Here is a 72089-nt window from a genome sequence, read left to right as displayed (position 1 = left end):
AGGTGAGGTTAGTAGGTTGATCAATTTCATTTTATGCTTCATTTCGGCTATTCGGACCATTTGATTTCAGCCCAAATACATTGCCTTAATTTATCTCGCCATTTCAGTTTGCCATATATTGTGCCCTGATCCATCCCCACCGGCGGTGCCCTCTGTATTGGTTATATTTTTTCTATTTTTTTTCCCCTTGCATTAGTGTAGACATATTTTTCCTCCGTTGGTTGAAATCAAATCTTTCAGCATTATATTGACTTCATCGTGTGGCAGTCTAGTTAAGTACGATAGTTCATATGTTAACTTTCTTCGATAAAACCCAAGTTATGGTGACCCTATAGTATGAGATATTCTGGGCTACTTAGTATGTGTAGATAGATTATCATTTCCAACTTCATGAAATCTATAGCTAACATGAATATAAGTGGCAAATAAAGAAACAAATCAGTTGAATTGATTCAAAACACTAACCACATAGCCATCATATGTACATTTATGAGTGTCAAAAGTAACTGTTATGTTCCCATTGGGATCTAGAGGGTGATAGTAGTATGCAAAAACAAAGAAAGAGTCAACCAATTTGTGAAAAAAAAAATAATAAGTGAAGTAACAAAAGGAAAAGTATATGTATAAATGATTTATTATATACTTGACATGGCGACTAATAATAATGTCAACTTCAAAGCCAAAGGCGACATGGGAGAGAAGATCAACCCCATTTTCTATAATATGCATAATTGATTGTTCTATAATATGAAATTTCTGCTATGTTTGTATAGGTTGATGGACGCAACTAATATGATATATTGTTACATTTTTGTGGGAGGCAAACTTGTCCAAAAAAATGATGGGCAATGGGAATACGTGGGTGGAAGAAGCAAAGGTATTCACATATATAAAGGAATGCCATTTGAAGAATTCACCAAAAAAATCTTAGAGAAATTCGACATCTCCTTTGATGCGATGAAGATGCACTACACCCTCAAGTTCAACCCCAGAGTCATCCAAGATTTAGAAGATGAGGATGACTTGGATAAGGTGGTTTCCCACAGTGATGACTTTGCAAATGTATACCTAGTAGACTTACCCTGTGTGGAAGCCATTGAAGCAAATATACCGAATACAGAATTGGCAATTGGGTAATGGACGTTAACATGAATGTCTATTTAAAATATTGTGAATATCACTTTTACGCATCACGTAGTTTAACTATGTTAATGTATGTAAATGCAGAGGTCCACCTGCTCTGTTTCCTTCCTCTAATGCATCATGCGATGCAATTCCTAATACTATGATGCTATCAAGAGGTTTTGTGTCGCGTTGTGCAGATAGTGAGTGCACCCCTTTGGAATCAATTTGTTTTCGTGAGGCAATATTAGGGTCGGGACATACATTTAAAAATACAGAGGAGTTTTGCAATGCAATTTACCAGATGTCATTAGGTGGAAGGTTTGAATACAAGTACAAGAAAAATTCTCTTACGCATATGTCTGTAAAGTGTTCGATTGAGGGTTGTCCTTGGAAGATAACAGCTCACGCTGTAGAGGGAAATGTCATCTTGCGAGTTCATACTTACCAAGTGAATCATAATCATATAGCTCAGGATGAGTGTTCATCTAAGGTCAAGGTTTCTTCAAAGAGAGGCACGGTTGTTGTTGAAGATGTGTTTAGAACCACTCCAGACTATCTTCCCCGTCAAATTTGTAAGGATTTTGAACGTGATCATGGAGTTCAATTGACATATAACCAAGCATGGCACCTTAAAGAGAAGGCAAAAGAGCGCATATATGGAGCTCCACGTGAGTCCTACACGTTTGTCCCTTGGTTATGCCATAGGCTAAGGGAAATCAACCCTGGCACAATTGCGGAGTACACTTCCGACGAAGGTCACTTCATGCAATTATTCATTGCCCATGCATTTTCAATTCAAGGGTTCATCAAGGGGTGTCGACCAGTATTGGCTATTGATTCTTGCCATCTAAGCGGACCATACAAGGGAGCTCTTTTGTTCGCCATTGCATATGATGCAGATGATGGAATGTTCCCTCTTGCCCTTGGTGTCGTCAGTTTAGAAAATTATGAGGATTGGTATTGGTTTTTGGAGAAATTAAAGGGGGTCTTAGATGGTAAAGAAGTTGTTATTATATCTGATAGACATCAAGGAATCTTGCGTAGTGTTTCCGAGTTGTTCGGGATAGGAAATCATGCATATTGTTATCGACATGTTAAGGAAAACTTTTCTAGCTTCTTGAATAAGCAAAACATTAGAGGAAAGAAAGGGAAAGAAGATGCTTTGTTACTTCTAGACAACATTGCATATTCTAGGTTGGAGATAGACTACAACGAGGCATTTGAAAAACTTGTGTGCTTCAATGACAACCTCGGTAAATGGGTTGCGGAAAACAATCCAGAACATTGGGCAATGTCAAAGTTTCTAAAAAAACGATGGGATAAAATGACAAGTAACATTGTGGAGTCCTTCAATGTGTGGTTAAGAGATGAGCGTCACCAAACAATTTATATGTTATTGTTAATGCACATGGATAAGCTTGTAGCCATGTTGGACACCCATATGCGTGGTACAGAAAAGTGGAAGAGCGTGGTTGGACCGAAAACTGAAGAGAAGCTAATGTCAAATATCATGAGGTTTAGTCCGATTAGTGTGTTGCCATATTTTTGGGGGGGGGGGGGGGGGGGGGGGATGTTTAAGGTGTTTACCAGGGAGGTTTATTTGGTTGTCAATATCAATCAACGTACGTGTACTTGCATGACATGGCAAATGTCCGGCTTGCCGTGTTCACACATATGTGCTGTCATCCGCACACTCAGACACGACGTGTATGACTATATTGACCCATGTTTTAATGTCTCCACCCAACATTTGATTTACTTTGGTCAGTTTCAACCATTACCAACACACAATATGCCGAAAGTTTGTGAGGATGGGAGTTTGCAAGATTGCGCCAACAACTTCTTTTCTACTCTCCAACCCCCTTATGTCAAACGTCCTCCAAGAAGACCCCGCCAAAGATGCATTGAGTCACAGTTTACTCATAAGAGAGCAATTCATTGCTCTCGATGCAATGGCATAGGTCACAACCGCTCTAAATGTAATAATCCGTTGCCATGACATGTGGCTTGTTTGTGCTTGTACGATTCTCATACTTTGTATCAGCCCATACATTCTATTGTAGGGTATATGGTACGGTATTGTTGTTTTTTGTTCCTATGTATTGGGCTGGTTATAGGCACGATGCACTATCTTGTTATTTTCATGATTTATAGTTGCTTTGCTTAACCTACTTAATTAAAAGTGCAATTTGAATGTGGTTTCTTTTAAGTTGTTATTTAATTCCATCAGTGTGTCTACATTATCAAGCATTTGTGGTTCCACCTACTAAAAAATGTCTTTCCATTTGTCTTCAATGAGATATACTTGTTTCACACGTTGTAAGCATTGCAATTATTATCTTGTAATTTATATGATCTGTTGGCAGTAGCATAGTACTTCACTCACATGTTTGCACCCAAACTGTTAGCGCTTTCCTCAAATGTTTTTTTATTATTTATTTTTACCTTATACATCTGAATATGGTATAGCCTGACGAAATTTATCCAACTGATTAATGGTACGATAGTGAAATGACCTTTCACTTTATTATTAGTCTCTCCAGCTGATTGATAACTACTATAGCAGCCTTTGGAAGTCACCGGTTATTCTAAGGTTCAAACCTCTAGCAATAAATTCATTCTTCAATGGCCATTGTGGAGGTATTGCATTATTTCTTCGTTATTATTTTTCATTACTTATTTTGGATACTTGATATTTTAACCTACTTAACACAATTACTTGTTATGGGTCTTACATATTCATTATCAGATAAACATCGAGTTGTAAATTATTCATCCACATTATTTTGTTTGTTACTTCATTCAATTGTATTTCCTTTTGCACCACGTTTATGTATTCATATTGTCTTTGTTATTTTTATGTTGATTACTAAAATGCATGTGTAAGATACTAATTATGTCTTTCACTTTTAATGCAGCCCACAAGATTGTTCACACGTTGTTCATCTTCGAGATTCTTAAAACTATGCAACAGGCTGCCAGTTGATAAATTGGAAGTTGTTCGAGACCTTCAGTTTGGAGGTCTTCTCAACTTAAATTGCAAGGAGATACGACATAATATATGTCTATGGCTGATCGACCATTTTAATGTTGGCTTCAGACGCATAGACATATCATTCGACAAAAGCTATGATCTGACTGCTGCAAATGTTGGCCTTGTATTTGGCCTCCCGACAAGAGGACAGATTCTACAAATTGCATCAACCTCGTCTGAGCATCCATTCGGTATACTCAACACTTGTGAGGAGAGACTCCTCAACTTACCTGTCGGGGAGGAGTTTCGTAGATGCTTCCTTTACTACGCATGTGTGACGATATTGGCGCCAACGTCAAGGATAGATGGATGCCGAAACTTATGGCATACCATCCATGAAGATGGTTTTCGAAACGATGTCAACTGGGGCCAATTTGTTGTTAACCAGCTGGTTGAGGGTATTAGACGATTTAAACAACGGAACAATGTTTAGGTACATGGTTACATCCTCTTCCTCCAGGTATTGCCCTTCTTTTACATTGATAAATTGGTCACTTTTACATTGTTCACATCACTACCATCAAGTAACGAATCCACATATGTTTATTTCCATTGTGCAGCTCCACTATGCAATTAAATTCAAGATTCCTTCAGTTCATGTTCCCGTGACACTGCTCCTCCTCTCCGCATGGTCAAATGAGTTGATAAAGGAGCGCTTAGCTGCTGAGATAAGTCAGTTTGGTAGTTTCAGACATGGCGAGGTAGCCATTTACTCTACATTCATTTTGTTATGAAATTTGATGACATCGAAATTGAATACCTTGAAGGTTTATACGTTCTTAATTTGTGTCATGAAATCAATTGTAGGGGTTTGATAATTCGTCACCGCCCCCTACGTCACCGCCCCGTACACATGTGGAGTCTGATAGTGGCCCGACAAGTAGTCATGTACGGATACTGTTTGTTACTTTACGAATTAACTCCATCTGAATGCCATTACAATTAGGTTTATTGACTCAATTGTTTTAAATCATTGGTTATAAATATTTTCTTCAATATTTTTATAGTAATTTATGTGCAAGCTATTCGTTAACATGTCATAGGAACTACTTGAGCAATACTATGCAGCAAAACGTGCAATAAATCAATATCAAAAGGGCATTCAACACCAGCTAGGCATCATTCGTGGTGTGATGCATACATTGGATAGCCAAAAACAACGAAATCGACCTTCGCCTGCCGCTGGTGACTCAAGCTATGCAGCTCATGAATTTTCGGAGCCCGAACTGCATTCAGACTATGGCGGAGATGACATGGCATCCCATGGCACTGTAGACGTACCTGACACACCAATTCGACATCCATAAGATATTGGTAACAGTATGGGGGACATTCATTACTGCATGAATGTGTACATAATAACTCATATTATATTACTCTACATTACGAATTAACTGTTGTTACTCCAAACTAACAGCCGATGAAGAAGTAGTCGTCCTTGAACAGTTGCCTTTGCGTTCTATGGTTGTGGCTCCATCTGATAGGAGTGGGAGGCGACAAAGAGTGCGTCGGTTGGCTCCCAATCTACTGTCGCCATTCATAGCGCAACCACAAACCCGCCAGTCTGCCATCAAGATGGACCTCAAACAAGCAGCTGCAATTGTTTTTGATGGCGCCTTGGACCCGAGGTTTGACATAGCATATAATACTCCACTTTCAAATGTATTCACTTCCACATATTTGGTATTACCCTAACGTTGATGGTTTTGTTGACAACGAGGAACTTGTTTCAATGCATGACATGAGTTTAAGCAGAGGCAACCTCGCCTCTTTCTAAGGAGACAACTGGATTGGCAATCATGTTAATATATCAATTTCTCCATTACTTTGCAATATTTTTAATTTAATATTCATGTACCATCTTGTCATTAGTGGCTCTGAATATTGCTTACATATTAATCACTTCTTCTCTTAGGTCGTGGATGCGTATTGTAGATTGTTGCAATTCGACGATGTATCAAGGACCAAACTCTTTCTTTCGCCATACATAGCTGTAATGAAGGGCTTTGATGGACACTACAATTCAATGTTTTGTTGTTATAACATGTCAACAAGTTTCCTTACCCTTTAAAGCTTAAACTTTTTTCATATCATATGTAGGAAATGGTCATGCGTTCCAACGCCAAACATTTGACGCACGATGCAGTAATTGGCCGTTTTGAGCCATATTTGTATCCCTTCGATGTTTCCTATCAGAATGTTAATGAGGTCAGCTTAAATGCATTGTTCGAGGTTTCTACACTTGTCATCTCCTTAACCCAATATATGTTGTACTCCATTCTGAGTGGCATCATGCAGGTCTACTTACTGGTTCTTCTCAAAAACCATTGGACTCTTTATGTTTATGACTTGCATAACAAACGAATCCAGCTCTTGGATTCTCGACCTGGAAGGAGAAGGAGTTGTATGAGTGGGATACAACAAAATTTGGTAAAGTAGCTGTTAGTTCTGTAAAATTTTTTGCTTCCATTGTACCTAAGATGGGAAGTTTGAATGCATCTACATTCTTTATTTAAGGCCAAGGTTGTTCCATGGCTTGTTGCCTACAAGAAACAAATGGTGGATGTAGACTTGAAGATGCTCCTTTTTGTCATGCCAGATGTACCAAGTCAACCAAATGAGTTAGTGTTTACTTTGCAGTCCGTGACTAGATTTAAATTTTATTGCAAGTCAATTTATGTATATTATCGTTGCCATGTCACGCCTAATAAATAATTACCCGTTACTTTGTGTGTTAGCAATGACTGCAGAGTATTTGTTATGAAATTCATGGACAACTGGTCAAATGGAGGCCTCTCCAAATCCATCGATGTGGTATGTCCGTACACAATTTTAATATACCATGATTATATCAAAGTTGCATTCCATGGCCAAAATATTTAACATTTCCTAATATGCCTTTTAAACATTAATGAATGCAGGGCAAGATTAAGAAGTATAGATTGAAGATATTGGGGAGATTGTTGCTTTCATCACATAATGCACATCGACATCGCTTTCTCATGGATTGAGGGACACTATTTAATTGGATGTGCCAAGGATATTTTCAATTGATTGTACATTATTTTGTGACACCTAACTATTTTCAATGTATTGTATATAGAAGTTAGTGATTAATGCACAACTAAGGTTAACAACAGTACGATTCATGTTTAAACCAAACAAGTGAAGCGTTCAAAAGCCCTTGGCTTCATAAGTATTCAGAAATGAAATTGGGATTGCTACTTGAAATGTATACAGTATACAAAATTGCGTTGGAATAAGAGTTGTACTTTGATTGGTCATTGCATGGATCACACATTGATACTTCGGTTTACATTTTTTTACCTAAATCACATGTTATTTCGCACACATTTTTATGGTACAGTTACCGCGTCCGGAGATCGACCGGTGCTCGATTGGGAAAGCATACCCGGTCGACCGGTTCATAAACCATCAGTCGGTCGACCTGTGTTACACAGACATGCACTCGACCGAGATTTGACCAGATCATGTCCGGTCATGGGGGTTCACACGACAGGGAACAAACAGCCACTAGGAGAGAGAGAGAGTGTAAAAACACTCTCTCAATCGAAATTCGACCGGTTGTCGACCGGGAAGCCTCCCTCCTTGACCGGTCACACACAACCACTGGGAGAGAGATAATGTAAAAAAGACTTGCGATCGGTATTCGACCGGGTATCGATCGGGACGCGACCGGGAACAAACAACCACTGGGAGAGAGAGAGAGAGTGTAAAAAATGCTCTCGATCGGTTATCGACCGGAACTCGACCGAGAGACCTGATTCCTCGACCGGTCACAAGCAGCTATTGGGAGAGAGAAAGAGAGAGAGAGAAAATGACAAGCACTCTTCGACCGGTGGTCAATCGGCCGAAGTGATTCGGTCGACCGGTAGAGGAACCGGTCGCGTAGACCTTCGACTGGTCGACCTAATTTTGTCATTGTTTTTGCTATGAAAAAATAGCTGTTTTGTATTTAATTATTGATAAAACATATAATAGCTAGAGAAAGAAGGATAGCTTTATGTTTTATTTTATGATTTAAGCAAAATTTGATGATAAGAAATAGAGGATCTTTGTTGTTTTTAAAAAATGATAATTAATGTTAATATAAAGTATCCAATATAAAGAAATTGATTAAAAAATAAATATTAAGTTAGTCCAATATGAATAAATTTTCAAAAACTCATTTTCCATTCTCCATGTGATAAATTTGAAAGGAAGCATCGATTATCAATCTCAATAATTTCCTCACCTAAATTCTAACTCGCATGAGACAAAATGTCACTATCCTTTGATTATTTTCAAGCTTAACTATCCTTTGATTCCCATATACTACCTTAGGATAGGACTGCCAAGCAGGGCAACAACCTTGAATCATTAAAGGGAAGATGCCCCCATTTTCTTCGAAGGGCATCCACGGGAAGAAAAAGAAACAAATAAACAAGGTCATGGATGGTCATGATGTTTTGCTAGATGCTCATGATGTTTTGCTGTGGGTGTATAAGTATTGGTTTAGCTTTTCTTCTCTCTCTCTCTCTCTCTTGAAAAGATAACCTCAAATTTTATAAATCAATTTTATTTTGATTATTTTAAAATATTTTAAAATATATACTTTTTTTTTTCATAAATTAAATGATTAAATAAATCACTATTGGTTTAGCTTTTCTTTTCTCTAAATTAATTTTATAAATCAATTTTATTTTTATTAATTTAAAAATATTTTAAAATATATAATTTTTTCATAATAATCATTTCTTGAAATGATCTTTTTATTTGTTATCTCGGTAACACATGAATTTTTTTTTACATGATACTTGATTTGGGTTTTTTTTTTCTCTAAAAAAATAAACATAAATATTGAACAACAATAAAATCATAATTTTTAAAAATTAAAAATACCTTTAAAACTAAAAATACTTAAAAATTTACATTCTTATTCTCTATTTCACCATTCCAAATATGGCCTAAAATGCTTATTTACAATTTAGTTTGTAACATCTTAATTATTTTTTAAAATTTAGGAGTGGTAAATGTTATTTTTTTAAAATAAAAACAAAATATCCATTAAATTATATTAAAATAATAATAAAATATGGATTTTCACAACATTAAGACACACACACACACACACACACACACACACACACACACACACACACACACACACACACAGATATATATATATATATATATATATATATTTTACCATTTTACTTTATTTGTATCGGTTTTAATCATGGACATGTTCATGGCCCCTGACGCACAAAAGATTAAGTCATATCTCCGATACCAATAATGGTCAACAAATTACACTCTTGTGATTTATTATAAACATTAAGGTTTGAATGGAAAACTTTAATTATTATATTTTCTAGTTATTGGCATTTCAACATCGATATACCTGTAACAATTTTCATGATATACCTTTATTTGCAGCAAATGTACAAGGTATAGAGATATTTTTTTTGACCACCAACAAAAATTGATAACCACAAGATAATTCAAGTTTTCCTATTTTCTTTTCTTTTTCCCATTTTCTTTTTCCCACGATTTTCATATTTATACTTTAGTTTATAGTTAGTTTTGTTATACTAGTGGTTTAAAATACTTATATTTTGTAACATGTATATCTATATATAATAAAAAATCAATATTATTTTATTCAATAATAAGATTAAAAATAGAAAATAAACATTAAGCCAACCCCAAAAGAAAAAATAAAATAAAACATTTTTCTGGAATTTTTTTATTTTATCTTAGTTTAATTTACAAAATGTAATTATCTTATACTATTCCAACAATTTTAGAAAACTTTATATCTCAATATGAAATTTTCTTAAATTATTTATTTATTTATTTATAATTTTAAATTATCACTTATATACATATGTTTCCACTCATAGGTATTCAATTGAAAAGAAATCAATTACAAATGAAATTTAAATTCAATTTCATTTAATTGTTATAGAGTATCTGAATTCCAATAGACAAGGCAACTCTCACACTTTCCAAGCCAAAGTGATTGTTCGACTTCTTACTTATAGAGGGGGTCAACCGCTGGTGGATCGATCGAGCGATTGGTGGGGTTGTCTTTTGAAATACCCCCCGCACGACATTTTAACAATCTCAGGCTTCAAGGGTTTTGGGTATTCAGCTTGGGAAACCTACTTTGAAAGGCATTGCAGCTATTTCATGGCTTCGAAGTGGGTTTTGAAGGGTGTGGAATGATCTTTGGGACGTCGGCCGTGTGTATTAGAAGGGCTCCTTGTTCAGCGCGCGTCAAAGGCGGTTTCTCACCTGTTCCCGCGCGCCAATCCGCTTAGCTTCGGTTTGTTATCACTTTGATATGCTCTTTTATTTCTCTACCACCCTCGTCCCCTTCAGTTTGACTCTCTGATGCCGCCTAGGAGAGATATGACTGCCTCTAGGGCATAGGGCAAGCGCCTTGCTGAGCCATCTCAGCCCGGTGAGGCGGAGGCTCGCCGAAAGGCAAGGTTTGACACCGGTCTTTTCACTTCCATGGAGGAATATCAAAGGTACAAGCAGAAGTTTTCCCACAGGAAGGTTGTTCCAAGGAGAAATATTAATTTCTCCCAACTACAACATTTTGACTTTGAGGGACTATTCGCACATATGGGGTGGCTGCCTTTAGTGACTATTTCAGAGCCAATATTTCCGATATTGGTGAGGGCATTCTATTCACGAGTGACATATGGACATGGAGGGCCGATTGTTTCGACCGTTAGAGGTGTGCAGATCAAGCTTGACCCGGAGAGCATATGCCGCATTTTAAACATCGCTCTAGTAGGACTCAGGGTATATGAGTCTAAGGCTTGGCCCACTTTGGCGGGTTTCGAGCCTAGAGAGATACAAAGGATGTGCGGCCTTGATGATGCGTAGGGGATGGGCAAACCATCGGCACATAGCTTGATAGTCAGATGTCGTATCCTTCACTACATGATCCTGTACATTCTCTTGCCATGAGGCGGCCACCGAGATGAGATATCATATCTCAAGGCATTTCTCATTGATTCGATTATGACGGGGAGACAAATTGACGTTGGATATGTGATGATGATGCACATGATTGCATGCTGCGAGAGCTCCACACACGTTCTCCCCTATGGTTGCTTTCTGACATGAGTATTCAAGGATGCAGGGGTTGATTTGAGCAGGGAGCAGGACTTTGAGGCCCCAAGTAGTTATGATACATATGATGACCAGTTGTTGGGCCGTATGAAGTTTGAGAAGGGCCCCTATGGATCATGGATTAGGAAAGTGGAGCGACCAGTAGCACATCCTGCCGTTGAGGAGGAGGCAGAGATTGAGGAGATGGAGGGTGGGGTTGCCCCTTAGAGAGATTATGAGCATACACAGACTGAGTTTGATATCCATGCACAGCAGTCCTAGGGTTGCCAGTTGGGGGCGACTGTATCAGGGGGGATGACGTCTGAGGCAGTGCACACAGCAGGAACATCTTAGCAGCCATCATTCATTGATCCACCTTATGTGCATACATCACCTCATCAAGCTCCATACGACCCTAGTCAGACTTGGATGGATTTAGGTGCTTAGATCAGCTCACTGGGCACTCGGATGGAGGAGCTTGCAGTTGTTAACGATATGCGATTCTACTCTATGGAGGATCGCATGGATCATTATCAGACAGGCTTCACAGAACAATTCCAGTGTATGCGGCAGAGATTTCAGAGTATTGAGGATCGCATGGATCAACAGCAGGCTACGTTTGAGCATATCCTCTAGAGGCTTGATCGCTAGGACAATCAACATGAGGACAGATGGCTTACATCCGATCGGTGTTTCCACCGCCACCTCCTTAGCCGTGATAGCAGCGAGAGCTATTTAGGATTAACATACGTAGATGCAAATCATTGCCATCTTTGTTTCAGTTGTCTATGTTTCCTCTATATTTCACTTGACTATATATATATGTCTATGTTTCCTCTATATTTCAGTTGATATATATATATATATATATATATATGATTTCTTTTGTCTTATGTGAATTATACGTTTACTTGTGGTTCCACCTAAACCCCTCCCATTGACATGTGTGGAATGGAGCAAGACATAACAACATTCTGTTTAGATATATGTGTACATGCTATGTTTACTTCTCATGTTGTTTTCATGTTAAGCGTTTTTTTTTAAAATGTTGAGTGTCGTACTTCGTATTGGTCATTTGGATCTTCAGGTGGAATTGTATGATGCATAGATTGTTTCAAAGTACCTAGGATATTTCATTAAATGATGGAAAATTTGATCTATTGACGGTTATGCCTTTACTTTTATTCCTTGATTAGCAAACATACAAGTCAGTTTCTTGGCAAAGGGGGACACTAACAAGAAGCAGTTATGGAAAAATAATTCTGTTGTAGCTTTTGTATCTCCTTTATATGTACCATTTACTTGTTTAAATCACATTTGTTTTCTTTGTATTGATGCTGGTGCCCTGTTTTCCATTTCAAAAGATCACACTTTGAGTTCATGGTAGTTTTATTATATTTCAATAAAATGTACCTTCACCATTAAACATTATCATAATGAAATTTAAAATCAGTGTTGAAATCGTATGAATAAAATTGTGGATGCTCGAAGCCTTAAAAAGTGATAAAATTCTGCTGTGTCCATATGCACCCAAACAGACATAATGTGCAATTAGCTGCTCAATCCTACAATCCTTACCTACTAAACTGCCATGTACTAGAGAACTTTATGTACTTTTTCCCTTTGATTGGATGGTATTCGTTATTTTCATTTCAAAGACATGCACCAAGTACACTCTTGTGATGTGAAATTGGTTGCTTCCCAATAGAACTAGTGTAGTTGAAAAAATGGTTGACGCCCAATACTGATGATGATTATATAACACTTTGAGTTCATGAGGTATGGCTGTTGAGGTTAAATAGGGAGAAAACATTATTGATGCAATATATTAATTTCCACCCTAAGCTTATATTATATTGAATATGAAGCTGATGACTTTGGTATTAGTTTGATTGATTGCTTAGGTATCTCTTAATGGGATAACCTCAATTCTAAATCATAGTCTTATATGTAAATTAGGAGACTTATGCTTGACACACACCCCTTAGCAAAAAATATTTAAACAGAAGGGCAAGTGGGAAATGAAAATTTTTGTTGCCAGATTGAAGTTGCTGATTAGCAGTTGGTTTATGAAATTGAGACTCTAATTTAAACAAGTTTCTTGCAAAATACTTATAATCAAGAATATCAAGATCATCCAAAGTCAAACTCTCATTTTGGATTAGTATTATATGGCCTTTGATTAACGCGTGATAAATGGATTATCGTGTGATGGTATTCATTCTAATAAATACTGGAAATTTTTTTATATGATGCTGCTGGTTTTGGGCTGGTCTTCTAGTGAGCTTTAATGCCTCTGTAATTAAGGTAGTCAAGGTCATTACTGAAATTTTTTTCATAAACTTGGTTTGGTTGCTCAGAAAACCAAACCAAGACCAACAAATTTGCCCTCTCTAGCAGAGCCATCTTTATGATCACAGATAAACCTGCTTGCTCAAGTGTTTAATCTGAATCTGTATCCCTCCTTCATTATTGCTACAAACATGATGCAGAAGAATCCAATAGGATTGAAAGGACCAAGTTGCTTAAGCTGGACTAACAGTTAGCTTGGATTTTTAGTCCTTATTCTATATGAATTTGTTTTGTTTTGTTTTGTTTTATTACAGTTTAAGAGACAACTATTTGGTTCCTAGTCTTTTCAAGTAGAGTATTACTATTTAAGCGAATTGGACTCATTGGTTTGCTTTTTTCAACCTAACACATGATATGAGGGATCCTAATTTTGTGAAAAATTACATCATGGGTCATTAGGTCATCAGAGAACTAAACAAGCAAAAACAGTTTTTCAATGAAGTATTTTTCTCTTAAGCGGTCATGTGACCTTGTAAGTAGTGTGAATGGCCAAGGTTAGAGTTGAAGCTTTGTGTTGTGAGGAAGTTGGTCTAATGGGATTTAAAAAAAAGAAATAGAAACAGACTACTCATTTTATAGAAAACTAATGTAATAGTACCAAAAAAGAGGCTGAACTATAACAATTATCCTTCAAAGAGGGATATGACAACATAAACAGTACAACACAAAGGAACGAAAAAAACACAACAGAAACTAACAAAGCTATGCAACTCAAGATGAGAAAAAGTCCTAAAAAAGGACATTAAAAGTGAGGTCCCACATTTATTATGTTTGAATTTATGGGTTGCAGAGATAGAGGTTACTAATCTGTATGGGTCTTGGTTTCTCTTTGATTCCCGTTTTAAATGGGAGCTGAGCTAGTTTTAGCTGAAAGTGAGAGAGTCCTAGAAGGTGAGTTGTTTGTTAGGTTAATCAGCCTTCGAGTTTATTTATGGTTCAATGAATTCTTCAGAGAAGTGGGTGATCGGTGTTTGGTTGCAAAATCAATGAATTCATTTATGGGTTCAATGAAGGCATAGTAAAGAGAAGCTGTTATTATTATTATTATTATTATTATTATTATTATTATTATTATTATTATTATTATTATTTATTTATTTATTTTTAATGATTCTCATATTAAGGGGGCCAAGGGCAATTTTCATAGGGTTGGTGTCATTATGCTTTCTGCTCCTATTTGGTTTAGAATAGATGTCAATGAGATGGGCTTGATTTGGGAGATGGGTTGGTAAGAGTTCATCATAGAGGACTAGGCTTCCTGGTATGAAGCCTTGGTGGAGAGATAAAGACATGGACATGCCAGATCAAGATGGATAGATGAGTTCAGAGATGTGTTCCAAATTTACATCCATGAGGGAGGGATTCTCAAGCATCAGCCATGAAACACATCATGGTACTCAGGATGCTTGGGTTTGACATAGGTCCTATGGGAGTTGAAGGATTTCACATTTAAATTGAAGTTAGATTTGAGCTTGAGTGTGAAGTTGGGCCAATGCAAAAATTTGTTGGTCTTGGGACCAAATTTTTTTTCATAAATTTGGGTTTTTTTTTTCATTGTTTGCAAAACTCAATCATGATGCTAATCAAAATTATTCAAAAGTAGTATACAATGTGACATAAATTCAAAAGGAAAATTATTTTTATGCCCCGCTATAGAGATACAACAAAGAAGTCCTAAATTTGATTTATTTTACAAATTATAAAGGGGTATTTAATGGGAAATGAAATGAATTTCCATTATTTTATTTTGTTATATTTATTCCAACCATGGAAAAGGGTTGGGAAGATTAGAAAAAATTAAAAACCCTAAAAATTAAAAATTTTAAAATAAAAGAAAACATTGAATTTCAAATGTAATTTTTTTAATTATTTGTTTCCAAAATCAAAACAATAAGTATGTGAAAAAAAATTATGTGGGTGCTAAACAATAACTATTTGTTTCCAAAATCAAAACAATAAGTATGTGAAAAAAAATTATGTGGGTGCTAAAATATTTTGTATGAAGTTAAAGTAAAACCTCCAGCTTTCAACTGATCCATCTGATCAGCTGTTACAGGCGAGGGTGTGAGCTACCGGTCGTCTATAGAGTTAACCGGTCGACAGGTTACACATGCCCGATCGATTACCAGTGGGGTACTGGTCGTGGATCGGTCGAGTTGCCCTACTCATTATCTCTCACATAGTTGGTTGCATCTTGGAGAGTCAATATTTTATGACTGTGGTTTTGCATTATATGGGGTTAAATTATGAACTAGTAATTGGTTGTTGAAATGACATGACTTTTTAAGTTTTCAATGTGATTTGACTTGGATCCATGTCCGAAGGGCCTGACACAGGGTTGGTGAAGGGAATAATACAAGGCACCATTCGAAAGTTATCACTGCCCTCACAGAAAGGCTACGAGTTACTTCAATTATGCAACCGTTTATGGAAGGGGTCCTTCCAATTATATCTAGTTATAGTATGGTTATATAATGCATTCAGATATAATTTCAAGATTATAAATACAGTAACTAATTGATCAACATGTCCATTATGTCAAGACTTAAGTAATGGTAATAATTCAAAAAACATTATGAATTATGTATATCAATTGATATTTTGTTGTTGTTTATATCTAATTCAAAACTCCTAACACAAGTATGATCATAACATGTTAATTCAGTTTTGCTCCTTGTGGTCCTCCACATTTGCTTTCCTCAGCTGTAGCAACCATCAACTCATTAAAGTTCTCGGTCTTTCGAACCAAAAATTCAATCTGAGAGCGAACAAAACAAAGAGGGTAAAGTCAGTCTTGCATCCTCCAAGGTGCCTTGAAACAATAGGAATTAATGACTCATAATAAATTAATATGACATCATGTCACAACTTGGATGTTTTCTTCCCCTTTTTTATGCACACATACAAACACTTACATAAATCAAGGCATTTAGAAGATACTATGTCACTCAAAATTAGTTTGTCATGGTAGGCAACATTATGTGACATCGAAAGTAAGGAGGATGAATATAGAAAGAAGGGAGGTTTGAAAGAATATTGAAAAAAGAAATGAGCAAAGAATTTTGCGAAAATCGTTTGAAATCCTTCAAGTTAGGTAGCCTTGTACACCCTTGTACAGTTAGCACATTGGCCTTGTACACTTAGTGTAAATGCCTTGTACAGTTGGACAAATCCATAATAGCTATAGTTGAATGAGTGTAAATGGGCGGGATAGCCACTCACCGATGTCATGGCTCAGTGAAAAGGGGCAAAATGAAACCTAATTTAGGTTCCCATTCATCATACGTGTGCTAGCACATTCTAATGAATGTGTACGAAGGGAAATGAGGGGGGAGTACGAGGCATGTCCCCCTTTGAAAAAAGAAATGAGCAACGAATTTTTTGAAAATCGTTTGAAATCCTTCAAGTTAGGTAGCCTTGTACACCCTTGTACAGTTAGCACATTGGCCTTGTACACTTAGTGTAAATACCTTGTACAGTTGGAGAAATCCGACATAGCTACAGCTGAATGAGTGTAAATGGGCGGGATAGCCACTCGCCAATGTCATGGGTTAGTGAAAAGGGGGGAAATGAAACCCAATTTAGGTTCCCATTCATCATACATGTGCTAGCACATTCCAATGAATGTGTACAAAGGGAAATGAGGAGGGAGTACGAGGCATGTCCCCCTTTGAAAAAAGAAATGAGCAAAGAATTTTTCGAAAATCGTTTGAAATCCTTCAAGTTAGGTAGCCTTGTACACCCTTGTACAGTTAGCACATTGGCCTTGTACACTTAGTGTAAATGCCTTGTATAGTTGGAGAAATCCATAATAGGGATGACCAAACAAGTGCATATGGGTGGGAAAACAATGATTCCACTCTCATGGATAAGGGAAAGGATGAAAAAGTTAAGCCTCGTTTCGCTTCATATGCATCATTAGTAGGGGAGCTAATAGAATGAATTAACATGGTAGCCATCACATAAAATGCGTGCAATGAGGCACCATTCAACCAATATGTATGAGGAATGTCCCCGACGATTGGAAAAAGTAAATGAGTAAGTTCTTCAAAATCACTTGAAAACCCTTAAGATACACGCCATTGTACACCCTTGTACATTTAGTACATTGACCTTGTACACTTAGAGTAAATGCCTTGTACAGTTGCAGGAAATTGACCTAGGTACAACTTAACGAGTGCATATGGGTCGGTTAACCACTTCCCAATGTCATGACTCAGTGAAAAGGGCGAAAATGAAACTCAATTTAGTTTCCTATTCATCATAAGTGCACTAACTAGTCCCCACAGCTCACCTTCTGCACCATACCCATTTATTCTCTAGAATATAAACCCAACAACCAGATTATAAAGTGAGGAATTTTCAAACAGCTGAAATGCCATTTTTTAGGAGATCTTTTCCGATGGATTAACTGGAAGTTTCTTTCATTTACTTAGATTGTGCTTCATTCGTATGAGGCAAGATGGATATGATCAAAGCCTCATTTATACCCCACCCTGCACCCTAAAACACACTGTTATTAAGTTCAAAATTTTTTAAGAACACCCCAACACCAGATCAAAACGGATGTCTTTCCTCAAACCTTGTAAACAAACATCCACCACATCATCAAAGGAACCAACATGAAATCAAAATCTCAGAAAATTTAATCACACCCACCCTCATTTCGATTTAGGAATGATGATGATCACATACATGCGAAGGCTTTTCTAAGTTGCTCATAATCCTCAGTTGCACGATTGGGGGACATTCATAGTTGGCTTCATATTTGACCATGGTGTTTACGGAGGAAGAGAAAGGGGTAGGAGGGTGATGACCCTTTTTGCCATTTATTTGAGATTTTTCAGTCAGATGACATGGCATTTCAAGTTTAACCACTTCAATTTACAACCGGCTGACTTGGAACTAATGAAGGGCATATTGGTTAGTTAATATCTCATAGCCTTCCTATTAATTTTGTTAGATATATGGACCATTTGTTAATTTTTGGGCCCAGTTGGGCCCAAAACACAATTCCCCCTAAAAGTATCATCATGGTGAGAAGAATGTACTCACATTTTGTTAGTACATGCTTTTATGAGTCTTTACGACATCTCCATTGGTGGTCATTGTTACTCACATTTTCATTATTTTCAAATCTATTTTGGAGATATATCTTGGAGGGATTAGGTGGATCCTTATCATGATTTTAATAGCCCTATGTTTAGTTTATAAGTAGCTTAGAAGTGTTTCTTGGAGTTTAATTTAGTTTACAAGTAGTTTAAAAGTGTTCTTTGAGTTTAGGTTTAGTTTAGAAGTAGTTTAGAAATGTTCTTTGAGTTTAGGATTAGTTTAAAAGTAGTTTAGAACTGTTATTTGAGTTTAGTTTGATTTAGAAGTAGTTTAGAAGTGTTTTTTTTTTTTTAGTTTAGTTTAGTTTGTTTTGAGTTTAATTTAGTTTAGAAATAGTTTAGATTAGTTCCTTTAAGTTTGGTTTAGTTTAGAAAGTAAGTTAGATTAGTTTAATGAGGTTGGTTTAATCTAGTTAGTCTTAGACTAAGTTAGGGAGCTTTAGTTAAGAGCTTAGATGAGTCTAGTGGGTTTGGTTTAGAATGAGATTAGGTGTTAGTTTAATTAGAGAGTTTTAGTAAGAATTAGATTAAATGTGAGTGAAGGTTAGGGAGAGTTGTGTGTAGGTTAGTGGGTTGAGTGAAGGTTAGGGAGAGTTGTGTGTAGGTTAGTGGGTTGAGTGAAGGTTATGGAAAGTTGTGTGTGGGTTAGTAGGATGAGTGTAAGATAGGGAGAACTTAGAGAGCAAGTGTGGAATTCTAGGGGTGAAGTAGTGTAGTATAGGGAGGGCTTTAGAGAGCAAGTTAGGAATTCTCTAGAAGGTGGGTGAAGTGGTGTAGGTTAATAGTGGTTTGGAAGAGAATATAGGGGTAAGATAGTAAAAAAAGAAAGAAAAAAAGTGGTCTCTAGGAAGGAGCCTTGAGAGAGTGACATGAGAGGCTTAGAGAGAGTGTGAAGATATGGTGAAAGAGAGCATCTTTGAAACAAAAAAAAAAAAAAAAAAAAAAAAGAGAAGAGAAGAGATGGAAGATTCACTTATCAATGAATGAAGATCAAGAGGAATGAAGCTCCATTTATGAATAGGAAAACATCAATATATGCTCATTAATCTCCTTTGTTTTGATAATTTTTGGCATGTTTAAATTTAGAGTTGGGAAGGATGAAAAGGCCACTATTGATTGTTGATTTTTTTTTTGTTAAATTGATTGATTGTTGTCATATTGAATTGTTGTTTGGTTTAGTGGATTTTCGGTTTCTATTTTAGATTGTTTGTGATCATTTTTATGTTACCTAAGAAAGCCATTTGATATGTTAATGATAATTTGTTTAAAGTCTATTTTGAAATTGTGATTTTGATTTTTTTTTTAATTTTCATTTTGATATGTCACTTGGTGCCTTCCTATTTAGGACATTTTCACATGCCTACACTAATATTGTGTTATGCTTAATTGTGAATTTTTTATTTTCATTGATTGCTTGGTGATTTATTAACATGTTTAGAGTCTTTAAATTAATCTTTGATGCATGTTTAGGTTGCTAATAAAGCTAGGTACAATTGCATGTTGATCTTCACATTTCACACACTATTGCACATATTTAGCTTGAATAGGTGTTCTTTACTTATTTTCATTCCCTTGTTTGGTCATGTTTGTGAAAAATTGTTTTCAAGACTTTCAAAAATGATTCTAAGGTTTTCAGAAATATCCATTCTCATTTTTAATATCCTCTTAGTTCCAAAGGCTCAAAATGAGTTTTCAAAAACATCAATGCTACCTTTTTTGAATTGGTATGCATTTCAAATTTGTTTTCAAATTGAATTGTGACCTTTCATGGGAATGAAATTTGGACATGACTTCTTATGGAGTTCTTTAATCATGGAAAATTTCATTCAAATTAAATTGGGAAGTGGTAGCTCCTTACATGTTTATTTTCAAGTTTTGAAATCTTATTTTTCCCAAGTAATAGCTTATCTCAATGTTCTATTTTGTACATTCGAGATTGATCTCTAAATTAAAATTAGAAGATGACATGTTTAATTCATAATTTATTTTTTCCTGATAGTACACTCTCTAAATTTAATTTTAGACACCTGTAACACTTAATTTGGATTTTCCTAACATAAGATATAATTTTATCTTCAGGTACATTGTACACATGTTTTGTTTTGGACATTCTGAATGTTAAATTGATTTTAAATATATTAAAAGTGTGTATTCTTGATTGAGAATTTTAAGTGGTATCTTGACATCAAGAGGACATTAGTGCAGGTTATACTTTACTTAGGTGTGTTGTGTAAACTATGAAAGCATCAACTTCAACTTTGGCTTGGCTTGTATTTGGTGAAGGCTTACTGGAACCAACAGGTTCTCTCAATTGAACATTTTAAGGATATCTATTCCGTCGCTTCAATAGATGTAATATGCATGAGCTTTTCTTAGCATTCCAAATCTCAGATTCAGTCATCTATTGTAGACCCTCCATTTTGTCTCTTTAGCACATGTCTTTAGGTTCATTTCCAATACTCCATAGTAGTTCCTTGGTGGCCCATTACTACTCATATTACTTATATTTTCTGAGCCACTTTGGAGACTTTGGTTGAGGGGTTTATCCGGTTCCACATTATGACCTTGACTACCCTTCAAGTTTAGATTAGGCTTCATTTAGGTTCACTTTAGGTCACTTAGGCCCTGTCATAAACACCCTAGGCCCACTTAGGTATACTTGACCCATTAGGCACCGCTTTAAGCCCACTTAGACATCCTAAGCCCACTTAGATGCTTTGAGCTCATTTAGACACTTCATTGGGCTTGACTTTTCATATAATCTCTTCATCATTATTGCATGCATTTGATAATTATATTTATTGTGTTTATTCATTTTGTATTTTTACTTTTATTTATTTATTTATTCATTTTTATTTTTTATTTACCTACTTAATAGAAAATTCCTTGAATTGTTTAGACTTTAAGTATGCATACAACCCCTTATTGAATGATGGAATTATATAATCTGGTCTCTCCTTTTTCTCTTTCTTTTCTTTTAAATCATATTTTATTTTATTACCAATCTCATAATTTTCATTAGTTTCTTCTCTTTTCTTTTAATTTTTAATTTAATTTAATTTTGTTTTGCATGAGGAGATGGAATTATATAATCTGGGATGAGTGGCTCCTGTGAAAGGAGAAAAATGAAATTGGTGAGGGTTGTCATGTGAGGAGGGGGTGTTTTCTTGAATTCAACACCAAAAGGGGAAGTTCATAGCTGCCGACATAGTTCACCCACCGCCACCAACATCAAGAAGCCCTTTTCTGAAGTTGCCCTCCAGACTCCCTAAAAAGGCCCTATTTTCCTCTGCCACTCTCAATCCTCGCAGTGCTTCTAGCCTTCTCCTAAATTTTATGGGACTCATTTGTCATTGAGCATCTAGCATCTTTGATGGAGCTGCATAATTTATTTAAGAAAAATGCTTAATGAACATTTGAATTTGGATAACCGGAAAGTGATTATGAGGTGTGTGTCTTGTGACAAAGCCAAGCATCAAGAAAAGAAACATGCAGACTCTGCAACGTCTACAAATATACATTCGCCTTCAAGCAGTCAGAACCACCAGTTTCAAACCCATTAGCCACCATCCTAAAACCTACTCCACCAAGTCTAAAAGCACCGGTGATGATGAATGGAACAATGCCTAGGAATCCGCTTGACTTCTTGAAGACCTCTTTGCCAAGAACAGGGCTCCCTGGGAGACTGACGTCAACTTCTCATTGTGGACCCCGCATTTCGGCTCATGCGTTTCCCACTCGATGGCGAGCTCGATTTTTATTTGAAAAATTGTTTTTTTATTGATTATTTGAAAATGACTTGGAGTCGCCACTTATTTTTGTTTTATTTTTAAAGGGTAAACAAAATAAGAAAGAAAAACCCTAAGTGTGACTCCTTGTTTCGGAAAGGTGGTCTGTGAAAAACCAGATCGGGTTCGGGGGTCAGGTTACTTATCGGGAAGGTACGGTACAGACCGCAGCACCCCTTTAAGTCCCTAAAGTCGGGTCTCTACTAATAAATGAAGCAATCATGGCAATGGACGAGTAAATCAATGAGTACCCAGAATAAATCATGCACACGTGAGAATCAAAATATGCTTAGACAATTACCAGAGTGAAAGTAGGTGCGTACTTGGGCAGTGATCCATAAAGCGCTATCAAGAAATGAGGTTAGTGCACAATTAAGGAATAATTTCGAGCATGTCATAGAGCAGAATAAAATCAATTATGCATGGCAATTAAATCAATCAATCCTCAAATCGATCATAAAATCACGTATGTGGGGCCCCACCAAAGCCCGAATCGATCTTGCATGAATTAATCTCACAAATTCCATTATTCTGAAATTATGAAAATGACATTCACGCTTATATAAAATTAAGAGAAAAAAGAAGATTATTTGAAAACCAAAACGGAATTAAAACTGTTCGAGTGAAAACTGGATTTTTGAAGTTTTTTTTTTTGAAAATTGGAAACTCGAAAATTATTTGAAAATTGGAGCCTTGGGAATTGAATTTAAGAATGGGTATTTTGGAAGTTAAGTTTCGAAAATTGGAATCCTGAAGAATTATCTAAAGATTGAGTTTCAAAAATAAACAAATAGATAAAATAATGATGATTAAATAAATCGATATGGGAATGAAAAATTTCGGAAATCGGAATTTAAATTTAGAAATCGGGATTTTGAGGAATTGTTTGAAGATTGAATTTTAAAAAATAAATAAATAAATAAAATAATGAGGATTTAAATAAATTGATGTGAGAATTAAATCTCGGAAATTGGAATTTGATTTTAGAAGTCGGAATTTTGAAAGATTATTTAAATGTTGAATTTTAAAAGAATAAACAAATAAATAAATAAATAAAATGATGACAATTAAACAGATTGATGTGAGAATTAAAATTTCGGAAATTGGAATTTATAATTTAGAAATCGGAATTTTGAGAGTTTATTTAAAGGTTGAATTTTGGAAATAAACAAATAAGTAAATAAATAAAATAATGATGATTAAATAAATTGATGTGAGAATTAAAATTTCGGAAATTGGAATTTAATTTTAGAGATTGGAATTTTGAAAGATTATTTAAAGGTTGAATTTTAAAGATAAACAAATAAATAAATAAATAAAATAATAATGATTAAGTAAATTGATGTGAGAATTAAAATTTTGGAAATTGGAATTTAATTTTAGAAATCGGAATTTTGAAAGATTATTAAAGGGTTGAATTTTAAAAATAAGCAAATAAATAAATAAATAAGATAATGATGATTAAATAAATTGATGTGAGAATTAAAATTTCAAAAATTGGAATTAAAATTTATTGAGGAATTGATGTTTTTAGGGAGATAAATCATGCAAATTGAAAACAAAAGGGCTAATTTGAGGTGGGCATGGGCTTGGAATGGGCATGGACTAACTTAAGGTGGGTGAACAAATCAACTTGAGGTGAGCATGGGCTTGGAATGGACATGGACCAACTTAAAATGAGAGAACAAAACAACTTGAAGTGAGCATGGGCTTGGAATGGACATGGGCCAACTTAAAATGAGAGAACCAAACAAAGGGCCTTTCATCAATGCATACGGGCCTGGGCTCCAACTTAAGCCCACATCTCCAACTAGGCCAACCTAAGATGGGTGAGCAAAACAACTTGGAGCTTTTTATCTTCACATACGGGCTGGACTCCAACTTAAGCCCACGTCCACTAGCATAGTGACCCCAAACCTAAATGGGCCCAAGGGCCTCACAGCCCACAACTTGCTTTAAAATAATCAACTCAAACCATGCCCAATTGCACCAAGGCCCAAGGGCTTAAAGCCAATATGCAAGACCCACAAACATGAAAAAAACGTCCACTATAGAGATTAAAATGAGCAAACTCACCAAATCTTTCCCTCTAGGATAAAGGATAGGGAAGTGGGGTGGTGTAGAGAGAGAAAGGTGGTAAGAAAGGATGGGTAAGGTGGGCATAGAAGGGTGGTGGCTTGCATGGTTCCATGCATGGCTTCATGCATGTGGATAGGAAGTGGGCATGAAGAACGTGGTGTAGAGAGAGAAAGGTGGTTAGAAAGGATGGGTAAGGTGGTGGGCATAGAAGGGTGGTGGCATGCATGGTTCCATGCACGGCTTCATGCATGTGGATAGGAAGTGGGCATGAAGAACGTGGTGTAGAGAGAGAAAGGTGGTTAGAAAGGATGGGTAAGGTGGTGGGCATAGAAGGGTGGTGGCATGCATGGTTCCATGCACGGCTTCATGCATGTGGATAGGAAGTGGGCATGAAGAACGTGGTGTAGAGAGAGAAAGGTAATGATGGGTATGTGAAGGCTTGGAGAGAGGAAGAATGAAGATGGATATGGTGATGGAAGGGTTTGCATGGGCCTCTTGTACGTATGAAGAAGATGTGCATGGGGTGAGTATGTTTGATAGACTTGAAGAGAAAGATGGGTATGAAGAACATATGGTATAGAGAAATGAATGAGTGGGGTGGGTAGTGAAAAACGGGTATGTGGTGTAGAGAGAGAAAAGGTGGTGGCATGAAGTGGGTATGCATGGGATGAATGAAGTATGGTGGGCATGAGCATGAAAGATGAGAGGATGAGGGCTTGAAAGTGTGTACATACATGGAACCTTAGGCACGTAGGAATCAAGCAAAGAACGAAAATGGGTAAGTGGGCATAAGGGGGGTGGTGATAAGAAATGGGTTTAGATGAGAGGTGGACGGATGATGAATAGGTGGTGAGTGAAAGTGAAGGAAAATGGGCTTGGTGAGTCTATGGAACAAAGGATGGGTGTGGTTATTTGATTGGATGAGTATGAGAGATATAAATGGGTGAAGGTGGTGAGCATGAATGTGGGCATGATGGGATTTAAAAGATATGGGTGGCTTTAGTGATCCGGGTAGTGAGGGAAAAATGGGTTTGGTGATATTCAAGAAGAAATGGTGGTGCGTATGGGAGTAAGAAAGATGGGTATGGGATGGGTGTGAAGAGTAATGGGGATAACGGAAATGCATGAGGAGGGTGGCATGGAGAATGGGATGAAACGGCAGTGGGTATAAAAGTAGTATGAAGGCAAGGATGGTTTGGTGATATGCATGGTTGGATGGGGGCATCACTGCCATGATGGAACCTTGACTGTTCATCCTTTCCAGAAGATAAACTCTGACAGTAGCCCCGGGATGACCTTCCACTCTTGTCAAATTGGGTTTCAACAAATTTACCAAAACAGACCCGAGTTATTGTTTCTAACAGTTGCAACAATGCCAAACGCTTCCGGAACGAGATTGGGCTCCAAGACTGATTGTTCAGCCATTCTGCCCTTTACACCAGGTTTCCCTCCCAAGTATGCTGGATACCTCATGAGCATCCTTATTATTCCAGTTTTACCAACACCATTTCCCCCACTGACCAAAGTTGAATTGCTCTTTTCCTTCATTCATCATTGCCCTGCTGGCAATGTCTACTACGGCCAACACATAAAGACTTATAACTATGTTTAATCGGTGCAGCTGTGGGTCCCAATGAACCGATCCCCATTTTTAACTCACATGAAGACAACAATATCACATCCTGTTGAGAACAGATCCTCTTCATGCCATACTAGCTGGACAATCCCTCAACTCCCCTAACATACCACACAATAATACCTCCAAAGATTCTGATGTTGAGTCTTCTCAGATACAACTTCGTTCAAAACAGTTAACCCAAAAATATGGTATCTAGACACCTAAGAAGAACCAGAAACAGAGGACACCATAAAGTAAAACAGAGCACGCATAAGGGAAGATAATACCATTGCCCAGCTCCATTTTATGAGATCCAAGAAGTTAAAAAAACAGACTGGTGGGAAACTCTGAATGGTTTCAAAATGCAAACAGATAACACAATCATCATGCGACTCATGCATAGCGTAGCCGTCACACAACTCATACGAGGAAAAACAGGGGCAGGCAATACAGGAAATGAGGGGCAAGTTTAGCACGTTAAATAATCAAAACAAATGTCCAACTATCAAGAATGAAGCAAGATATGACTTAAAACAAAACAAAACGTGAACCTAAGGTGCGAATTGATCAAACCTGAATGATTCCTTTGGAGCAAAATCGCTTGGTTCCTTCCCCCCAGCTCTAAAAAACCCTTTTTCCCTTTTTCTGCCCCCCTCTCCTTCTCTGCCCTTCTGCTCTTGTGTCTTCTTCAGCAAGTCACTACCGGCTCCACTGCTCCTCTCGTCAGCAAGGATGGAGTCTCTGACCATCAGCATGCCTGCCGCCATGCCCATGCAGCTGATTTTCCGGGTGTAGAGAAAAGAGGGCCCCCCACTTATCTCTAGTGTGCTGCCAGCTCCTCCGGGTCATGAAATAGCATTCCTCCAATGCTATAAAAATCCTAAAAAAACTAAAATCTTCTGGTTTCCTGAGAGGGGGTCTACAAATATGCCCCTCTTCGGTAGAGTTCACGAGTGCAAGGAATATGAATACTGGAATGAAAAGAAAGTGTGAATAGTGAGTGGAATGAAGTGAACTCTACCGAAGAACCAAGGAGACCCCCATAGGGACACTAGTGAAACGCAAACTCATTCAGGCTAGCAGACGAACACAAAAGCTTTAATCCTAAAAGAAAACCTATCTCAAAGCGCCTCTGAAGCCACACTAAGGACCCAATCTCTCTCTAAGATGTCTCCAGAAGTGACCCGAAGATCGATGTCAAAGATGAGTAATGGTCGAACCATCTTGGAGTACAAACAAGAACGTGTCTAAAGGAAACTGCCCTACGTGGACCACGAGACGAATATGCGATAAGCACAGGGTAACGAAGCGAGGAAAACCGAGGACGAATGCAAAACCATGAAGGTGAGACGTGCAATGCCAATGAATATGAATGCTAGGAGCTGTGACTCTGAATGACGAGACTGACTCTAAACACCAAACTGAGAAAATAATAGCTCTGGAAGCCAAACCAAAAAGCTAACTCTAAACGTTAAACTAGAAGGCCCATAAGTGAAGACCTACGGTGGTGATACAATAAAAATGCCCATAGATGCCAGTCTATGGTGGTGATAACTGAAACAAATGCTCATAGATGAAAATCTATGATGGTGAATCTGAAATGCCCATAGATAGCTGATCTATGGTGGTGATAAAACTGATCAAAGCCCAAGGATGAAAATCCATGGTGGTGATATAACTAAACAAAGCTCACAGACGAAAGTCTATGGTGGTGATAATGGATCAAAGCCCATAGATGTAAATCTATGGTGGTGATATAACTGATCAAAGCCCAAGGATGAAGATCCATGGTGGTGAAACTCTCAAAAGCCCAAGGATGAAAATCCATGGTGGTGAAATAACTGAAAGGCCCATAGATAAAAATCTATGGTGGTGAAATCTGAAACAAATGCTCATAGATGAAAATCTATGATGGTGAAAAACTGATCAAAGCCCATAGATGAAAATCTATGGTGGTGATAATCTCAAAGGCCCAAGGATGAAAATCCATGGTGGTGAATATGAAACAAAGGGGATGCCCTAAACAAACTGACGGTAGGGGGATGCCCTAGGTGATAACTCATAAAGATCGGCAAATGGGTCTGACAATCATGAAATCAACACGAGACATGGCAAACCCAAAGAGAGGGGGTATGCCCCAGTATGATGACTCACAAAGATCAAGAAGTGGATCAAGGGATGAGAAAAATCACAAAAGGTCTGGTGGACTCAAGGGTAGGGGTATGCCCCGGTATGACAACTCACAAAGGTCAAGAAATAGACTGAGCAGTGAGAAAGTCCACAAAATATCTAATGAACTGAAGGATGGGGGTGTGCCCCAGTGTGAGATAGTAACCAACATAAGACATAGAATGTCACCAAACAAGACACTCTGGGATATGCTCAATGATGATGCAATGAAAAAACACATACATAGCCTCAATGAACAAAACACTAAAACAAGACCAAACATCACCAAAACTATGCTGACAAAGCAAAACCAAAATAAGGGATCCAACAAATGCTGACCAAAACCCTAAGTCTGAAATGTAAACAAATCAAGACACAATATGGCAACTATCAATATGAGTACATCATCACAAATATATCAATAATCTAACAGGTCCTACCATCACGGAAGATGTTGAACCTAATGCCCAGAGGCATGTGAAAACTCAACCAGAAAGCCCGAGACTAGTCTGCATCTTCCTCTGATCAAGAGAAGAGGATAAGGTCAGGTAAGATGATGAAACATGTAAGCTCAAAAGGTGTAAGGCTCTGATAAGATGGGTGTAGGTATAACGGTGTCCAATGTAGGATGTATGGGTGCGTAACAAAGATAAGTGAATATCCAAATCAAACTAGGTACGCTGAGAAGACTGAGCCCAGGGTGTCAATGACTCCATGATCCATCGAAAGCAGCAATCATAAACACGAAATGGAGTCTCAATGTCAAAATCAGCAAGGTGGCCATGCCCCAGTGTGAATGCATCATCTCAGAACGGGTAAACTCTCGGTGCAGAATGATCTCCGAAAAGTAAGTGTCCGGCATAAACTGTCATCTCACAAAATCATCATCGATGAGTGGGCCATGCCCCAGTGTAAGCGTCCCCAAATCAAACATCGATGAGAGGGCTATGCCCCAGTGTAAGCATCTCCAAATCAAACATCCATGAGAAAAGTATAACCAATCATGCATCATCTGATCCAAAATGAATCTCCGCTCCTCAAAGTCATCGTGGTAATGTGAAGAGAGTATCTGACCTCCTCTAAAGAAAGAGCATGTCCCAATGTGAACTGGTATCTCTAAGATCAACCACCAATGAAAGGGTCATGCCTCGGTATAGGGCAAACCCTGAAATGACTAAACTCCGCTACATGCTCTCATAAGTGTCTGTGTCCTGATCCAATCATCTGGAAAGTCTGTCAACAATGATGAGAAGGCTACGCTCCCGTGATCACATCAAAGAAAACATCCGGGCTCATATCTCGTACTCCAGTGTGCTAATCGCCTCCAAGGAACAGCTATGCCTAAAAACCATCATCGACCGAAAGGGGTATGCCCCTGTGTAAAATACACCAGATGAAATGCGCCAATCCTGTCTCATGCTCCAATGTGAAAAAGGACATCTGATATCCCCCGAGGAATGGACATGGCTCAAAAATCCGTCATCGACTGAGAAGAGTATGCCTCAACATAATGGTCATCCGATAATAAAACTCTCTGAGATGGTATGCCCCAGTGTAAGGCCATACCATAACTCCTGATCCATCACAATCAGAATGCTCCCGAATCAATCCTAGGTGTCGCTCACATAAGAGCTATCAAACACAATGCATGATGAGTCAAAAAAACCAGATGAGCTCAGATCACCCGTCATCGAATGCGCGATCCACGTCATCCACGTGTACAACTGAATCAGACCCATAGATCAAAGGAGCGTCTCTCGGAAGGAAAACATACTGACATCGAAGCGTTGCGAGGTGCAAGCTTAACTGGGTAACTCCCGAAAGGCTCCACGGGGGAAACATCGTGTCAATGTGTATCTCGTAAGTGGGGATGACTGGGCAACTCCCGAGAGGCTCCGCTGCGGAATCATCATAAAGATAGCAAATATATCATCGTCTCGACACACGTCTCGCAAATGGGGATAAGTGCACAATCCCACCAAGATTCGTAAATCTCATCTAGAACGGTAATATGCCCCAGTATGGGCATTGGATGTACGACAGGTCAGAAACCGGGCGACACAAAATCATCTATCATCGCACATGTAACCTCCGTGAAGATCCGTAAATCTCATCTGAAACGGAAATATGCCCCAGTATGGGCATCGGATGTACGACAGGTCAAAAACCGGGCGACACAAAATCATCTATCATCGCACATGTAACCTCCATGAAAGTCCGTAAATCTATAACTGAATCATGCACACATATCCAAGATGTACCTCCCAGACGGAGAAGCATGATGGCATCCAAGTGTCGAGAAGTGCGGACCTGGCTGGGTGGATCTCAGGGGCTCCGTAAAGTAACGATCATGTCCACACCTCAGTGAGCATCCAGTAAGTGATGATGATCGTGCAAGTCTGTGAGGATCCATAAACCTCCAAATGAAATGGGATATGCCCCAGTGTGGCACCAGAGGTACGATAGGTCAAAATCAGGTGATACCAAGTCAATCATCGTCAAACTCACGATCCCGGTGATCCGAACACAACTGAATCAGTCCTACACATCAAAGAGGCGACTCCCAGAAGAAGAAACATGACGATATCTAAATGTCAACCAGATCTCAATCACCTGTCCAAGTAGAGGCTGCCGAAGACGACATCTGATCCCATGGCCTCAGGGTGGTCTTAAGACACGGGACGTAACGTAGGCCAAGGTGATAGGGTGATAGAAACGAAAGGAAACTAGGCTCAAATACCCAATGATCAAAACTCATGCCCTCATATATGAAATGCAACATGTATAGTGAACCCCATGAGCCATGGACCTGAGGATGCCTAACGTGAATATGATGTCGATAAGGAGACAAATGAAGCAACATGAACTGATAGTGGTATGTGTAATGATGATGCGTAATGAGTATCGAACCCGAGATGGGTTGCTGTAAGAAGAGAATAAGATGTGAAAGGAATGAGATGAATCACAAGCAACGATAAAAGCGACAGCGAAACAATGAATATGTGAAGAAATGTGGTGATCGCCTCAGATCAAACATGAAGTGAAGTCACATCAATAATGAATGTAATGATGGAAAGGACAATGACTCGGAATCCTTAGGAGAAGGTCACTCATCTCTCTCACAAATAGATATGACAGAGCAATACAAATAACATGGGATCTCGGAGAGCTCACATACGAACTCCCAATAACGAACATACTCGATAAAAATGACCCCCAGACATCAATATACATACTCAATGATAAAAAACAATACACACCTACGTTTTTTTTTTTTTTTTTTTTTTTTTTTTTTTTTTTTTTTTTTTTTTTTTTTTTTTTACATATATACAAACACGCGTACCCTGAACATGAACAAATGAACCCCAAAGATGATATCAATAACAAATGGACACACCCCCAAGTGCTAAGGTAACAAACAAACTCTCTCTGACAAGATGACCTTCTCAAACTAAGGATCTCTAAACCAGTGTCCGCGAGATAGATGGTGGAAATGATGTGACTATCCTCCATGTGATGAACTGAGGAGGCTCACCACTCAGGGTGAAGAGAATATGAGACAAACAAATAGTAGATAGGATAGGAAAGAAGAGATGAATAACACAACCAATAAGATGAGATGAAAATGCAAAGGTGCAATGATAGGAAAAGATGATGAGAAAAACATGCCCCTAGGTCCAAGGCTCATGAAACTCCCAAACAATGCATGCATACATTAAAGGGCCCCTGTCCCGGTGTGAAAATGTGAGCAAGGCGATAAGAAAGAAAGGCTATAATACGCATGTGAGGCTCAACGGGCTAGCAACGGACTATGTATCACAAAGGAATAACAAGGTAATGGCTAACCGAAATGATGGCCACCCATCCTGCGACCATGGTCTCAAACATAGTACCTTTTAGCTGATCCACATTGGTTGGCTCTGAGAATCGGTTTCCGTCTAAATCCATCAGCCATGCAGTGCCCTCTGGGGTCAACTCCCTGATGAAATAAGGTCCGCTCCAGTTGGGTCTGAACTTTCCTCTAGGATCATGTATCAACCGTACTCCGAATGCTCCATAATAATCTCAAAGATGATCCTCTCAAGGCAAAGTAAACAGTGATCTCATCAGGCATGACTGCCCGTCACAAGCCAACTCTCATCGTACAAGATCAATCTCTATACTCACGGCAAAATAAGTGATAGTCTCATCAAGCACTCGACCAATCCTCATATCGTAAGCCACCTAAAGATCATAAGCTATCCCTCGCCATGAAAGAACAACCATGGGCTCAAACTCCTCACACTCTACCTGGTCGAATCAGAGAGGGGATGTGCAAAGCTAGAAAGGTCGAGGATAGAAATGTCATATAATGGTCTCAAAGGTGATGCTATGCAAAGCTCATAATGGATGGAACGCATGGAACGCAGGTCAAAACAAAGTCAAGGTGTGGGAAGTGAGCAAGGTACTGCTCTAATCGTTAGAAGATGTATCCCAGTCTCGAACTCCCTAGGTCAAATTTCTGATCCTAGGCCAATAGGCTCAATATCCTCCATGATAGGTCAAGCCTCAATACCACAACGTGCAAGTGAAGATATGCCTCGAGTCAAAAGTACAAATCATAGTATCACAAAACACAAACACATGTCCATAAAAGAAAATGCATCCAATGGGATAATCCGATGAGTACATCATGCAAAAGAAAGATAACAAAGACAATACTCAAGAAATCGAGTTATAGTCTCTAAAAGTCACAAGTAAGACAAGACTAAACAAACAAAAACAAAAACAGTGACTGGTCCTGTCGTCACATCTCTGGCCACAGAAGGAACAAAATCTGAGCGCTACTGTACCAAGGCAAGCCAATCATGAGTCAATCGCCCAATCAATAAGATCAGGGACTACTGGTGGAGGGGAGTCTACATGCATGGCCTGAGCTGAGGTAGGAATAGGAAACATATCGGACTGAGGATGCCAAACGTCCCAGAATCAATAATGTCCTGTATGGCATGTCGTAGAGCAGTGCAACGATCAGTGTGATGTCCTGCTGATTGATGGTACGCACAATACAAGTCAAGCCGAAACTGCGGAGGCACAGGATCTGGAAGTGCCCTGGGAGCCAGAGGAGCCAAGAATCCCATGGCCTGGAACGTCTCAAGAACTCTGCTCAGGGGTGTGCTCAAATCTGAAAAGCGTCTCTGACATCGTCGATGAGGGTGAAGTCGCTCCTGAGGGACTGTAATAACTGGAGGGCCCTGAAGCCGGGATGAAGGTCGTGTCGGCATAGCCAATGAAATGGATGAGGAGCGCTGCTGGAACACTGAATGTGGGCGAGGCCGTGGATGTGAGGCACCCAAAGCAGCAAACATCGATGGAGTCAAATGTGGCAATGAACGCATCGCTACTCCTGGAGCTTCTCTCATGACGATGGATGCTCTGACAAAATAAGCTCAATCCTCTCAACCCTCCGCGTCAAATCCACCATCATCTCATAAAGAGCAGTAAGAGTAATGGGTGTGATCTCGTCCGACATGGTGAACCTCAGCTGAAGAAGTCTAGTATCAAGGTGCTCTGTATCATAATCATCATACCATCAATCTCTGCTCGGGGACCAGTCACGACACTAAAACTGTCCAAGACTCTAAAACAAAAACATACAAGAGACAAAACAAAGCAACACACGATGCTACCAAATAACAACACATAAAATGCATGATAAGAAATAATGATAACAATAACAAGAAGATAGAAACGCATACCCAAGAAAACAACAATACACTAAGCGAAATGAGAGTACATCATGCAAAATAAGACACTAAGGTCTACTCTCGAAACACAAGGTACAAACATGAATCACTAACCATAAAACAAGACTCAAATAAAAAGAAAAGAGAACAAAAACTCAAAACGACCAACTAATAATGTAGTCCCAAAAGTACACCAACAAGGTTGCCATATCATAACGTCTGGTGAATATCAGTGCCCTGGGTGTCTCAAACATGATGGTATAAGCCCGAAGGAGGAGGAACTGCATGTGTGGAATAGGCTGGAAATGAATCAACAGTCATATCTGAACCGAGATCAGTATCTGTGGTCGATACGGGAAAGCTAACCGCACCACTATCAATAAGATCTTGTATGGTGTGACGTAGAGAAGCACAATAATCAGTACGGTGGCCTGCCATCTGGTGAAATGCACAGAACTCGTGAGTACGAAAACGTGGAGGTAACATACTCGGGGGTGGCCTAGGGGCCAATGGTGCTAAAAAACCAGTAGCTCTAAGTCGCTCAAAAGCTCTATCCAAAGGCATCCCCAAATCAGAATAAGTCCTCTGATGTCGCCGATGGGACGAGACTGCTCATGTCGTGGGATACTAGTCTGTGGACGCTGAAACTGAAATGAAGGTCGCACCGTGATAGTATGAGGATGCACAAAGGGTACTGCTGAACTGAATGAGGATGATGATGTTGTAAAGGCGGGAAATCACTCCTAGGTATCTGTAGTGACTCGCATAGGGATGATAACCAGGTCGTCGATGATGAAAGTCCACAGAACATACATCTCCATAGCTCTCAGATGATCCACCAACTCCCTTCCCTCAGTATCTGGGGAAGGAATAATATCTGACCATAATCCTCTAAATATGCCATCATCTACATCGAACAAAGCCTGAACCAATGATCTGAAATCCTGGAATGGGACTCCTGTCAGATGCCGAGCAAACCTAGGATGCAAACTCCTCAAAAACATGTTCATCTGATCTCTCTCGGTAGGTCGCTCAATCATCTCAGCGGCCTTCTCCCTCCAACGGGAGATAAAAGAAGAAACAGACTCATCTGATCCCTGTCTAAGAAACTCAAGCTCTCTGCGCGTAACGCTCGTATCACCACTAAAGGAATACTGTCTCAGAAACTCCTGTGCTAAGTCCTCCCAAGTTCTCCGACGAGATGACTCTAATGAAGCGTACCATCTCTGTGTCGCGCCACTCAATGACAATGGGAACAAAGTGAGCAACTGTGCCTCATCTAGACCAAAAGCTCTCATAACTGTGCTATAAAGTCTGAGATGAATACGAGGACATCCAACTCCCGTATATCTCTCTATATCAGGCATCCTGAAACCGACTGGCAAAGTGGCCACTGGCACATCGTCGGGGTCACCCCATGAAATCATCTCATCAGGATCTCTCATCTGTCTAATTCTCTGCTCGAGTCTGTCCATACGAGAACGAGGATCCTCAATAATGGTAATTGGTGTGACAGTAGGTGGAATGACAGTAGTCTGACCATGCAAAGTCTGTGTAGCTGGCATCTGAACAGGTAGAACAGGTGGAGTCACTAAATCAGATGGCGTGTCCTCGAGCACTACATGCCTACTCTGCTGAGTATCCATCCTCTAACTCAAACTGGTCAATGCCCCCTGAATCGAAACCACAGAAGCGATAAGCTAACCAATCAAAACTGACTGTGAATCCGTCTATATCAACTCAGAGATACGAATCAACCTCTATCCCACTCAACCCAGGGCACTGAACCAAGACTGGGACTACAAATAGACCCCTACAAAAGAACCCAAACAAAATGACTCAAACACGACTCATGCAACGACACGGGACGCAGCGAACAGTGACCAACGCATGATATAACACAACCCAATACATGACAAGGTGTGATACACAATCATATGGCGACAATCAAAATTTGGATAGACGATAGAATCTCTAGAGTCACATGAGTGTCTAGTGTGAGACAACTACAAATATGACTAAAGAATTTCTATCGATGATCCAGAAAATGATCGAGGTGTGAAGAAAATAAATGGAGTGTGAAGAACAACACTACCACGAGATCGATACTCAATATAGACCAAAATATCCTTGATTCAACCTTCAACTCGAGCTCCATAAGAGAAAAAATGATAAGGTGATCAAGGTGAATCTCTCGAAAAATGTGTGAATATGAAAATGTGTCTTTCACCTTTCAGTAATGAAAATATGAGCATCGAGTCGAAAATTGAACCAAGGATCAAACAAATGATGAGGTACTGAGCCTGTGATAGGTGTACAGTGTAAAAAGATGATCATGAACATATCCCAAAGTATCGAGTGAGTGACAACAAAGTGAAGAGGTGCGTCGAGCCAAGAAATGAGAACGAAAGCCCTAGGGAGAAAACATGCTAAACTCATCGAGTGAAAATCACAAACTGAGGCGACAAGACGAAAGGTGATCCAACCGTACTCAAACTCATACCGATCTCCAAGCACTCTCAACTGGAGACTAAAAGGAGGGAGTGTCAAATCCGAAGTGTAACCACAGAGGCTCTGAAAGCCCTCAGATGCACCCATGTGTAGGGAGGGAGTCCTAATCGAAGGATCTACGGCTCAACCTACGAGGTGAAGGTGGCTCTAAATGGATATGGGTGGACTTTAAAAGATCCCTAGCAGAAGCGATCATACCCTCCGGCGGTACGCAACCCTCTGCACGCCTCCAAAGAGACGGGGTGCTTCCATGCAAGGTGGTCATCACCTCCACACATGCACTACCTCGACATCCCAGGGGGTTTCCTATGGTGAAACCTCTCAAACTCTCAATACTCAATAGTCAACTAGAGTGCGCAGTGATGGTGTGGGTGCATCCGAAAACCCTATGAATCTAGAGCAGAAGAGGAAACACACTGGTCGCACAACTATCCATGAAACCTAGCTCCGGGCTATACAAGTCTTCAATGATCGGACTCCAATCAGCATCGATATGTCGGTCTCCTCCAGAACGCTCCCAGACATCGGTATAGCTCGTCGCTAGACCCTACTCCTAATCTCTGGCTCGGTCAGAGAACAAGCACACAGAAGGCCTCACACTTGCAAAAGTGAGAACCGAAATGAAGGAAATGACCGAGACCAAGAGATTTGGAGGTAAGGGGATAGAAGTGCGGCCCACATGGACAAGCAACATGCAATCAAGCAGAAGAAGGGCAATCAAGCGACATGCAGTCAAGCAGAATACAGGATATATCACTCATGTCCACACAAAAAGCTATGACTATCAGGATGAATAGCAATACGAACATCATGCTCAAAAGACGATCAAGATAATATGCAAGCCAGGGAAAACAACACAGCAAGTCAATCGATGTACAATAGTGAGTCTATGCATGTGAAGTGAGCAGAATAATCAAGAAGAAACAGAATCGCTATACCTAAGCAAAACAAGCTGAGCAATCTATGATAATCGGCATGTCAATGTACCAGACTAATCTAGCAATGAAGTATAAAAAAAACGACATCCGAAGCCCCAAATCAAGATAATCAATCATATCAATGTCACAACACAATATCTAAGCATGCATCAAAAACTCCCGATGTGCAATCAAGAGACAGGTACTCACTGATCGACTCATCAAATGCCATGTTTGCTTCACTTTAAGTTCAAGCTTGACCCTCTAAAAAATCCCCAGCGGAGTCGCCATTTTGTGGACCCCGCATTTCGGCTCATGCGTTTCCCACTCGATGGCGAGCTCGATTTTTATTTGAAAAATTGTTTTTTTATTGATTATTTGAAAATGACTTGGAGTCGCCACTTATTTTTGTTTTATTTTTAAAGGGTAAACAAAATAAGAAAGAAAAACCCTAAGTGTGACTCCTTGTTTCGGAAAAGGTGGTCTGTGAAAAACCAGATCGGGTTCGGGGGTCAGGTTACTTATCGGGAAGGTACGGTACAGACCGCAGCACCCCTTTAAGTCCCTAAAGTCGGGTCTCTACTAATAAATGAAGCAATCATGGCAATGGACGAGTAAATCAATGAGTACCCAGAATAAATCATGCACACGTGAGAATCAAAATATGCTTAGACAATTACCAGAGTGAAAGTAGGTGCGTACTTGGGCAGTGATCCATAAAGCGCTATCAAGAAATGAGGTTAGTGCACAATTAAGGAATAATTTCGAGCATGTCATAGAGCAGAATAAATCAATTATGCATGGCAATTAAATCAATCAATCCTCAAATCGATCATAAAATCACGTATGTGGGGCCCCCACCAAAGCCCGAATCGATCTTGCATGAATTAATCTCACAAATTCCATTATTCTGAAATTATGAAAATGACATTCACGCTTATATAAAATTAAGAGAAAAAAGAAGATTATTTGAAAACCAAACGGAATTAAAACTGTTCGAGTGAAAACTGGATTTTTGAAGTTTTTTTTTTTGAAAATTGGAAACTCGAAAATTATTTGAAAATTGGAGCCTTGGGAATTGAATTTAAGAATGGGTATTTTGGAAGTTAAGTTTCGAAAATTGGAATCCTGAAGAATTATCTAAAGATTGAGTTTCAAAAATAAACAAATAGATAAAATAATGATGATTAAATAAATCGATATGGGAATGAAAAATTTCGGAAATCGGAATTTAAATTTAGAAATCGGGATTTTGAGGAATTGTTTGAAGATTGAATTTTAAAAATAAATAAATAAATAAAATAATGAGGATTTAAATAAATTGATGTGAGAATTAAAATCTCGGAAATTGGAATTTGATTTTAGAAGTCGGAATTTTGAAAGATTATTTAAATGTTGAATTTTAAAAGAATAAACAAATAAATAAATAAATAAAATGATGACAATTAAACAGATTGATGTGAGAATTAAAATTTCGGAAATTGGAATTTATAATTTAGAAATCGGAATTTTGAGAGTTTATTTAAAGGTTGAATTTTGGAAATAAACAAATAAGTAAATAAATAAAATAATGATGATTAAATAAATTGATGTGAGAATTAAAATTTCGGAAATTGGAATTTAATTTTAGAGATTGGAATTTTGAAAGATTATTTAAAGGTTGAATTTTAAAGATAAACAAATAAATAAATAAATAAATAATAATGATTAAGTAAATTGATGTGAGAATTAAAATTTTGGAAATTGGAATTTAATTTTAGAAATCGGAATTTTGAAAGATTATTAAAGGGTTGAATTTTAAAATAAGCAAATAAATAAATAAATAAGATAATGATGATTAAATAAATTGATGTGAGAATTAAAATTTCAAAAATTGGAATTAAAATTTATTGAGGAATTGATGTTTTTAGGGAGATAAATCATGCAAATTGAAAACAAAAGGGCTAATTTGAGGTGGGCATGGGCTTGGAATGGGCATGGACTAACTTAAGGTGGGTGAACAAATCAACTTGAGGTGAGCATGGGCTTGGAATGGACATGGACCAACTTAAAATGAGAGAACAAAACAACTTGAAGTGAGCATGGGCTTGGAATGGACATGGGCCAACTTAAAATGAGAGAACCAAACAAAGGGCCTTTCATCAATGCATACGGGCCTGGGCTCCAACTTAAGCCCACATCTCCAACTAGGCCAACCTAAGATGGGTGAGCAAAACAACTTGGAGCTTTTTATCTTCACATACGGGCTGGACTCCAACTTAAGCCCACGTCCACTAGCATAGTGACCCCAAACCTAAATGGGCCCAAGGGCCTCACAGCCCACAACTTGCTTTAAAATAATCAACTCAAACCATGCCCAATTGCACCAAGGCCCAAGGGCTTAAAGCCAATATGCAAGACCCACAAACATGAAAAAAACGTCCACTATAGAGATTAAAATGAGCAAACTCACCAAATCTTTCCCTCTAGGATAAAGGATAGGGAAGTGGGGTGGTGTAGAGAGAGAAAGGTGGTAAGAAAGGATGGGTAAGGTGGGCATAGAAGGGTGGTGGCTTGCATGGTTCCATGCATGGCTTCATGCATGTGGATAGGAAGTGGGCATGAAGAACGTGGTGTAGAGAGAGAAAGGTGGTTAGAAAGGATGGGTAAGGTGGTGGGCATAGAAGGGTGGTGGCATGCATGGTTCCATGCACGGCTTCATGCATGTGGATAGGAAGTGGGCATGAAGAACGTGGTGTAGAGAGAGAAAGGTGGTTAGAAAGGATGGGTAAGGTGGTGGGCATAGAAGGGTGGTGGCATGCATGGTTCATGCACGGCTTCATGCATGTGGATAGGAAGTGGGCATGAAGAACGTGGTGTAGAGAGAGAAAGGTAATGATGGGTATGTGAAGGCTTGGAGAGAGGAAGAATGAAGATGGATATGGTGATGGAAGGGTTTGCATGGGCCTCTTGTACGTATGAAGAAGATGTGCATGGGGTGAGTATGTTTGATAGACTTGAAGAGAAAGATGGGTATGAAGAACATATGGTATAGAGAAATGAATGAGTGGGGGTGGGTAGTGAAAAACGGGTATGTGGTGTAGAGAGAGAAAAGGTGGTGGCATGAAGTGGGTATGCATGGGATGAATGAAGTATGGTGGGCATGAGCATGAAAGATGAGAGGATGAGGGCTTGAAAGTGTGTACATACATGGAACCTTAGGCACGTAGGAATCAAGCAAAGAACGAAAATGGGTAAGTGGGCATAAGGGGGTGGTGATAAGAACATGGGTTTAGATGAGAGGTGGACGGATGATGAATAGGTGGTGAGTGAAAGTGAAGGAAAATGGGCTTGGTGAGTCTATGGAACAAAGGATGGGTGTGGTTATTTGATTGGATGAGTATGAGAGATATAAATGGGTGAAGGTGGTGAGCATGAATGTGGGCATGATGGGATTTAAAAGATATGGGTGGCTTTAGTGATCCGGGTAGTGAGGGAAAAATGGGTTTGGTGATATTCAAGAAGAAATGGTGGTGCGTATGGGAGTAAGAAAGATGGGTATGGGATGGGTGTGAAGAGTAATGGGGATAACGGAAATGCATGAGGAGGGTGGCATGGAGAATGGGATGAAACGGCAGTGGGTATAAAAGTAGTATGAAGGCAAGGATGGTTTGGTGATATGCATGGTTGGATGGGGGCATCACTGCCATGATGGAACCTTGACTGTTCATCCTTTCCAGAAGATAAACTCTGACAGTAGCCCGGGATGACCTTCCACTCTTGTCAAATTGGGTTTCAACAAATTTACCAAAACAGACCCGAGTTATTGTTTCTAACAGTTGCAACAATGCCAAACGCTTCCGGAACGAGATTGGGCTCCAAGACTGATTGTTCAGCCATTCTGCCCTTTACACCAGGTTTCCCTCCCAAGTATGCTGGATACCTCATGAGCATCCTTATTATTCCAGTTTTACCAACACCATTTCCCCCACTGACCAAAGTTGAATTGCTCTTTTCCTTCATTCATCATTGCCCTGCTGGCAATGTCTACTACGGCCAACACATAAAGACTTATAACTATGTTTAATCGGTGCAGCTGTGGGTCCCAATGAACCGATCCCCATTTTTAACTCACATGAAGACAACAATATCACATCCTGTTGAGAACAGATCCTCTTCATGCCATACTAGCTGGACAATCCCTCAACTCCCCTAACATACCACACAATAATACCTCCAAAGATTCTGATGTTGAGTCTTCTCAGATACAACTTCGTTCAAAACAGTTAACCCAAAAATATGGTATCTAGACACCTAAGAAGAACCAGAAACAGAGGACACCATAAAGTAAAACAGAGCACGCATAAGGGAAGATAATACCATTGCCCAGCTCCATTTTATGAGATCCAAGAAGTTAAAAAAAACAGACTGGTGGGAAACTCTGAATGGTTTCAAAATGCAAACAGATAACACAATCATCATGCGACTCATGCATAGCGTAGCCGTCACACAACTCATACGAGGAAAAACAGGGGCAGGCAATACAGGAAATGAGGGGCAAGTTTAGCACGTTAAATAATCAAAACAAATGTCCAACTATCAAGAATGAAGCAAGATATGACTTAAAACAAAACAAAACGTGAACCTAAGGTGCGAATTGATCAAACCTGAATGATTCCTTTGGAGCAAAATCGCTTGGTTCCTTCCCCCCAGCTCTAAAAAACCCTTTTTTCCCTTTTTCTGCCCCCCCTCTCCTTCTCTGCCCTTCTGCTCTTGTGTCTTCTTCAGCAAGTCACTACCGGCTCCACTGCTCCTCTCGTCAGCAAGGATGGAGTCTCTGACCATCAGCATGCCTGCCGCCATGCCCATGCAGCTGATTTTCCGGGTGTAGAGAAAAAGAGGGCCCCCCACTTATCTCTAGTGTGCTGCCAGCTCCTCCGGGTCATGAAATAGCATTCCTCCAATGCTATAAAAATCCTAAAAAAACTAAAATCTTCTGGTTTCCTGAGAGGGGGTCTACACTCATCTTCAGAGTCTGCTATTGTTCTTTCGTCTGATGTTGATGCTGAGACGAAGGCATTTGTTGAGGACATGACTGAGAATTGGAATGAGAGGAGAAAAGGTCTTGAACTTCCTCTAATGGAGTTTTTGTTCTTTGTCTTCTTCTTTGTCTTCAGATGAGTTGTTCTCTTGATTTGGGTCTTCTTCGAGGGTCAAAAGAGGCATTGAATTCGGGTTTTGCCAACTGTAGAAACCTGAATTTTTTCTCAACAGCTTGTATGCAATTAGGGTTCTTCTCCTCTTGTTGAATGGGTTCTCTTCCTTTTGCAAATCTGCCACCGTATTCACGTCTGATAGATTCGAAAACGACTTTGATCTTCCCGTGAAACAATTCGACAACCCTTTCCTGAGAAAAAGAGAGAAAACGATAGAGAAAATAATGGAAAAATCAGTTCATGGGAGTTGTTATGTTGATTAATTCTGTTTCTGTTTGTTTCCATGGAAAATGATGGGTTTTCGTCTGGAACTGACTTGATGGGAAGAGAGCCCTCTAGGGAACCCAGAGAACAGAAGCCTGTGTTAGTCGATACGACGTCGTTACCTCCACCACCGCTTGATGAAACGATGTCGTCCTCGTCGTCGTCCTCGTCATCGTTGAGATTACCGAGCGAAGAAGTCTCCGATGACTTCTCCGGCTTCCTCGATCTGCTTAGAAACCCCCATTTTGTCTCTCTGGCTGGAAAAGTGACCCACCACCATGCCGCTGCCGATGATGTGTTCACTTCTCAGCCAATCCCAGACATTCCCTCTCCTCCCCTGATCTATGTCTCCGACGGTGGATTCGCTGCGAATGAGCGTGAATTCCCGTTCTTTTCGCCCGAAGCAAATGGGAAGGTGTTCGATGAAGGTCTTGCTGGATCAGATGGTCCGATTCTCCTGCCTCTTACCGAGATGCAGCTGGAGGAAGGTTTTGCTCTCAGAGAGTGGAGAAGACAGAATGCAATTACACTGGAGGAGAAGGAAAAGAGAAATAACCTACAACTTGGGAGACAGATTTGGAACGGAAAGAAAATGACATGGAACGGAAGGAAGATACCTTGTCAAGGTAAAAACAAAAAAAAGAAAAAAAAGAAAAAGAAAAAGAGGATCCCAACTGAAGAATAAAATATGGCCTTCGTACTTTCCTATTATCCATAATGATATAGCCAATAAAATACTGGTGGATGCTCAAAGTCATCTATGCTCCAGTTGGATGTCCCCTCTCATATGCTGTGGTATAGGTCTCTCTACCGTGAAATGAGGATGAATGAGGCTTTGAGCTTTGGGAAGTCATTGACGGACATCCTTTCAACAATTGATTTGTTCTCTGACCAGGCGCTTACCAGGATTTGGACACTTACCAAACAGGACACAAGACTTCATCCTTGAGGGAATCTCCAAGTGAGCCACAATGTATACCTCCATGTGCATTAAAAAAGGAAACAGAATATTCCATAGAAGGAAGGTGCTGCCATATAAATAAAAAAAGAGGAGGAACAGAAGAGTGGGAATTTTTTGGCAGAGAGAACACAGATATTTTTTTAAAAGAGAGGACATGCACAAGAGTTTTTGGCGAGAGGAACAGAAGAAGGAAGAAGTTTTAGGGAGAGTCCCATGCGAAATTTTGGGGAGCAGCAGAGGAATTCAAACATTAATCGGGCTGCCACTTTGACCATAAAGAGAGTATTTTTTTGGGGAATTTATGTAACCATACACCAAGAGGCAAAATTTTGCCTTTTGGAAACTTTACTTTTTACTTTTCAAATTCAGTGGATTTTGTGGAAAATAAACGACCTTTCATACACTGTAATAGTGATGTTGAGGCCCTTCCAAAAATACCCTCCTATAGTTTGACATCTCTCCTAGTTAGAAAAGTTGCTTGGAAAAGCCACATAAGCAAGGTCCAAATCAGTTGTCCACTTAAGCCAATGACATGGATCATTTACATGTCACCGACCAACTAGACACTCCACATTGATTGATTTTTTAAAAAATATTTACCCCCAAATGTCTTCTTCTTTCTTCAACCAAACCCTAACACCAAAAACCCATATTCTTTCTTGTTCGTTCATAGGCACAACCCATCACAAGGCGAAAGGATCCATAAAAAATCTGGTAGGTTCTCAAATCGTGATAACCCATCAACCCCAAACGAACCTCCAAACTTGATCTCTTATTTTGTTTCTCCTCCATCACCATAAGGAAGACGACATCTTCATTTTCCCACCAAACATCAATCTCAAAACAAAAGTCCAAGTGCAAACCCCCTAACAAAGGCCAGGTAGACAAAAAAAACCCATTTCCTTCTTATTTTAGGACTGACAATCATTTTTCTCCTGGTTGTACTTCCTATTTTGCTTTTACATCGAAGAAGGAAAAAAAAAGCAATTGAGAGAATGAGAGAACGAAGAATAAAAATATTGTAGTTGCATTTAACTTTTAAAGCAAGGGTTTTTCCAGGTGATATATATATATATATATATATATGTTATTAAATTTTGTAATAACTTTATATTTTGATTTGTCATTTTGATTCTTTGAGATTTGAATAATGTCATAGTTATGTGATTTGTGCAATTTTGTGATTTAAACTTGATTACATGGCATATTTCTACATATTCAATGTCCATTAATATTGTATCTAAATTTATATTTTAATTTATTTAGGGTTTATTTGAAATGACATATGGCTTAAAATTTGATAAATGATGGGAAAATGAGACGGTGGTAAGCTATATTGATTTTATTTTATTTTCTGAATTGTTGTGTTTGTGTTGTATGTGGTTGTTGGGAAGAATAAGGAAAAGAGAAGAAAAATATGACTATTGCATGTGAAGGGAATACAATTTTTAGGAATGTTCAAACAATTTGTTGTTTAATGTTGTTTATATGGGATTCGAGATGTTTTGTTGTTTAATGTTGTTTATATGGGATTCCAAAATGAGTAATTTGAGTGATTTTTTATAGTTGTTAATTGGTGAATCTAATGCATGGGAAAAGAATTCATGTTTAGTCATGAGTAGATGAGTATAAATTTTAAAAATGATTGGGATTAAAGTTTGAATAAATTTCTTAGTAAAAGTTTTGAATTTGTAATGAATGAGGGTTGAATTGAAGAAGAAAATAAAACAAATTTAGTAAAGCGGGCATGAATTTATGTGGGAATTAGGGAAAATAGTAGTGGAGCCTTAGGTTCAAAATTGATGGTCACAACCACAAATATGAAATTTGTTTTGTTTATGTGTGTAGTGGTCATAGTAAGGGTCTACCCTTCAATGAAGGGGTTGGCCGTAATTTAGTTAATGACATTTGGATGAAATTATTGTTTTCGTAAGAGGTTGCAGTAAGTGAATTAAAGGCTAACCCATTTGTTTGGAAGTAGACCCTTAGTTGTAAACATTGTTGTGGTTTAATCTGGGCAGTGAGCAAAATAAAGGCTGACATATTTGTTTAGAGGTCGGCCCTTGGTTGTAAACATTGTTGTGGTTTAATTTGGACAGTGGGCAAAATAAAGGTTGACCCATTTGTTTGGAGGTCGGCCCTTGTTTGTAAACATTGTTGTGGTTTAATCTGGGTAGTGGGCAAAATAAAGGCTGGCCCAATTGTTTGGAGGTTGGCCCTTGGTTGTAAACATTGTTGTGGTTTAATCTGGGCAGTGGGTAAAATAAAGGTTGACCTATTGTTTGAGAGGGTGGCCCGAAGAGAGTGACATTAACACAATTTGGCTTGAAGAGTTACCAAAACAATGGTTGGCCCATGAATTAAGAGGTTCACACCCTAACTTATATAACATAGAAAATTACTACCAAGTAAAATAGAATAATTGCATTGCTTAATGTTAAGTATACACTATGCATGTCTATATTTATACCATTAATTGTAGACCATGAAATATAAATGAAGCTCGTTTTTAAAGTTTCAAAGATAAACGATGTATTAATATATGATGGTCATAGGCGTGATAATCAATTTTGTTATAAGTAAGTTGGTTTAGGCAATGTTATTTATAAATTAGTTAATTGTTTCAACTTGACTAAAGGTTCATGCTTCTAAACAGGGGCTGTACATGATCGAGTAGCATTTAAATGGATCAAAGTAATACAATTTATTGTTATCTGCACATTGGAGGAGAGCTAGTAAGGGATGAACATGGCAATGTGGAATATATGGGTGGGAGATGAGAGGGTCTAAGTTAAGAACGATCAATGACATATAATGATTTTGTTTCAAGGATTTGTGGGAAAATGAACATCAATATAGTTGGACCAACATTTTCATATACTCTCCCGTTTGATTTATATGCACTTCAACCATTGAAAAATGATGAAGACTTGACAAACATGTTTCAATTTAGTGACTGATTTGCACGTGTATATATATGTTTAGCATCAACAGTGGAAGACGATGAAATGATTGAGAATGGAGGACAAGGGTAAGTTATATAAAAAAATATCTAATCTTAAATGATTCTGTGTATTTATTTATTTTTTAATATTTATGTTTATTCATTGGATGTTATAATGCAGCTTGAACGAAACGATCGTAAGGTCTAACTCACCGATCCCATATTCAACAAGAGATGTTGATATTAGAATGCAATCACGAGGATTTCATCAAAGATGTGCTGAATCACATGTTGGTCCACTAGAGTCAAGTTGTTTTGAGAGTGCAATATTGGGTACTAAGCATACCTTCTCAACCGAAAATGACTTTCGGGATGCAATATATCTCATGTTAGTAGGAGGCCGTTTTAGATATAAGTTTAAGAGGAATTGTCTTAAGCATATGACTGTAATATGTGTTGTTGAAGGATGCCCTTGGAAAGTAACTGCTCGTGCTGTTGGGAGAACAAAAATAGTTCAAGTGCATACATTTAGAAATGAACATAATCACTCTTTAAAAGATGTGTCAATTTCCCAACTAGCAGTTCTTTGTAATCGAGCCACAATTATGATTGATGATGTTATTCGTTCAAATCCAGATTACTTACCCCGTTAAATATGTAAAGACTTTCGTCGATAATACAGAATGCAATTGAATTATTGTCAAGCTTGGAACTTGAAAGAGAAGGCTAAAGAACGAATTCATGGTGTGCCGCAATGTTCATATAAGTTGTTACCTTGGTTATGTACAAGGCTTATTGAAACAAATCCAGGGATGATTGCTAAATATAGATGTTCGGATGATGGTCATTTTATGTAATTGTTTGTTGCCCTTTCAGTGTCAATATATGGGTTTCAAATGGGATGTCAGCCTATTATATCAATAGATTCATCCCACATGAGTGGGCCATACAAGGGAGGAAAGAGAAGGAAAATGCTTTGCAAATGCTTGATTATATTGCCTATGCTAGGTTAGATTGTGATTATGAGGTTGTAATGGATACTTTAAGGACATTTAATCATGATTTGGCGAAGTGGGTTGAAGAAAATAACCCTCAACATTGGGCAATCTCTAAATTTAAGAAGATGCGTTGGGATAAGATGACAAGTAATTTGGCTGAGTCTTTCAATTCTTGGTTAAGACATGAACGACACCATAACATTTGTGTTTTCTTCATCGAGCATATGGATAAGTTAGGATCTCTTTTAGTTGAGCACAAAAATGGACTTGTAAAATGGAATAGGTGTATTGGTCCTTAAACAGAAGAAAATATTGCATTGAACATTGGAAAAGGTGAAAATTATATCACTTATTTACACTTGGGTAGTTCGATGAAAGTATCCAATGGAAAAGCATTCCTGGAAATGGACTTAATGGAACGAGCTTGCACATGTAAAGCATGGAAAATGTCTGGAATCCAATGTGATCACACTTATGCAGTTATACGGCGAATGAGGTTTGATGTATCTGATTATGTTGATGACTGGTATAAGTATAATTTACAAGAGAAGATATACTTTGGAAGCATGCGTACTTTGGTAACGCATGACATGCCAATGATTGATGAAGATGGAACCGTTCGTGATGCCTTGGGTTATACTTACCCCTTTCTTATTCCTCTAACCACAAAGTGACCTCCTGGAAGACCTAGAAACGGCGAATCAAGTCTCAATTCATGAAAAAAAAAAAACAGTTCATTACTCTTGTTGTAATTAGCCTGAGCATAATCGTGCGACATGTAACAACCCTTTGCTGTAAGTTTTTTTATTAAACTTCATAATGTAAGATCGACTTTATATTAGTATGAAATAGTTTGGTAATCTTCGTTGTTGTTTCCTTGATTATAAGCAATGAGTAATTTATTGGATTTGAAGTGTTTGGTGTACATATATTGTGATTGTATGTTGTTCTTCAATATTATGGGATATGTTACATGATAATATAATTGTAATAGCAAAATCTGTACCTTGGTCATGATTGTTCAAAGATGGCATTGAAGTGACATAGATTCACATGGCGTCCTTGGAAAAAAAAGAGATTGTTAACTAGTGGGCATAATCGTGTTCAACCTTTACATGTAGGGGTTGCCGCTTTTTGGCTGATAACCTTTAAGCATATTATTTAGTTTTGTGGGAAATGGGTAGTAGCCAAAATAAGGGTGTGCCTATTAGATCATAGGCAACCCTATCGTTTTTCTTCTTTAAAATTGGTTTCGTGTTATGTGAGGAGTATGTAAAAGGGAGGTTGAACCATTAACACCATGGGAAGGCATTCGAACATTAGTTTAGTATGTTATGTGCAGAAGGAATCTAAGGGCACACCTTCCATTTGAAAGGCATGCCTATGTGTTAATGACATTATATAACTATGCTACATGTAGAAGGCAAAACAGGGGTGCACCCTTCGTTGAATAGGTATGCCCATGGGTATGATAACATTATTGGGAAATTCTATATGCAGTATGCAAACTAAGGGCACACCCTTGAATTTAGGGGCATGCCTATTGCTAAAAGCATTATATTGGTAGGTTATGTGCAGTAGTCAACCTAAGAGCACAACCTTGATGGAAGACGCATGAATGTGGGTGAAAAACTTCTTTTTGTTAAGCTACTTGCAGTAGGAAAAAGAAAGGCATGACTCTATGTCAAAGGCATGCCTTTAGGATGACTAGAGTTGAGGTGTGGGTTGGGCAGTAAGGCAAATGGAGGCATGCTGATGGCTTGAAAGGTCGGCCCTTGACGTTCATATGAAATAAACGATGAAAATGATTTCTTATTGATTCAAAATCATAGATTTTTTTTTAAATAATTTTTTTAAAAATATTTATCATTTTAAATAAAATTTAATTGTTCACTTTTCAATTTATTTTTTTTATTTTAAATTTATATTATCATTTTATTTTATATTATCTTTATTTTTTTAACTACTTTTTTTTTTATTTAGCTCATTACTGCTATTTTACAAAAAATTACTATCACTTCATTATTAATTTTTTTATTTATCCGTTTACTTTTATTTAATTTCAAAATTTTGTATTTTTAAATATTATAAATATAGTTTTACTTAGAATTTGCTACAATATAAAAAAAAATGATGAAGTCCTAATATTTTATAACTTAAAATTAATTTGATTAGATAAATTATTAATAATTTTAATTATTTAAAGAAATTAATGTTAATAGAAAAATTGTCACTACATATTAGTAATAAATTTTTAAAAATCATATCTCAAATCAAATATTTGATATAAATCAATTTAGTTTTTATTTAAAATGTAATAAAATATGTTTTAATAAAAGTATTTTTTTAATTTTAAAATAAATCTCTTAAATATATTAAATGAATTTATGCTAATTTTTTGATAAAAATTTAATAAATATTATCTTTAATCGTACTTATATCAATTACACTTACAAAATTTCTTATATATATATATATTACAAATTTTGTGAAGGATGTACAAATGGTTTCAAAGTGTGTTTCGAGGTGCGGATCAACCATGAATCCCTTCCTTATGGGTTGCAAAATTAAATTATGGTCCACCCATGTTCAGATGGGGGTCCTGAAAGCACTAGGATCAGATGTACCAAATTTAATGAAGGATGTACCAAATTTTGTGAAGGATGTACTAAGGGTCCGAAAGTGCATTCCGAGGTGGGGATCGGTCCAAAATCACTTCCTTATGGGTTTCTAACTTAAATTATTGACCATCCATATTGAAATGGGGGTCCGGAAGCAGTTGGATCGAATGTACCAAATTAAATGAAGGATGTACCAAATTTTGTGAAGAATGTATCAAGGGTCCGAAAGTGCGTTCCGAGATGGAGATTAGCCCCCAATCACTTCGTTATGGGTTTCTAAATGAAATTATGGACTATCTATGTTGAAATGGGAGTCCCAGAAGCTACAAAATCGGATGCACCAAATTTAATGAAGGATGTACCAAATTTAATGAAGGATGTACCAAATTTTGTGAAGGATGTACCAAGGGTCCAAAAATGCGTTACGAAGTGGGGATCGACCCAAAATCATTTTTTTTTATAGATTTCTAAATGAAATTATGGCCCATCCATGCTCAGATGGGGGTCCCAAAATCACTAGGCTCGGATGTACCAAATTTAATGAAGGATGTACCAAATTTTGTGAAGGACGTACCAAGAGTTCCAAAGTGCGATCCGAAGTGGGGATCAACCCCAAATCACATTGTTATGGGTTTCTAAATGAAATTATGACCCATCCATGCTCATATGGGGGTCTTGGAAGCAATAGACTCGGATGTACCAAATTTTGTGAAGAATGTACCAAGGGTCCGAAAGTGTGTTTCGAAGTGGGGATTGACCCCCCAATCACTTACTTATGGGTTTCTAAATGAAATTGTGGACCATCCATGTTAAAATGGGGGTCTCGAGATCTGTCGGATCGGATGTACCAAATTTAATAAAGGATGTACCAAATTTTGTGAAGGATGTACCAAGGGATCCAAAGTGTGATCCAAAGTGAGGATCGACCCAAAATCACTTTGTTATGGGTTTCTAAATGAAATTATGACCCATCTATGCTCTGATGGGGGTCCTAAAGCACTAGGTTCGGATGTAATAAATTTAATGAAGGATGTACCAAAGGTCCGAAAGTGCATTCCGAGGTGGGGCTCTGTCCCAAACCACTCCCTTATTGGTTTCTAACTTAAATTATGGACCATCCATATTGAACAGGGGGTCCTGGAAGCAGTTGGATCGGATGTACCAAATTTGATGAAGGGTGTACCAAATTTTGTGAAGCATGTACCAGTTCCAAAGTGCAATCCGAAGTAGGGATCGACCCCAAATAACTTTGTTATGGGTTTTTAAATGAAATTATGATCCATCCATGCTCAGATGGGGGTCTCGGAAGTACTAGGCTCAAATGTACCAAATTTAATGAAGGATGTACCAAATTTTGTGAAGAATTTACCAAGGGTATGAAAGTACGTTCCGAAGTGCGGATCGACCCTAATAACTTAGTTATGGGTTTCTAAATGAAATTGTGGACCATCCGTGTTGAAATGGGGGTCCCAGAATCAGTCAGATCGGATGTACCAAATTTAATGAAGGATGTACCAAATTTTGTGAAGGATGTACTAAGGGTCCAAAAATGTGTTCCAAAGTGGGGATCGACCCCAAATCACTTTCTTATGGGTTTCTAAATTAAATTATAACCCATCCATGCTTAGATGGGGGTCTCGGAATCATTAAGCTCGGATGTACCAAATTTAATGAAGGATGTACCAAATTTTGTGAAGGATGTACCAAGGGTTCCAAAGTGTGATCCGAAGTGGGGATTGACCTCAAATCACTTTGTTATGGGTTTATAAATGAAATTATGACCCATCCATGCTCAGATGGGGGTCCCAGAAGCACTAGGCTCGGATATACCAAATTTAATGAAGAATGTACCAAATTTTGTGAAGGATGTACCAAGGGTTCCAAAGTGGGATCCAAAGTGGGGATCGACCCCGAATCACTTTGTTATGAGTTTCTAAATGAAATTATGACCCATCCATGCTCAGATGGGTGTCTCGAAATCACTAGGGTCGGATGTACCAAATTTAATGAAGGATGTACCAAATTTTGTGAAGGACGTACCAAGGGTTCCAAAGTATGATCCGAAGTGGGGATCGGCCCCAAATCACTTTGTTGTGGGTTTCTAAATGAAATTATGGCTCATCCATATTCAGATGGGGGTCTTGGAAGCACTAGGCTCGGATGTACCAAATTTCATGAAGGATGTACCAAATTTTGTTAAGAATGTACCAAGGGTTTAAAAGTGCGTTCTGAAGTGGGGATCGACCCCCAATAACTTACTTATGGCTTTCTAAATGAAAATTTGGACCATCCATGTTGAAATGGGGGTCCCGGAATCTGTCGGATCGGATGTACCAAATTTAATGAAGGATGTACCAAATTTTGTAAAGGATGTCCCAAGGGTTCCAAAGTGTGATACGAAGTGGGGATCGTCCCGAAATCACTTTGTTATGGGTTTCTAAATGAAATTATGGCCCATCCATGCTCAGATGGGGGTCCCGGAATCACTAGGCTCGGATGTTCCAAATTTAATGAAAGATGTACCAAATTTTGTGAAGGATGTACCAAGGGTTTCAAAGTGTGATCCGAAGTGGGGATCGGCCCCAAATAATTTTTTTTATGGTTTTTTCAATGAAATTATAGCCCATCCATGCTTTGATGGGGGTCTCGGAAGCACTAGGCTCGGATGTACCAAATTTTGTTACGAATGTACCAAGGGTCTGAAAGTGCGTTCCGAAGTGGGGCTCGATCCCCAATCGCTTAATTATGGGTTTATAAATGAAATTATGGACCATCCATGTTGAAATGGGGGTCTTGAAAATTTTTGGATTGGATGTACCAAATTTAATGAAGGATGTACCAAAATTTGTGAAGGATGTACCATGAGTTCGAAAATGCGTTCCGAAGTGGGGATCGACCCCAAATCACTTTGTTATGGGTTTATAAATGAAATTATGGTCGATCCACGCTCAGATGGGGATCCCAGAATCACTAGGCTCAGATATACCAAATTTAATGACGGATGTACCAAAATTTTTGAAAGATGTACCAAGGGTCCGAAAGTGCGTTCCGAGGTAGGGAACGACATCCAATCCGTTCGTTATGGGTTTCTATATGAAATTATGGACCATCCATCTTGAAATGGAGGTCTCGAAAGCAGTCGGATCAGATGTACCAAATTTTGTGAATGATGTACCAAGGGTTCGAAAGTGCGATCCGAAGTGGGGTTCGACCCCAAATCACTTTGTTGTTGGTTTCTAAATGAAATTATGGCCCATCCATGCTTAAATGGGGGTCCTAGAAGCACTAGGCTCGGATGTACTAAATTTCGTGAAGGATGTACCAAATTTTGTTAAAAATGTACTAAGGGTTTGATAGTGCGTTCCGAGGTGGGGATCAGACCCTAATCACATCGTTATGGGTTTCTTAATCAAATTGTGGACTATCCATGTTGAAATGGGGTCCCAGAAGCAGTCGGATCGGGTGTACCAAATTTAATGAAGTATCTACCAAATTTATTGAAGGATGTACCAAATTTTGTGAAGGATGTACCAAGTGTTCCAAAGTGTGATCTGAAGTGGGGATCGACCCCAAATCACTTTGTTATGAGTTTCTAAATGAAATTATAGCCCATCCATGCTCAGATGGGGGTCCTGAAATCACTAGGCTTGGATGTACCAAATTTCATAAAAGATGTACCAAATTTTTTGAAGAATGTACCAAGGGTTCCAAAGTGCGAGCTGAAGTGGGGATCGGCCCCAAATAGCTTTGTTGGCAGATCAGAGGGTTGGCCACGTCCATCAAATCCCCTTGTGTTCACCGTGGGCGCTTGAGTGAATGCACTATAAGGGTAGGGTATGCGCCTTTCCTACAAGCAATTGCTTTTAGGAGGATTGGTAGTGCCTGAGGTCCTACAAGTGGTATCAGAGCTGAGGTCATGGGGAGATTGTTGGCAGATCAGAGGGTTGGCCGCATCCATCAACTCCCCTTGTGTTCGCCATGGGTGCTTGGGTGAATGCTTTATAAGGCTAGGGTATGCGCCTTTCCTACAAGCAATTGCTTTTAGGAGAGTTGGTAGCGCCTGAGATCCTACAAACTTCGTTATGGGTTTCAAAATGAAATTATGGCCCACCCATGCTCAAATGGGGTCCTAGAAGCACTAGGCTCGGATGTACCAAATTTAATGAAGGATGTACCAAATTTTGTTAAGAATGTACCAAGGGTCCGAAAGTGCGTTCCAAAGTGGGGATCGACCCCTAATCACTTACTTATGGGTTTCTAAATGAAATTGTGGACCATCCATGTTGAAATGGGGGTCCTAGAATATGACGGATTGGATGTACCAAATTTAATAAAGGATGTACCCAATTTAATGAAGGATGTACCAAATTTTGTGAAGGATGTACCAAAGGTCCGAAAATGTGTTACGAAGTGGAGATCGACCGTAAATCACTTTGTTATGGGTTTCTAAATGAAATTATGGCCCATCCATTCTTAGATTGGGGTTCTGGAATCACTAGGCTCGGATGTACCAAATTTAATGAATGTTGTACCAAATTTTGTGAAGGATGTACCAAGGGTTCCAAATTGCGATCTGAAGTAGGGATCGGCCCCAAATCACTTTGTTATGGGTTTCTAAATGAAATTATAGCCCATCCATGCTCAGATGGGAGTCCGAAATCACTAGGCTCTGATGTACCAAATTTAATGAAGAATGTACCAATTTTTTTGAAGAATGTACCAAGGGTTCCAAAGTGCGAGCCGAAGTGGGGATCGACTCCAAATAACTTTGTTATGGGTTTCGAAATGAAATTATGGCCCACCCATGCTTAAATGGGGGTCCCGAAAGCACTAGGCTCAGATGTACCAAATTTAATGAAAGATGTACCAAATTTTGTTAAGAATGTACCAAGGGTTCGAAAGTGCGTTCTGAAGTGGGGATCAACCCCCAATCACTTACTTATGAGTTTCTAAATGAAATTGTGGACCATCCATGTTGAAATGGGGGTCCCGTAATATGTCGGATCGGATGTACCAAATTTAATGAAGGATGTACCAAATTTTGTGAAGGATGTACCAAGGGTCCGAAAGTGCATTCCGATGTTAGGATCAGTCAACAATCACTTCCTTATGGGTTTCTAACTTAAATTATTAACCATCCATATTGAAATGGGGGTCCTAGAAGTAGTCGGATCAAATATACCAAATTAAATGAAGGATGTACCAAATTTTGTGAATGATGTACCAAGAGTGTGAAAGTGCATTCCGAGGTGGGGATTGACCCCCAATCACTTCGTTATGGGTTTATAAATGAAATTATGGACCATCCATGTTGAAATGGGGGTCCCGAAAGCTATCAAATCGGATGTATCAAATTTAATGAAGGATGTACCAAATTTTGTGAAGGATGTACCAAGGGTCCGAAAATGCGTTACGAAGTGGGGATCGACCCCCAATCACTTTTTTTTTTTTTTTTTTATGGGTTTTTAAATGAAATTATGGCCCATCAATGCTCAGATGGGGGTCCCAAAATCACTAAGCTCGGATGTACCAAATTTAATGAAGGATGTACCAAATTTTGTGAAGGATGTACCAAGGCTTCTAAAGTGCGATCCGAAGTGGGGATCGACCCCAAATCACTTTGTTATGGGTTTCTAAATGAAATTGTGAAACCAAGGTTTGGTTAATCTTGATTTTGATGATAACAAAACAAGGTTTAGAAGTAATGATTATATTTCAAGTGTGATTAGGCAAGACGATTACCAAAGTGACAATCACAAAGACAAATCAAGCCAAGGAGAAATCATGAAGAAGAAGACCACCTCAAAGAGAAGTGGTTTTCAAGACCCAAGCTTCATATGATCTCTTTGTAAGGTTTTTGGTGCACTAGGGTTTTCATGTATTACATTCTTTACTTATGCACCAAAATCATCCAAGAGTTATTTTGTTTTAAATATCTTAAGAATTAGATGATTTCATGTTTTCAACTAAAACCTTGTGTTAAATGTTTTTCAAACTTGTTTTAAAAGGTTTTAAGTTGAAAAAGATGGTTGTTGAGCCAAACAATGGCTCAACCGGTTGAACCAGTCGACCGGTTGTGCTCGTCCAGTCAAAGACCGGTCGAGGGATTCCAAAAACTTTCTCTCGGCGATCCGAAGTAGGGATCGGCCCCAAATCACTTTGTTGTGAGTTTCTAAATGAAATTATGGCCCATCCATGCTCAGATGGGGATCCAGGAAGCACTAGGCTCGGATGTACAAAATATCATGAAGGATGTACCAAATTTTGTTAAGAATGTACCAAGGGTCTGATAGTGTGTTCCGAGGTGGGGATCAGCCCCCAATCACTTTGTTATGGGTTTCTTAATGAAATTATGGACCATTCATGTTGAAATGGGGGTCCTGGAAGTAGTTGGATCGGGTGTGCCAAATTTAATGAATGATGTGTCAAATTTAATGAAGGATGTACCAAATTTTGTGAAGGATGTACCAAGGGTTCCAAAGAGCGATCTGAAGTGGGGATCGACCTCAAATCACTTTGTTATGGGTTTCTAAATGAAATTGTGGCCCATACATGCTCAGATGGGGGTCCTGAAAGTACTAGGCTTGGATGTACCAAATTTTAAGAAGGATGTACCAAATTTTGTTAAGAATGTACCAAGGGTCTGAAAGTGCGTTCCGAAGTGGGGAATGAACCCCAGTAACTTACTTATGGGTTTATAAATGAAATTGTGGACCATCCATGTTGAAATGGGGGTCTCGGAATCTGTCGGATCGGATGTACAAAATTTAATGAAGGATGTACCAAATTTTGGGAAGGATGTACCAATGGTTTGAAAATGCGTTACAAAGTGGGGAGCGACCTCAAATCACTTTGTTATGGGTTTCTAAATGAAATTATGGCCCGTGCATGCTCAGATGGGGGTCCTGGAATCACTAGGCTCAGATGTATCAAATTTAATGAAGGATGTACCAAATTTTGTGAAGGATGTACCAAGGGTTCCAAAGTGCGAGCCGAAGTGGGGATCGGCCCCAAATAACTTTGTTATGGCTTTCTAAATGAAATTATGACCCACCTATGCTTAGATGGGGGTCCCGGAAGCACTAGGCTCGGATGTACCAAATTTAATGAAGAATGTACCAAATTTTGTTAAGTACGTACCTAGGGTCAGAAAGTGAGTTTCGAAGTGGGGATCGACCCCCAATCACTTACTTATGGGTTTCTAAATAAAATTATGGACCATCCATGTTGAAATGGGGGTTTTGTAAGTTGTCGGATCAGATGTACCAAATTTAATGAAGGATGTACCAAATTTAATGAAGGAGATACCAAATTTTGTGAAGGATGTACCAAGGGTCCGAAAATGCGTTACGAAGTGGGAATCGACCCCAAATAACTTTGTTATGGGTTTTTAAATGAAATTATGGCCCATCCATGCTCAGATGAGGGTCTCAGACGTACTAGGCTCGGATGTACCAAATTTTGTTAAGAATGTACCAAGGGTCCGAAACTGCGTTCCGAAGTGGGGATCGACCCCCAATCACTTAATTATGGATTTCTAAATGAAATTGTGGACCATCCATGTTGAAATGGGGGTCCTGGAATCTGTTGGATTAGATTTACCAAATTTAATGAAGGATGTACTGAATTTTGTGAAGGATGTACCAAAGGTCCAAAAATGCGTTACGAAGTGGGGATCTGCCCAAAATCACTTTGTTATGGGTTTATAAATGAAATTATGACCCATCCATGCTTTGATGGGGGTCCCAAAATCACTAGGCTCGGATGTACCAAATTTAATGAAGGATGTACAAAATTTTGTGAAGGACGTACCAAGGGTTCCAAAGTGCAATCCGAAGTGGGGATTGACCCCAAATAACTTTGTTATGGGTTTCTAAATGAAATTATGACCCATCCATTCTCATATGGGGGTTTTGGAAGCAATAGGCTCAGTTGTACAAAATTTAATGAATGATGTACCAAATTTTGTGAAGAATGTACCAAGGGTCCGAAAGTGTATTCCAAGGTGGGGATTGACCCCCAATCACTTACTTATAGGTTTCTAAATGAATTGTGGACTATCCATGTTGAAATGGGGGTCCCAAGATCTGTCGAATCGGATGTACCAAATTTAATGAAGGATGTACCAAATTTTGTGAAGGATGTACCAAGGGTTCCAAAGTGTGATCCGAAGTGGGGATAGGCTCCAAATCACTTTTTTATGGGTTTCTAAATGAAATTATGACCCATCCATGCTCAGATGGGGGTCCCGGAAGCACTAGGTTTGGATGTAATAAATTTAATGAAGGATGTACCAAGTTGTGTAAAGGATGTACCAAGGGTCTGAAAGTGTATTCCGAAGTGGGGATTGACCCCCAATCACTTACTTATAGGTTTCTAAATGAAATTGTTGACCATCCATGTTGAAATGGGGGTGCCAAGATTTGTCGGATCGGATGTACCAAATTTAATGAAGGATGTATCAAATTTAATGAAGGATGTATTAAATTTTGTGAAGGATGTACCAAGGGTTCCAAAGTGCAATCCGAAGTGGGGATCGGCTCAAAATCACTTTGTTATGGATTTCTAAATGAAATTATGGCCCGTGCATTCTCAGATGGGGGTCCTGGAATCACTAGGCTAAGATGTACCAAATTTAATGAAGGATGTACCAAATTTTGTGAAGGATGTACCAAGGGTTCCAAAGTAAGAGCCGAAGTGGGGATTGGCCCCAAATAACTTCGTTATGGCTTTCTAAATGAAATTATGGCCCACCCATGCTCAGATGGGGGTCCCGGAAGCATTAGGCTCGGATGTACCAAATTTAATGAAGAATGTACCAAATTTTGTTAAGTATGTACCTAGGGTCCGAAAGTGAGTTCGGAAGTGGGGATCGACCCCCAATCACTTACTTATGGGTTTCTAAATAAAATTGTGGACCATCCATGTTGAAATGGGGGTCTTGTAACCTGTCAGATCGGATATACAAAATTTAATGAAGGATGTACCAAATTTAATGAAGGATGTAACAAATTTTGTGAAGGATGTACCAAGGGTCTGAAAATGCGTTACGAAGTGGGGATCAGCCCCAAATCACTTTGTTATGGGTTTCTAAATGAAATTATGGCCCATCCATGCTCAGATGGGGGTCCCGAAATCACTAGGTTCGGATGTATCAAATTTAATGAAGGATGTACCAAATTTTGTGAACGACGTACCAAGGGTTCCAAAGTGCGATCCTGATTACTACTCAAAAAGTGCTATTTGATAGCTTGTAATTAATCCTTTTAAACACTTTTGAGTAGTAGTTATTGCCTTTTAACCCAATTAACATGTTAAGGCCTCTTGCAGTCAATTCTAATCAAATTGTCTTAAGTTTTGGTGTTTTGATAGCTTTTTGATTACCAAAGCAATATGAGATTGAGCAGAGTTATTTGGAATCCATGGCAAAGCAATGAATAGCTTAGAGGCATGAAGAATCAAAGCTTTGAAGCCCTTTGCCATAAGCAAAGTTGAAATACAAGGAGGGGAAGCAAAGAGAAATCTGTCATGAAGCATTCTTGATGATAGTCGTGTCAGCTACTTTTGGAGCACTTCCCGAAGTCCAATTTATGCATGCTATATGTCATTTGAAAGCTTAGGAAGTCAACAATCCATTGCTTCAAACAGTTCACAATTCGGAGTTGAAATGAAGGAGTTACAGCCGTTGGAAGCCGATCACTCTAAGCTGAAGGAAGAATTTTGCACAGCGTTGCGAAATGATTTCGCAGCCTTTTTGCATAGTGCTATGGATTTCCCCTGAAGTTTCATGACACGATGGAAGCCAAACACCACGAGATGAAAGCCAACTTCGCAGCACTGCGGAATCAGCCTTTTGCTGCAAAGTAATTTCGCAGCCCCTTTTTGTACATCTGCAAAATCTCGCAGACCTCATTTTCACCTGCGAAATGGTCCTTAGTGCTTCCCGATATTTGTAACTGACACTTGGAGATATTTTTCTTTATATTTTTGTTGTTTAAATCCCCAAACTCTCCTTGTAACCCACCAATTATAGGATTCCTTAGTTATTAAGTTTGGAAAAGGGGTGAATAACCTCAGATATTTTGTTTTGTAATTTTTTTTATATATATCTCTTAAGAGCTTGTTCTTGAGGACGGTGAAGGATCCTTTGTACAAATTTGCAAGGAAGTAAAATACAGAGCACTTGCTCTGCTTTTCATATATATTTTTGTTTTCTCATTCTTTTTCTTTCTAGCCAATCAAACTCTGAGGATTTTTCCTTAGAGGATGAGAGGCTAGACTCTTCGTCTCTTGGAGTGAAGAAAACCGGGTAAGTTTCCACATGCATAAATTGGAAGTTTTTTTGTTTTAGTTTTTAATGAAGAGAAAGTGTGACCTGTTAATGGTTTTTATCTTTTTAGTTAACTTAAAACGCCTTTAAATCACCTGGGCCAACACTTGGTAAGGCAAGTGATTTTCGTCCATGGAGATGCACTAGTTTACCCCTTGCGAGCCTCTGGGAGGTGATTTGAAGGTAGGATTTTCTAGAATTTCCAACACTTGGTAAGCTTTTGGACTCCAAGGAGACATCCATTAGTTATCTCTTGCGAGCTTTTGACGAGTAATCCAAGGTTAAAGATCACCTTGAATGGCAAGTGCTAGGTGAGAGGTATGAGCCATTGCAAGATGCATCAGTGAGAGGGATTTAGTGTTTGAACCCATTAATGGGAAGCATCTGTACAACACCGATTGGAGAAGGAACTATATGTTAATTCTCTAATACGAGGAAAAGAAACAAGTGACTGGAACTCCCTTTTTGTATGAGGAATCTGAGCCTAGTAATCTGAAACTCCAAGAAACACTTTTCTTTGTAAGTAAAATCAGTTACTATTTTTGGTTAGCTTAAAACCAAACCTTTTTATTTCAAACATCTTTATGTTTTCTTTTAAAGCTAACCTTAAAATGAAAAGGCACCAATTCAGCTTTGAATTAATATCATTTGTGAAGTGAAAACCCATCCCAGTGAACGATCCTAGAGCCGCTATGCTATAGTAGCTTTGTCTTTGCTACCCTAGTATATGGTGTAATAGGTTATAAATTTTGTTGATTACTCCCTCAATCAAGGAGCACCAGCTGGACACGAATCAACTGAGACACCAATTGGGCACGAATTAGATCCGAAGTAGGGATAGACCCCCAATCACTTACTTATGGGTTCTAAATGAAATTGTTGACCAGCCATGTTGAAATGGGTGTCCTGTAATATGTCGGATCAAATGTATGAAAATTAATGAAAGATGTACTAAATTTAATGAAGGAGCACCAGCTGGACACGAATCAACTGAGACACCAATTGGGCACGAATTAGATCCGAAGTAGGGATAGACCCCCAATCACTTACTTATGGGTTCTAAATGAAATTGTTGACCAGCCATGTTGAAATGGGTGTCCTGTAATATGTCGGATCAAATGTATGAAAATTAATGAAAGATGTACTAAATTTAATGAAGGATGTACTAGATTTTGTGAAGGATGTACCAAATTTTATGAAGGATGTACCAAGGGTCTGAAAATGTGTTCCGAAGTGGGGATCGGCCCCAAATCACTTTATTATGGTTTGCAAATGAAATTATGACCCATCCATGCTAAGATGGGGGTCTCGGAATCATTAGGTTCGGATGTACGAAATTTAATGAAGGATGTACCAAATTTTGTGAAGGATGTACCAAGGGTTCCAAAGTGCAATCTGAAGTGGGAATCAGCCCCAAATCACTTTGTTATGAGTTTCTAAATGAAATTATGGCCCATCCATGCTAAGATGGGGGTCCCAGAATCACTAGGCTCAGATGTACGAAATTTAATAAATGATGTACGAAATTTTGTGAAGGATGTACCAAGGGTTGCAAATTACGATCCGAAGTGGGGATTGGCCCCAAATCACTTTGTTATGGGTTTCTAAATGAAATTATGGCCATTCCATGCTCAAATGGGGGTCCCGGAATCACTAGGATCGGATGTACCAAATTTTGTGAAGGATGTACCAAGGGTTCCAAAGTGCGAGACGAAGTAGGGATCGACCCCAAATAACTTTGTTAGGGGTTTCGAAATGAAATTGTGGCCCATCCGTGCTCAGATGGGGGTCCCGAAAGCACTAGGCTTGGATGTACAAAATTTAATGAAGGATGTACGAAATTTTGTTAAGAATATACCAAGGGTCCGAAAGTGCGTTCCGAAGTGGGAATATACCCCCAATCACCTACTTATGGGTTTCTAAATGAAATTGTTGACCAGCTATGTTGAAATGGGGGTCCCGTAATATGTCGGATCAGATGTACGAAAATTAATGAAGGATGTACCAAATTTAATGAAGGATGTACCAGATTTTATGAAAGATGTACCAAATTTTGTGAAGGATGTACCAAGGGTCCGGAAATGTGTTCCGAAGTGGGGATCGGCCCCAAATCACTTTATTATGGGTTTGTAAATGAAATTATGGCCCATCCATGCTAAGATGGGGGTCCCGGAATCACTAGGCTCGGATGTACGAAATTTAATGAAGGATGTACCAAATTTTGTGAAGGATGTACCAAGGGTTCCAAAGTGCAATCCGAAGTGGGGATCGGCCCCAAATCACTTTGTTATGAGTTTCTAAATGAAATTATGACCCATCCATGCTCAGATGGGGGTCTCGAAATCATTAGGCTCGGATGTACCAAATTTAATGAAGGATGTACCAAGGGTTTCAAAGTGCGATACGAAGTGGGGATCGGACCCAAATCACTTTTTTTTTTGGTTTTCTAAATGAAATTATGACCTATCCATGCTCAGATGGGGGTCTCGGAAGCACTAAGATCTGATGTACCATATTTCATGAAGGATGTACCAAATTTTGTTAAGAATGTACCAAGAGTCCATAAGTGCGTTCCGAAGTGGGGATCGACCCCCAATCGCTTACTTATGGGTTTCTAAATGAAATTGTGGACCATCCATGTTGAAATGGGGGTCCTAGAATTTGTTGGATCGAATGTACCAAATTGAACGAAAAATGTACCAAATTTAATGATGGATGTACCAAATTTTGTGAAGGATGTACTAAAGGTTCGAAAATGCATTCAGAAGTGGGTATCGACCGAAAATCACTTTGTTATGGGTTTTTAAATGAAAATTTGGCCCATCCATGCTTAGATGGAGGTCCCGGAATCAGTAGGCTTGGATGTACTAAATTTAATGAAGGATGTACCAAATTTTGTGAAGGATGTATCAAGGGTTCCAAAGTGGGGATCGACCCCAAATCATTTTGTTATGGGTTTCTAAATGAAATTATGGCCCATCCATGCTCAGATGGGGGTCCCATAAGCACTAGGCTCGAATGTACTAAATTTCATGAAGGATGTACCAAATTTGGTTAAGAATGCACCAAGGGTCTGAAAGTGCGTTTCGAGGTAGGGATCGGACCCTAATCACTTCGTTATGGGTTTCTTAATGAAATTATGGACCATCCATATTGAAATGGGGGTCCCGGAAGCAGTCGAATCGGATGTACCAAATTTTGTGAAGCATGTACCAAAGGTTCCAAAGTGCGAGCTGAAGTGGGGATCGACCCCAAATAATTCGTTATGGGTTTCTAAATGAAATTATGGCCCACCCATTCTCAGATGGGGGTCCTAGAAGCACTAGGCTCAGATGTACCACATTTCATGAAGGATGTGTCAAATTCTGTTAAGAATGTACTAAGGGTCCGAAAGTGCGTTCCGAAGTGGGGAGTGACCCCTAATCACTTACTTATGGGTTTTCGAATGAAATTGTGGACCATACATGTTGAAATGGGGGTCTCGGAATCTGTCGGATCGGATGTACCAAATTTAATGAAGGATGTACCAAATTTAAAGAATGATGTACCAAATTTTGTGAAGGATGTACCAAGGATCTGAAAATGGGTTCCGAAGTGGGGGTCGACCCCAAATCACTTTGTTATGGGTTTTTAAATGAAATTATGGCCCATCCATGCTCAGATGGGGGGCCCAGAATCACTAGGCTCCGATGTACCAAATTTAATGAATGATATACCAAAATTTTTGAAGGATGTACCAAGGGTTTCAAAGTGCGATACGAAGTGGGGATCGTCCCCAAATCACTTTTTATTTTTTATTTTTATGGTTTTCTAAATGATATTATGGCCTATGCATGCTCAGATGGGGGTCTTGGAAGCACTAAGCTCTGATGTACCAAATTTCATGAAGGATGTACCAAATTTTGTTAAGAATGTACCAAGGGTCCATAAGTGCGTTCCGAAGTGGGGATCGACCCCCAATCGCTTACTTATGGGTTTCTAAATGAAATTGTGGGCCATCCATGTTGAAATGGGGTCCTAGAATTAGTTGGATCGGATGTACCAAATGGAACGAAAAATATACCAAATTTAATGATGGATGTACCAAATTTTGTGAAGGATGTACTAAGGGTTCGAAAATGCATTCCGAAGTGGGGATCGACCGAAAAGCACTTTGTTATGGGTTTTTAAATGAAAATTTGGCCCATCCATGCTCAAATGGGGGTCCCGGAATCACTAGGCTCGGACGTACCAAATTTACTAAAGGATGTACCAAATTTTGTGAAGGATGTACCAAGGGTTCCAAAGTGGGGATCGACCCCAAATCATTTTGTTATGGGTTTCTAAATGAAATTATGACCCATCCATGCTCAGATGGGGGTCCCGGAAGCACTAGGCTCGGATGTACCACATTTCCTGAAGGATGTACCAAATTTGGTTAAGAATGCACCAAGGGTTTGAAAGTGCGTTCTGAGGTGGTGATCGGACCCTAATCACTTCGTTATGGGTTTCTTAATGAAATTATGGACCATCTTTGTTGAAATGGGGGTCCCGAAAGCAGTCAGATCGGGTGTACCAATTTTAATGAAGGATTTACTAAATTTAATGAAGGATGTACCAAATTTTATCAAGGATGTACCAAGGGTTCCAAAGTGCTATCCGAAGTGGGGTTTGGCCCCAAATCACTTTGTTATGGGTTTGTAAATGAAATTATGACCTATCCATGTTTAGATGGGTGTCCCGAAAGCACTAGGCTCGGATGTACCAAATTTCATGAAGGATGTATCAAATTCTGTTAAGAATATACCAAGGGTCTGAAAGTGCGTTCCGAAGTGGGGATTGGCCCCTAATCACTTACTTATGGGTTTCTGAATGAAATTATGGCCTATCCATGCTCAGATGGGTGTCCTGAAAGCACTAGGCTCGGATGTACCAAATTTCATGAAGGATGTATCAAATTTTGTTAAGAATGCACCAAGGGTTCGAAAGTGCGTTCTGAAGTGGGGATTGACCCCCCAATCACTTACTTATAGGTTTTTGAATGAAATTGTGGATCATACATGTTAAAATGGGGGTCCCGGAATCTGTCGGATCGGATGTACCAAATTTAATGAAGGATGTACCAGATTTAATAAAGGATGTACCAAATTTTGTGAAGGATGTACCAAGGGTCCGAAAATGCGTTCCGAAGTGAGGATCGACCCCAAATCACTTTGTTATGGGTTTCTAAATGAAATCATGGTCCATCCATGCTCAGATGGGTTTCCCGGAAGCACTAGGCTCGAATGTACTAAATTTAATGAAGGATATACAAAATTTTGTGAAGGATGTACCAAGGGTCCAAAGTGCGAACTGAAGTGGAGATCTGCCCCAAATCACTTTTTATGGTTTTCTAAATGAAATTATGGCCCATCCATGCTCAGATGGGGGTCCCGAAAGCACTAGGCTTGGATGTACCAAATTTCGTGAAAGATGTAACAAATTTTGTTAAGAATGTACCAAGTATCCGAAAGTGTGTTCCGAAATGGGGATCGATCCCTAATCACTTACTTATGGGTTTCTAAATGAAATATTGGACCATCCATGTTGAAATGGGGGTCCTGAAATCTATCGGATCGGATGTACCAAATGTAATGAAGGATGTACCAAATTTTGTGAAGGATGTACCAAGGGTCCGAAAGTGCGTTCCGAGGTGGGGATTGACACCCAATCACTTCGTTATGGGTTTCTAAATGAAATTGTGGACCATCCATATTGAAATGGGGGTCTTGGAAGCAGTCGGATCATATGTATCAAATTTAATGAATGATGTAGTAATTTTGTGAAGCATGTACCAAGGGTTCCAAAGTGTGAGCCGAAGTGGGGATCAGTCCCAAATAACTTTGTTATGAGTATTTAAATGAAATTATGGCCCACCCATTCTTAGATTGGGGTCCTAGAAGCACTAGGCTCGGATGTACCAAATTTAATAAAGGATGTACCAAATTTTGTTAAGAATGTACCAAGGGTCCGAAAGTGCGTTTTGAAGTGGGGATAGACCCCCAATCACTTACTTATGGGTTTCTAAATGAAATTGTTGACTATCCATGTTGAAATGGGGGTCCCGTAATCTGTCAGATTAGATGTACGAAAATTAATGAAGGATGTACCAAATTTTGTGAAGGATGTACCAAGGGTCTGAAAATGTGTTCCGAAGCGGGGATCGACCCCAAATCACTTTATTATGGGTTTCTAAATGAAATTATGGCCCATCTATGCTCAGATGGGGGTCCCGGAATCACTAGGCTTGGATGTATCAAATTTAATGAAGGATGTACCAAATTTTGTGAAGGATGTACCAAGGGTTCGAAAGTGCAATCCGAAGTGGGGATCGGCCCCAAATCAGTTTATTATGGGTTTCTAAATGAAATTATGGTCCATCCATGGTCAGATGGGGGTCTCGGAATCTCTAGGCTCGGATGTACCTAATTTAATGAAAGATGTACCAAATTTCTTTAAGGATATACCAAGGGTTTCAAAGTGCGATACGAAGTGGGGATTGACCCCAAATCACTTTTTTTATGGTTTTATAAATGAAATTATGGCCTATCCATGCTTAGATGGGGGTCTCGGAAGCATTAGGTTCTGATGTACCAAATTTCATGGAAGATGTACCAAATTTTGTTAAGAATGTACTAAGGGTTTGAAAGTGCGTTCCAAAGTGGGGATCGACCCCCAATCGCTTACTTATGGGTTTTGAAATGAAATTGTGGACCATCCATGTTGAATGGGGGTCCCAAAATTTGTCGGATCGAATGTACCAAATTTAATGAAAGATGTACCAAATTTAATGATGGATGTACCAAATTTTGTGAAGATGTACGAAGGGTCCGAAAATGCGTTCCGAAGTGGGGATCAGCCCAAAATCACTTTGTTATGGGTTTCTAAATGAAATGATGGCCCATCCATGCTCGGATGGGGGTCCTGGAATCACTAGGCTCGGATGTACCATATTTAATGAAGGATGTACCAAATTTTGTGAAGGATGTTCCAAGGGTTCCAAAGTGGGGATCGGCCCCAAATAATTTTTTTATGGGTTTCTAAATGAAATGATGGCCCATCCATGCTCTGATGGGGGTCCCAGAAGCACTAGGCTCAGATGTACCACATTTGATGAAGGATGTACCAAATTTGGTTAAGAATGCACCAAGGGTCTGAAAGTGCGTTCCGAGGTGGGGATCGGACCCTAATCACTTCGTTATGGGTTTCTTAATGAAATTATGGACCATCCATGTTGAAATGGGGGTCCCGAAAGCAGTCAGATCAGGTGTACCAAGTTTAATGAAGGATGTACCAAATTTTGTCAAGGATGTACCAAGGGTTCCAAAGTGCGATCCGAAGTGGGGATATGCTGCAAGTCACTTTGTTATGGGTTTCTAAATGAAATTATGGCCTATCCATGTTTAGATGGGTGTCCTGAAAGCACTAGGCTCGGATGTACCAAATTTCATGAAGGATGTATCAAATTCTGTTAAGAATGTACCAAGGGTCCGAAAGTGCGTTCCAAAGTGGGGATTGACCCCCAATCACTTACTTATGGGCTTCTGAATGAAATTGTGGACCATCCATGTTGAAATGGAGGTTCTAAAATATATCGGATCAGATGTACCAAATTTTATGAAGAATGTACCAAGGATCCGAAAATGGGTTCCGAAGTGGGTATCAACCCCAAATCACTTTTTTATGGGTTTCTAAATGAAATTGTGGCCCATCCATGCTCAGATGAGGGTCCCGGAATCACTAGGCTCAGATGTACCAAATTTAATGAAGGATGTTCCAAATTTTTTAAAGGATGCACCAAGGGTTCCAAAGTGCGATCTGAAGTGGGGATCGGCCCCAAATCACTTTTTTATGGGTTTCTAAATGAAATTAGTACCCATCCATGCTCAGATGGGGTCCCGGAAGCACTAGACTCGGATGTACGAAATTTCATGAAGGATGTACCAAATTTTGTGAAGAATGTACCAAGGGTCCGCAAGTGCGTTCCGAAGAGGGTATCGACCCCCAATCGCGTACTTATGGGTTTATAAATGAAATTGTGGACCATCTATGTTGAAATGGGGGTCCTGGAATCTGTCGGATGGGATGTACCAAATTTAATGAAGGATGTACCAAATTTTATGAAGGATGATGTACCAAGAGTCCGAAAATGCATTCCAAAGTGGGGATTGGCCCCAAATCACTTTCTTATGGGTTTATAAATGAAATCATGGCCCATTAATGCTCAGATGGGGGTCTCGAAATCACTAGGCTCGGATGTACCAAATTTAATGAAGGATGTACCAAATTTTGTGAAGGATGTACCAAGGGTCCGAAAGTGCGTTCCGAGGTGGGGATTGACACCCAATCACTTCATTATGGGTTTCTACATGAAATTGTGGACCATCCATATTGAAATGGGGGTCCTGGAAGCCGTCGGATCGAACCATCGATATATAACAGTTCATGTAAATTTTGATTTTTTTGTAAATTAAAATATAATGTTTTTTTATATTGATAAATAAAAGCCATATTGTTTTAAATGTTTAAAACAATGTTTGAAAAACAAAGTCCCTAAAATGGGAACAACTTAAAAGGTTAATTCTCAATTTAGACCAAAGAACAAATTAATTTATATAAAATATTTTCTTTGAGATTTAATTTCTACATTTGTATTAAAAATATGTGGCAACAAAATTTTCTTTTAACATTAATTTATTTAAATAATTAATATTATTAATAATTTATCTTATCAAATTAATTTTAATTTATAAAATATTATTGATAAAAACTAAAATTTTGATTTAACCAAAATAAAGATGGATAATTAATAATTATTTATAATTAATAATTTTGATTTATAATATTGTTCTTATGATTTGTTTCCTTTTTATTTATCTCTACTAAATCTAAAAAACAAAACGACCACCATTTCTTCACTCGGGCATCAAGAAGCCTTTTTTTGAATTTGCTCTCCAGGCGAGCATCCGGAAAAATGCCCTATTTTCCTTTGCCACTCTCAATCCTTGCAGGTACTAATCTAATCATGTTATTATTATTTCTTTTCAACCCCCTTTTGCTTCCCAAGAAAATCCACCCCCCATTCGATTTCCAGGAAAATTCATCATCGTTTGATTTCCGAGAAAATCCATGCAAAACTCCCAAGGAAAACAAAAAAAAAAATGCTTTTATTTTTTTATCTCCTTGTGTTTTCTAGATCTGTTCTAGGGGTTTATTTGCTTTTGTGCCATTGGATTTAAATTTCACAAACCCTAAATTCACGATTTTTGAGCCAGGCTGAAAAACACAACCTTTGCCTGGAAATCATCTTCAGATTACCAAATAACATCGGCAAATTTCTAGGATTTTGTATCCTATGTGCGGGTTGGACTTGTTGGAAATATTGGGAAATTTTTGAAAAATGGGTAAAAATACCCATTAATACCGAAATCTCGGCGATAGTTTTAAAAAATTACCCAAATTTCTGTCAACCTATAATCAATGACGAATATTGTGTCGAAGTCGACCGATAAGCGATATTTAAGAGAAATATCATCGAAATTTTTCGACATTTCAATCCTTCGTCTTAAGTACTAAGCTGATAGTTATAGAAATGAGGGAGGAAGGCTAGATCCGATCTCAACAAGCAACGATAACAACCCAAATTAACTCATAAATCCATTACATTCGTACATGAGAAAGCTCCTCTCAGCTCGGGCCATCTCTCTCTATTTTCATTGCAAGCTCCCCTTGCGAATTGTGGCTGTGAAAGAAGGTGAAAAAATATGGGTTTTTGGAGTTAGGGTTTGGTTGAAGAGAGAAGAAGGGATTTGGGGGGTTTGGTTCAAAGAGAGAAGAAGGGATTTAGGGTTTTGATTCAACACAGAAGAAGGGATTTCGGGTAAATCTCACTGTTATATTTTAGTAAATATATTTTTTTTAAAAATATTGCCACGTGGAGTGTCTAGATGGCCGATGATATGTAAATGAGCCATGTCATTGGCTTAAGTGGAACATGGCTTTTCTGAGCAATTGATTATGTCAAAGTGCATGAGGCTATTTTTGGAAGGGCCTCAACAACACTATTACAGTGTATGAAAGGTTGTTTATTTTCCATAAAATCCACTGAATTTGAAAAGTAAAAAGTAAAGTTTCCAAAAGGCAAAATTTTGCCTCTTGGTGTATGGTTACATCAATTCCCCTATTTTTTTTCTGACACAAAACAAGTTAGTTTTCACTTTCAATAGAGCATTTTTTTAGTTTAGATTTTGGTTCATTAGTTTAATTAATTCTTTGTGATAAATTCTTTTAAATTTTAACTCGCTAAATTTTTTATTTCTCTCGGATTAGATATCTTTTTTTTTTTTTTTTTTTTATGATTGTGGTTCATTAGTTCCATGCTAGTTTATTTTAATCTATATGATAGTTTAAATGTGTTTGTGATTTTAATCTGATTAGTGTTGTCTTAATTTATTCTTTAGTTCAATTTTGATTGTTGATTTTGATTTATTAGATTGATTAATTAATTTTCTTAGATAGAGTTTAATTTCAATTTAGTTTACTTTTAATATTTTATAATTTGAATGCGTTTATAATTTTAATTCAATTGTTTTATTAATCCTCTTAGATGAATTCCATATTTTTAATTCCGATTTTAGTTTAGTTTTAATTTATTGATTTATTTATTTGTAATAGTTTAAATGTATTTATAATTTCAATTTGATAGTTTAACCAATCTTATTAGATGATGTTGATGTTTTTAATTCTAATTTAATCTAGTATTAATTATTTTTAGTTTGAATGTGTTTGTGCGTTTCTGATTTCGTTAATTTGATTCTAATCCATCTATATCCAATTTTGTAGTTGATTATAATTTTAGTTAATTAATTTAGGTAATCACGTGTTATTATTTTCATGTCTTAAGTATGGTAATTTTAATTTTGATTCATCAATATTTAGTTTTAGTGTTTTTAGAGTTTCGGTTAGTTAATTTAGTCAATCACATGTTATTATTTTCATGTTTTGAGTATGACATATTATGGACCCCGTATTTCGGCTCATGCGCTTCCACTTGATGGCGAGCTCGATTTTAATTTTGAAAAATGATTTATTGATTATGAAAATGACTTCGAGTCGCCACTTATTTTTATTTTATTTTTAAAGTATAAACAAAATAAGAAAGAAAACCCTAAGCGTGACTCCTTATTTTGGAGAAGGT

The 72089-nt window shown here is 38.5% G+C and overlaps 1 protein-coding gene across 1 annotated transcript; it reads right to left on the bottom strand.

Moving 5' to 3' along the window:
* Nucleotides 1–42567: 42567 nt before the first annotated feature.
* On the bottom strand, nt 42568–44005 carry LOC117920438. Its single transcript, XM_034837971.1, has 3 exons — nt 43924–44005; nt 43073–43322; nt 42568–42947 (listed from the first exon to the last, which is right to left on the bottom strand). The coding sequence occupies exons 1-3, from the start codon at nt 44003–44005 to the stop codon at nt 42677–42679; spliced, it is 603 nt and encodes a 200-aa protein (XP_034693862.1). The 3' UTR covers nt 42568–42676.
* Between the last annotated feature and the right edge of the window lie 28084 nt (nt 44006–72089).

The sequence above is a fragment of the Vitis riparia genome, chromosome 1, assembly GCF_004353265.1.
Source record: "Vitis riparia cultivar Riparia Gloire de Montpellier isolate 1030 chromosome 1, EGFV_Vit.rip_1.0, whole genome shotgun sequence".
In the NCBI taxonomy this organism is placed as follows: domain Eukaryota; kingdom Viridiplantae; phylum Streptophyta; class Magnoliopsida; order Vitales; family Vitaceae; genus Vitis; species Vitis riparia.
This window is presented reverse-complemented; position numbering and strand designations above follow the sequence as displayed.

What these genes read in the sequence shown, in the direction of transcription:
- LOC117920438 (XM_034837971.1), bottom strand. Translation starts at nt 44,005, where the DNA reads ATGGAGGTATACATTGTGGCTCACTTGGAGATTCCCTCAAGGATGAAG. An exon ending in TGGTAAGTGTCCAAATCCTG is followed by an intron (nt 43,323 to 43,923) that starts GTAAGCGCCTGG and finishes TTGGCTGAGAAG; the next exon opens with TGAACACATCATCGGCAGCG. An exon ending in GAGGGCTCTCTTCCCATCAA is followed by an intron (nt 42,948 to 43,072) that starts GTCAGTTCCAGA and finishes TCTTTTTCTCAG; the next exon opens with GAAAGGGTTGTCGAATTGTT.